The sequence below is a fragment of the Castanea sativa genome, chromosome 3 (assembly GCF_040712315.1).
Source record: "Castanea sativa cultivar Marrone di Chiusa Pesio chromosome 3, ASM4071231v1".
Classification (NCBI taxonomy): Eukaryota; Viridiplantae; Streptophyta; class Magnoliopsida; order Fagales; family Fagaceae; genus Castanea; species Castanea sativa.
In genome coordinates this window covers 37,260,027-37,331,902 of record NC_134015.1, presented here as the reverse complement: position 1 = coordinate 37,331,902, position 71,876 = coordinate 37,260,027, and the positions used below count along the sequence as shown (strand labels likewise).

Here is a 71,876-nt window from a genome sequence, read left to right as displayed (position 1 = left end):
ATAGGCATAATACCATGAGGCGATGAGGTGATTGCTCTTTAATGGAATTATTTCCATTAACTACATAAAGTCGAAAGAAAATATAGTAGATCCATTAACCAAAGACTTAAGTAGAAAGCAAGTAAATTGCTTATCTAAGGGAATGGAATTAAAGCCTATGACCTAAAAGTCCCCGGGATGGCAACCCAACCTAGTTGACTAGAGATTCCAAGATATAGGTTCAAAGTAACAACCTAATCATGGAGACTTGTTTTATCACTATGGAGATAACATCTCCCACCTATTCCTATGATGAAATAGTGATGTCTATAAGCGATGTTCAGGATAAGCTTTGCCTTTAATGATTCTTATATCTGGGAAATCTAAGTGGGGTATACTAGGATATTCTTAATAAGAGTCACCTATATGAGTGTGAAATGGGCCGCTTTCATGAGAGTTTTATAGCTAAATTCTCTAGGGTACATCATGAATATGCCAGGAAATGTTCACTGAAACATGAAATTGTAGTGGTGAGAATCCTTGAGTCCCACATAGGAAAGAATAGAAAGTATGGGCAAACTTTGCCAAATTGTACCATTCTAGAAAATTTTTAGGAGGATGGCATGCGTTCAAACTTAATTTGTTAGTTGGACTCTTTTTGGAAGTCAATTTTACCAAACCCGGCTTCCTATTGGAAAATAGTTCTGATGTGGATTAAAAAATGTTAGAACATATGTGTTTCACTTGTTTAGAACATATGTCATTCATTATTTATGTAATTGGCTAATCTTTTGTCAAAACGCAATTTACTTGTAATTGGGTATATTTAGGATGAGGTTAATGCTTCAAGAAACAAGGTTTCAAGATCAAGTGTTAAAGCCATGCAAGTCTGTCCAAGAAACAAGTTGAGAAGTGCTCTTCATTAAAGCTCGACAGCTAACTTGACAGTTGCATCTATCCAGCTTTAAGAAGCTGTTCTAGCCCCAAGGCTCGACAGCACCTCGACACCTGTAGCTGTCGAGATTTAAGAAAAACAAATTCCTAGTTCTGTTTTAATTCTAATCTGTGGATGTGTCTTTGGGCCTTCTTTTCTCCTAACCCTAGATATATGAAAGGATTATTCTAAGGGCTATCTAAGTGTGGCAATTTGCACAAGCATTTGAGAAATCCTTGTTCATGCAAATTGTAACTTGAGACGAAGTTCTTGCCCTAGTTCATCTCTTTTGTGAAGAAGTTGTTGTGTCTTTGCACCGTAAGGTTTTGTAACCAAGCATCTTCTTGATCTTCATCATGTGGATGAATTGAAGAACTTTGCAGCCAACAATCTTCTCTAGTTGGTGATTGAAGTCGCATATTGGGGATCCGTGCATTTGGTTAGTCACGTACTTGGGAGCCGTGCATTGAAAGAAGAAACTCTCACTACAGAACAAGTCCAATTGGGTATTGGGGTAAGGGTTCAACTGTAGATTGGTAAGATACTTGGGATTCCTTTACTTATAACCGCTTGTTGTGATAATAGTAGAGTTTCGAGAGTGGTGACCTTAAATTCACCCGGTAGGGTTTTTGCCGTGTAGGTTTTCCCCATTCGTAAACAAATCACCATGTTATTTATTTTCCGCTGCATACTTAGTTTAATTGGTGACTTGTTTGTGCTACCACACTTTGCATGTTAATTTGATTAATTAATAACTTGGCTAATTAATCAACTTGATTCATCACAAGGGGTCAATACGTTTTTGGCCTATCAAGTGGTATCAGAGCAGGCACACTTTGATTAGGGTTTAATCTTTGTGTATGATCCATTGACCCCTGTTTGTCATGGATAGAGGTCAGTCTCTTATCATACCTCCATTGTTTGATGGTACTAACTATGCATACTGAAAAGTACGCATAAGAGCTTTCTTGCAGTCTCTAGATGAGAAGGTGTGGCAAGCTGTGGAGATAGGCTGGACCAAGCCTAAAGAAGCGCCGACTGATTGGGATGAAGCTAAGATCAAGGCGGCAAAATTTAACAGTAGAGCATGGAATGCCTTATTCAGTGCGGTCACTAATTAGGAGTTCAAGAAGATATCCTCCACTAAAACTGCTAAGGAAGCATGGACCATCCTCCAGATAACTTATGAGGGAACAAAGGCTGTCAAAGATTCAAAGCTACAAAGGCTCATTACAAGCTTCGAAGAAATTAAGATGGAGGAGGATGAGTCATTTGATGAGTCATTTGATGAGTTCTATGCCAAGCTCAAGGACATAGTGAACTCAGCCTTCAATCTTGGGGAAACCATTCCTGAACCCAAGATTGTGAGGAAAGTACTCAGATCTCTACCCAAGAGATTCCATGCCAAGATCACGGCAATAGAGGAATCAAAGGATATTGACAAGATTCCTCTGACTGAGCTGGTTGGTAATCTGCAAACCTATGGGCTAGGATTGACAAGAGTTGGCAAGTCGGGAAAAGGTAAGAGCATGGCACTAAAGGCCAAGAGCAGTGAGACAGACGAGTCATCAGACGATGAAGACTCTAAGATGAAGTCCTACATCACCAGGCAATTCAAGAAATTTATGAAAAATGCCAATGGAAAAGGCTTCGACAAGAACCGTTGGCAATCTAGTTCTTCTCAATTCAAGAGCCAAGATAAAGGGAAGAAGGATGCAAGGGATGGCGGTCAGTACACTGTTCCCGTAGGACCCAAGTGCTTCGAATGTCAAGGTTTCGGTCACATGAAGCAGGAGTGTCCCACATATCTCAAGAGCATTGGGAAGAGCAAGGCACTAGCTGCTACTTTGAGCGACACTAAGCCTGAGGATGATTCCGACAATGAGGATGATGGAATCTTGAATGCCTTCACTGCCACTATCAATCCTACTGAAGGGGTTTTTGAAGATGTGGATGAAGAAGAGGAATTGGTGGAATCTAAGTTTGAAAAGATGGATGATCAAGATGATATCCATACAGCCTATGAGAAACTGTACAAGCTTTCTGAGAAGCATGAGAAGCTCTATAGGCTAGCCACCAAGAAGCTTAGTGATGTGGAACTTAACCGTGAGGAACTTTCCACAAAGTTTGATGAAGCTAATCAAACTATTGGGGCACTGAGATTCGAGAACAATTTATTGGCTGAGAAGATCAAGAAACTTGAAGCGGAGCTGTTTCAAGTCAGAGCTCAATTGGAGAGGGCATCAAGTGCGAAGCTGGATGAGATGCTCAGCATTCAGAAATCTGCTTCTGGCCGAACTGGACTGGGGTATGAATTCTCTTCTTCTAATATTGCTTCTGCTAGTACTACTGTTTTTGTTCCTCCTGCTAATAATATTAAAATTGAAAACAATGATGTTAAAACTGAATTAGCTAGTGAGAACCTAGACAAGAGTAAATCTATCTTAGGAGCACCCCCTAAGCTTGAGAAAAAGGACACTAAAAACCCTAGGACTAAGAAGGCTAACTCTCAAAAGCCTAAACAGAAGAAGCAACATCTCTGTCATCATTGTGGTATTGCCGGTCATACTCGACCAAATTGCTATAAGTGGTTAGCCATTCAACAGAGCAATAGCATGATAGCATCTGGGAACCAGAATCAGCTTCAAACCTCTCTTGCTCCTCTTGGAGATCTTCTTAAAGCTTTAATATTCCTTTCGAATTTGAACGGTTTCAATCCTTCCCCCTCATCACCGGTTCAAGGGTTCGCTAAGAGGAAAGGTTCTTCCAAGGTGTGGAAGGAAAATGGTTACAAGTGATTTATTCACTTTTTCTCTCTCTCCCCTTCTTGTTTTTGTTTTGCATTACTTGTGTGTTTTGCTTTCTGTTTTTGAGTCAGTCTAGTTTTATGCATTATTTTATCTTGTTTAACATGTTTTTGTTTGTGTGTTTTTAGATTTGTTTTATTTTTGTTTTTCAAAAAAAAAATTGAAAAATCAGAAAAATACAAAAACAGTGTGTGTTTTGTGTTCATCGATTCTTGTGAACCTTAAAATGGCCATTGAAACAGAGTTTTCTAAACTTTATATCTCTTGTAGCTTAGATGAACATTCTTATGCACAACTAAGCAAGTGAGCTTTGTAGCTCTTTGTTTGTGATGAGTAAGGTTAAGTGATCTCTTGAACTTAACACTCGTATCACTCTTTTTGATGGGTAGGACTAGAAAATCTTAAGAGAAAGGCATAAATAACCATCTCACCACTGTTACCCGCCAATCATGATATGACATCTGTATGCTTCGGCATAGCAAAAGTGCAATGTCAATGACATTTGTATGCTTCGGCATAGCAAAAGTGCAATGTCAAAAGGCTTAACATAATTGAGTATTTCTTTTCTCTCCTTTGTATACCCATGCATGATTTGCTTAATAAAAAGAAAATATGCAAAGACAATAAAAGCAAAAAGATCAAAAATGCTTTAAATATGATTGCAAGCGTGTTTTCTAGGAGATGTGGGAGTTATAGGATGTACCTCAAAGGTGATAGTCCCCATCAAACAGTTATGATTGTGTGTGAGTTAAAGTGATTTTCTCATATCTCAAATCGTCATAACATAGAGACACTTATGCAATCTTGCGATGTTTTCACACATAACACGCAATATTCTTTGCTACTTTTGATACATGTGCAGGTACAATGCGATTTGGCCATCACAAGGTTTACATGTGTTGATGTATGCTCACTAAACTGTCTTAACTTGTTTTTGAAATATAAAATCGATTAGACTTGTTTAGTGTGTGAGTGTGTATTTTGAGATCCCTTGCTTAAAATTGTTGTTGAGAGATGATTTTGAGACTCTAATATGTTGATTAGATCATTGGTTGAGTTGCATGCGTGATTGCATTCATGTTTGTGTTTTTCCCTTCTCGAAAAACTGTTTTGAAAAGTTGGCTCGACACCTCCTCGATACCTCCTCGACACTTGGCTGTCTGTCGAGCTTCTCAGCTTTTTCTTATCGCAATATCGATAGCTTCTCGACACCTTCTGGATCGATCAAGAAACCTTCTATCCTCTCGATAGCTTCTCGACACCTGGTGGATCAATCGAGCATCTGTTCTCACGTCCTGTATTTTTCCTCGACACCATCTCGATAGCTGGATCTGTCAACGTTGTATTTCTCGACACCTACCTGGACAGATGTCTCGACACCTCTCGATACCTGTATTGTCGAGATTTACTGAGGTTCTATTTAAAGGTTCTGTGCGATCCGGTTCTCATTTCTTTCGATCTCTCTCTCTCTCGACTGATTTGTCTTTTCACCTTCCCAACCTCTCTCTCTCACTCCAAATTCTTTTGTCAAGGTTTCCTCAGGCTTTTTCAAGTTTTTCTTCACTTGGTAAGCTTCTTATCCCTCATTCTACATGCATTTCATGTTTTTGAAACCTAGGATTTGGGTTCTTTGAAAAATTTTGGGGTTTTTCAAAATTGATGGGTTTTGGTTGAAATCTTTGGGATGGGTTTTGTAGTTTTGATCTTAAAAACTCCATACATTGCATCACATTCGCATTCTAACAGTATTCTCATGCATTTAGATGTGTGAAATATGTTTGTGTGTTGGTAGGATTGGATTAGGCTGAGCCCATGATGTTTTTCATATTGCATGTCACATGTTCATGCATTCCCCATGCATACGTTCTATCTCTTCAATATACTTGTTATATTTGAATTATGTTGGAACTTTTCTAAGTGTTTCTTTCTTCCTCCTCTCTTTCTGTTTGCGTTAGTAGTGTCTATGGCACCAAAACGTAAGTCTATTCTGACCTAGAACCCTCTTCGTTCTAGGGCCTCTTCATCTTCTGATTCCACTCCTATCTCTGTTCGGTTCCGCGATGAGAAAGCCCATCAGGACTTCTTGGAGAACTTCTCTAAACGAGGTGTTCATTCGGAACGCCACGTTGTTCTGGCAGACTTTGCCGACACTGACCTTCCCGATGTCTTTCACAAACAGGAATGGGAGTCACTGTGTGATGTCCCGGTCACTTGTCCTTCCGTGCTGATTCAGGAGTTTTACTCCAATATGCATGGATTTGATTATTTAGCACCTCTCTTTCTCACTCGCGTTCAAGGTACGCGCATAGTTGTCACACCGGAGTTAGTATCCGATGTGCTCCATGTTCCGAGGGTTGCACATCCTAACTACCCTGGTTGTGAGCGTCTAAGGACTGTGTCCAGAGATGAGATGATTTCTGCTTTCTGTGAACGCCCTTCTGATTGGGGTGAGCGCCAGTTTACAACATGTCGACCTTTTGCTAAAGGTCCTCATTTCTTAAACATGGTAATGACTTTTGCCTTGCATCCTCTCTCTCACTACAACTCTATCATAGAGCCTCGTGCTCGTTTTCTGTTGTCTCTTATTGAGGATCTTACCATTGACTTTCCGTCACATTTCATCTTTTCCATCTTAGATGTGTATAAGGATACGGCTACCCGTGATAAGCTCATCTTTCCTTCCGCTATCACGAGGATTTTACGCCATTTTTCTATCCCTTTTCCTGTCTCCGACCCTTTTTTTGTCATGGTTGCCATAGATGCCGCTACCGTAAAATGTAGTGAGGCACAGTTTTGGTCGCGTCAGACAAGTTCGGCAGCTCCTTCCTCCCGTTCTGCTCCATCCAGATCTGCTCGTGCTTCATCCGCTCCCTTCTCTTCTACTAGCGATGTGTCACTAGGAGATATTATGGCGTAGCTTCAGCACATGGATGCTCGCCTGGATACGCTCTCTACAGAGTTGTATCAGGTGAATGTTCGTGTTAGTCGCATTGCTAGGCGACAGGCAACCATGGGCGGCTTTGCTCCCGAGGTTTCTCCTCCACCACCTCCTGTGGCTTCCACGTCTGGGGATGATGATGGTGATGACGATGATGCTTCGGATGATGATGATGATGGAGATGCTAGCTCTACTGATGAGATGTCTACTTGACACTCTACCCTTTGTCACTCGTGACAAAAAGGGGGAGTAGTTTTGGTTATGAGAGTAGTCATACTTAGGGGGAGAGCTTGTATAGGGACATTTTGATAGGGGGAGTGTTGAGTGCTGAGGGATGTAGTGAGGATTACTTGTATCTTTTTCTTTTCTCTACTTTAGATACGTTTTCTTCTTATACCTAGGTCTTGTGACCATTATTACATACATTATGCTCATTTTTGTTATATATATATATATATATATATATGTGATGTTGTATGTTTCTTTCACCTATCTTTACATGTGATGTCTCTTTTCTCTCTTTATACACATGATTCTCTATTTGTATGCAATCTATTATTTCTGTTTCACACTAAGATGCCTTGATGAGTTTTTGTTTAAAGTGTTTCAGAAATACAGGTTGTCAAAGTCTACTTGTCATAAACTCTCTTCTTGCAATGTTTTTCAAGAGTTGGTTGTAGGATAGATTTTATTGTATTCAACAAGTGAGTATGAGTTGAGTGATTTATGACTTCTCTCATATGTTCATTTGCTTGTTGTGGTTTTGTCACGGATTGCCAAAGGGGGAGATTGTTAGGACATATGTGTTTCACTTGTTTAGAACATATGTCATTCATTATTTATGTAATTGGCTAATCCTTTGTCAAAACGCACTTTACCTGTAATTGGATAGATTTAGGATGAGGTTAATGCTTCAAGAAACAAGGTTTCAAGATCAAGTGTTAAAGCCATGCAAGTCTGTCCAAAAAACAAGTTGAGAAGTGCTCTTCATTAAAGCTCGACAGCTGGCTTGACAGCTGCATCTATCGAGCTTTAAGAAGCTGTTCTAGCCCCGAGGCTCGACAGCTGCTCAACAGCACCTCAACACCTGTAGCTGTCGAGATTTAAGAAAAACAGATTCCTATTTTCAATTCTAATCCATGGATATGTCTTTGGGCCTTCTTTTCTCCTAACCCTAGACATATAAAAGGATTATTCTAAGGGCCGCCGAAGTGTGGCAAGTTGCACAAGCATTTGAGAAATCCTTATTCATGCAAATTGTAACTTGAGAAGAAGTTCTTGCCCTAGTTCATCTCTTTTGTGAAGAAGTTGTTGTGTCTTTGCACCGTAGGATTTTGTAACCAAGCATCTTCTTGATCTTCATCGTGTGGATGAATTGAAGAACTTTGTAGCCAACAATCTTCTCTAGTTGGTGATTGAAGTCGCGTACTGGGATCCGCGCATTTGGTTAGTCACATACTTGGGAGTCGTGCATTGAAAGGAGAAATTGTCACTATAGAACAAGTCCAATTAGGTATTGGGGTAAGGATTCAACTGTAGGTTGGTAAGGTACTTGGGATTCCTTTACTTGTAACCGCTTGTTGTGATAATAGTGGAGTTTCGGGAGTGGTGACCTTAAATTCACCCGGTGGGGTTTTTGCCGTGTAGGTTTTCCCTATTCGTAAACAAATCATCGTGTTATTTATTTTCCGCTGCATACTTAGTTTAATTGGTGATTTGTTTATGCTATCACGCTTTGCATGTTAATTTGATTAATTAATAACTTTGCTAATTAATCAACTTGATTCATCACAAGGGGTCAATACGTTTTTGGCCTATCAAAAAAAAGAGAAAAAAGTCACGTGGAACTACTAAAACTCGAGTTTAGGGTACTTGACTTCCATTAAAAGTCAAGTATAGTATACTCGACTTCCATTATGGTGAAAAAAAAATCATGGGGTAAAAACAGCAATCCGAGTATGGTATAATCGATTTTGAGGGAGCCTTCAGTCTTCTCTCTCTCTAGTGTCTCTCTCTTCCTATGCCGTCTCCGTCCATCATCAACCAATAGGTTCGTTCTCTCTCTCTCTCTCTCTCTCTCTCTCTCTCTCCCTCTAATGTGATTTGTTTCTCTTTATTATTGGCTGAAATGGTTTTTGATTTGCTTTTTAGGTTTAGTGATTTGGAGATTTGGGTTTAGTTTTTATTTATTTTTGTGTTTTTGTTTACTGTGCTGTTTCAATTTTACTGTGTTATTTCATTGGATTTCGAGTTGTGTTCTTTTGATCACATTTTGGAAAACCACAAGACCTGTTCTTTTATTTCAAATGAAAACTGGTGCATTCTTGTGGTGGAGTCATAAGTCATAAACTGGTGCATTCAGGAAATCAATGCCTCTTGTTGTTTTTCATGTGTTGAAGTTATAAAGGAATAAACATAGCTGTTTGATTATTGTTATTGTGTTTACTAGGTGCTATGTTTGGTTTGTGTTTTGTTTGTGACAATGGTTGTAGTTCTGTGTTAGATATTTGATTTTGTGATAATGTTAAATGGGTATTTAAGGCTTTTGTGATAATGTTAAATGGGTATCATGTAGTTGAAACCATAACAGAATCCCCCTCAAGAACAATGTCATGAAATCCCATATCTTTAGCAAACATAATGCCCAATTCATAAGCTTTTGCTTCAGCTTCCAATGATCCCAGACACTGATTTAGCTGCATTGATAAAGCTCCCATGAACAAACTCTCAACCTCCTAGATTTAGAAGTATAAGAAATGGACTTCAAACCACACCCATAGAAGGTCATCCATCTTGTTATTTTCCATAATGGAAATTTTGCCCTTCAAGTCTAATCTTGGGTCATCACATGACCCAATAATTCATTGCGCCTTGCCCTTTATTTGCTTCACTTTCTAGAGGCCCGACTTTCCCCTAGTTAAACTTTCAACCATAATCCAGAGCATTTACATGTGAATTTTTTTTTTTAATCGGTTATTTATTTGTGAGATAAATGGAAGATAGAAAGGGGGATTTTTTTTCCATTGTGATTTCACCACCTCATAATTTGGCTCATGAAAAACTCCTCCTCGATATTTTAAATGAAGTCCTTTCCTTATATGTAAGACTTTCACTGCTAAACCCAATCAAGTGAATCAACTGCTTCCACCTCTAATGTGACACACCTTGTTGCCACCAAAGAGGCCTCCACTGGAAATTGAGCACCAATTCTCAAGAAGAAAATGGATTCAAACCACAGAAACCAAATCTTCCCATCCTTTTCTGTCCCTCCCTTCCAACATGCACACCACAAGCCTTTGAGAGACACTGTGAAGCCCCCTAGTTCTAGATACATGCCATTCTTATTCCCACAGCAGGATGACTAAATAGCCCAATACCTGTCCTAAATTTTTTTTTTCCTTTGACAAACTATACCCATCCTAAAAAAGTCTAATGGACAATTCATTTGTCAGATGCTTCTTCACTTTATTAATCCAAGTCACATCCACTTTGCACCCTCCAAGCCTGTCCCTACTACCCTATAACCTGGTTTGAATGTACCTCATATATTAAAGAGGTCTGTTGCCCTACCTTTCACAACTAGATATGCAGAAACTGGCTGAAACAGAACAAGTTACTACTAAAAGTTAAGAAAGGCATGTGTTTAGTCTGCCATGCCCTTTACTAAGATAGATGTCAAGTCCCAAACCTTTGATCAAAGCCTCCTACTCTTAAGTAAGGCAAGACATTTTATAAAAACCAGCTGTCCTTTACACAATGTTAGAAGTAGCTTTTAAATATACCCAAATAGATCTGAATTAGCTTTCAATAACAGCAGCCTGTGAACATGTTTACATTACGAATCTTGACAGAGTTTCTCCATTTACTAGACATAAGTGAATATCATTGAGGTAATGCAATTGATAAATTAATCTATTATGCTACCTCAAGCTTCCCTCATCTACTTTGTGAGCCAGTCAGACAGCTTTGAGAAATCAACATCAGGACAATCACTGCAGATATAAAAACATGAATGAGAAATAACCAAAAGTAGGTATAGAACTAGAATCTGTATTATCAGGTTTTAGTATCCCAACCCTCAAGTAGAATAAACATCCAAGAATTCAGAAGAATTCAATTATATTATGATCAAGCCATTACAAGTGAAAGAATATCAATTGGTGTTAATCCTCTTGAAGCCCCTAAAATCATTTCAACATACAAAAATCCTACATAACTGCCAACAAAGTAGAGCAAAAGGAATGTTGGCAAAGAAGATAAAACAGAACCAAATCAAAAACCAGATGAAAAGTTTTCTGTCATCTCGTCAAACAATGACTGAACATATCCTTGGAACAGTCCTTTAAGAATAGACAAAGCCATCTCTATAGAACGTGGTGTCAGAAGCCCTAAGAAACTGAAACTAAAAGAAAAACTTTAATTGTTTGAGAAGGAAACATGCTGCATGAGATACATTTGCTTCAGTGTGAGGCTTGAAAGGCTAATTTAATTGCAGATGAAAACAATCTGCGTCAGACTGCCATGAGGTTAGCATGACTCCTTGTAGATATAGCACCTAGAATTTGCAAATTAACATTTTTGCCATTCTCAATGACAAATGCCCTTCAAATCATAATTCTGTAATTACATTGTTCATATAGATAGATTAAGTGAGTTATAAAAATTGAGAATCATACAAAAAATCATGGAATGATGCGGCAAGGATGAATAATGCCCCTAGCTAATTTTTTTGAGAGGAGGGGGGGAATTTTAAAATTTTCCATAAATCCTACTAAGCTAATAACAAACTAAAGATTGTTGGAAACAATACCTATCTCCATAACAAACTAGATATGGTGTAAGTCTCTCTCTATTCAATGTCACTAACCAATATTGCACATTACACAAACCTATTATTTATAGCTGATATGACACAAAAACTTTTTGCAGCATGATGTTAGATCCTAGACCCATTGATCGTAGTGTATTGACAGAACAAGTTAAACATCAATCTGAGTTATTGTGGAACCCTGAGGGACAGGTAATTGCATGAGTTTTCTTGTACTATGCATTCATGTCACAACTCTAATTAGGCATAAATACTAAATATTTGCATAAGATTTTTATCTATTGTTATAATATTTGCAGGATCCTCCTGGCACAGGATTGTCGAAGTCGCCATGAAGAATTGACACTTCAAGATCCTATAGTAGATGATCGTGTCCTTGCCATTGTGAGGTTGCTTGGTCTAGAGGGTCTACACTTGATCCCATCCATATAGCTTGACCATGCACTGATCACTGCATTTGTAGAGCGATGGCGCCCAGAGACCCATACATTCGACCTACCACATGGTGAGATGATGATCACATTGCAAGATGTGGAAGTTATCATGGGGTTGCCCATTGATGGTGAGGCAATGGTTGGGCCCACTAAAAGAACTTGGGAAGGAAATGCTTGGAATTCAAATTCCAAATGGCCCTCAAACTATGCTAAAAGGTCAAAGGATTCTGATACCTGCACTTGTCTAAAGAATCAGACAACCACTGCCTCCAGATGCCAATGAGCTTCAAGTTCATTAGTATGCTCGCTGCTATATACTAGCCCTACTAGGGGATATGGTATTTCTTGACAAGTCCGGAGATAGGGTCCATCTCATGTGGTTAGAGTTCATGCAGAACCTTCGTAATCCACGCAAGTATAGTTGGGGTAGTGCAGCCTTATCATGGTTGTATAGACAGCTGTGCAATGCAACCGACAAGAAAGCAAAGCAAATTGGCGAACAATTGATTTTGGTTCAATTGTGGATATATGTCAGGTTCCCACATATGTCCCCACAGATGGTGCCCCAACCCGAGGGTGTTTATGGTCCACCACTACCACCAATTCCTCTTGCTATGAAGTAAGTATATATTGCATAATTAGTGTGCTATCATGTATTATGCCACGTTTTTATACGTAAACGGCTAATGACCATGTGATGTTACCTGCTTGTAGGTGGGCAGGGGCGATATGTACAAAGAATGCTCCCACGCACGTGCTTTCCGCATATCCCAATCAAATTGCCACGACACGGCCTGACCAGGTATAGTACTTGTATTTATACATCCATAACATCTTATGTCCTTCAAAAAGATTTTCATTGCCCACTATTGTGCTACTTGTTATGGAAATTATGGGAAATTATCTGAATGTGGTTGCTTTACTTGGTGGCTTTTGTAGGTTAAGTGGGAGCCATATGGAAATGACTTAAGCCACCTTCCTCCTAGTTTTCGCATCAAGGGAAGTAACGTGTAGAGGTCGACTGTTCCACTTATTTGTTTTTGTCTTGTAGAGTTCCACCTACCCGATCGTGTCCTACGACAGTTTAGGCTAAAGCAGGAACAACCCACAGATGCTAATACCAATCACAATTTGCACAAAATAGATGCGATGGGCAAGGTAGAGAAAAATTGGTCGGTGGAACATGCAGTCCATATTCAGAAGTGGAATGATCGTGATGAGTACATTTGTAATGCACCCAGGATGGAGGAGGTGATGTCACGTCATCATCCATATATGGTGTGGTATCGTAGGATCACTCGACTGTATATCGACCGCGCTAGCGCTAAGATGGACATTTTGGTAATGTGCATAAATTTATTTTGTTTTGCATGTTGTGTTTGACGTTATGTATGTGTTGTACTTAATAATGCCCGTGATTTAATGACAGCTTGCAACCCAACTAGCTGTCCTCAACTGGTTCAGTGAAGAATCTTATGAATATAAGTTCATTAAGAAGGCCTTTGAGGATGTGGATAAGGTTGATCGTATCGATGTGCCAACCAATGATGAAGTAGCAAACCAGACTGAAATACCAAATGTAGGGTCCAGTATGAGCTCAGCTGCTCCAATGACACGTCATCGACCTGCCCCCACCCCTCCTCTGGCCACTGTGACCCCTGTTCCACCTGTGTCCACCCCTAAGGACACAACGGCCCTCCCATGCCACCCATCCCTCCCATTGACATCGGATCTCCGTCGCGATTTACCCATGCTGAATTCGAGTCCTCCCCACACACTACCACCGTTGACCACAACTCACCCATGGCCCCGTCCTATAGCACCCCCCCAAATAGTTATACTCACCCCTAGCCTTCAAACACCCCACGTTGAGCTCATGTCTACCAGCCCAAGTCATACACAATCACCTTCTACCTCCTCTACCTTGATACATGTTCCACAAGCCACGCATCCACATGACAGTGACGTTGAGTAGGGGCAAGGTGACCAAGCTGAGCAGCCACAGGGGCAAGGTGACCAAGCTGAGCAACCATAGGATGCAAACGCTCACGCTCCACCCAAACGGAAATCGACTTGCGTCATCCAACCAAGGAGATGCGACACAGGTTCCCACCTAGTATTCCAAGTGCTTTACTCTGATTTTAATTTCATATATTTTTTGGGTTTCTTTGTGCATGAATTTGTTTGTTTGTAAAAGCTTAAAAATATAACATTATGAACAGGTAACAGAGCATGTTTTGGCCAAACAATACACTAGACGCAACCAGAAAAGAAGTAAACGCGGGGAGGGTGCAGCCTAATATGTTGAAATCCTATAAGGGCTGCTGCAATGTTGAGATTCTTATTGTAAGTATGAACTAATTTTCTTTTTCTTTAATGGAAATTTATATTTTTTGGGCTAAACTTTAAAATGCAGCTAACCCTTTGTGAGTTCTGATTTTATAGCCAATTTGTTTTTTCTTCTTAGCTAGACTTCTTATGGATATAAGTCTGAGTTTTTCTTGACTTTTTGGTTTACAAAGTTTGGTCTTTTGTTGGGTGGTGAGGGTAGAGTCCACATAGTGGTGCAGTCTTCTTTAGGGATAGAGTTCTGCGAATATGGAAGACTTTAGGAATTCAAGTGAGGAGATGTTCCTGAAGTTAAAAACTAGTACAGAAAACACATGCAGCTATGTTTCATAAGGCTAAACCTCACCATTTGCATGTTTAAGATATGATCTTTATGAAAATTGGATTGTTGCATGTTTATATATTGGATCCATTGCTTATAGGCTAAGTGGTCGTTAGCAGATGATATGGGTACTCTGCAGTTAGCATCAATTTCTTGGATTTTATAATAAGTGTCTGCTTCCAATCTCAAACACTTGTCTACTTATTAGAAGAATTATTTGATTTTTCTTTTTTGATATTGCTATTCGAGTATGAGTGGATCTTCTAGGCAAGTTACATGTGCGCAGTAGATAGTCTGAATCTAAAAACTGATCCATAGTGTGAGTTCTAGAGCAATGCCTTTTGTGGTTGAATTTTACATTATAAAACTCTCTAAGTAGTTTGTCTTTTTAAAGATCTATTATTCTTACTTTTCATTTTAACGTTACTAAGTATGGTTATCTTGTATGACCAGTGATGCTTTAATATGTCAATGTGAATTGCTTGATCATGTAAAAAACTGCATTACTACATGAAAAATCTGATTTTATATTCTGTGAATGTTTATGTGCAGGCTAATATTCCTAAAGTTCTTGATGTTAAAACAAGTGTATTGGATTGTCCAATTTGGTGTGTGTTTTGCACTATTTCTACTAAGTGTGTGTTTTGCACCCATATAGCTTTGAGTAAGTCACATGGGTGCATTGTTACCAATAAAATACCCATTAGTTTGCTTGCAACCCTTGTTGGGACCAAATGGCTGCACAGGTTGGCAAGCTGCCCACTAAACCCATGATAGTATGCATATAAGAATTTTATCTTCTTATTTATAATAATAATAATAAATAATAATAAAAAGTAAGAATGCTATCTTCTTAATTTAAAAAACTTCCAGTTTATTGAATTTTTGCTACTACCCTTAAACTTTAGGTCAGAACAGTGTCATTTGACTTATTTCAACATATTGTGTGCCCCGGCCCCCAGGAAATTTTTATTTTGAAATGTTTATAAAATTGAAGCAATAAAATAGATTCAAGTCTCCTTAGGACACATTCACTTACTAGACCTATGGTTAGCCTACTTAGGCAAAGGCACCCAAAGCAAAATCTACTTGATGTTAAAACAAGTGTATTGGATTGTCCAATTTGGTCAGATTATGCATACTATGGCCTTTCATTAGAAAAAGGCTTTGTCTACAACCTTTACCAAGGAAAGTTACAACATATTGCCAATGAGCTATAGCTCAAGGGTGGAGGGCAAGGCTTTGGGATCAGAGTCCACTAGGTGTGTGTGTGTAAACTTACCAAAAAAAAATAACTACCCCACTTGGACCCCCTGAGTTCACAATTCGAGAACCATGAATGCCTTGGTGATAACTTAGGCATTTATAAATTCCCCACCCCCCCCCCCCCCCTATTTTTGGTAATTTCATGAGTAATCCGAGTCATTGTGTATTAGAATGCAAATTTGTTTCTAAAGGAAACTCTTGTGGTATAAACAAAGTTAGACTCTAGATTTAATTGACAAGACATAAACTAAAGTAATCCGAGTCATTGTGTATTAGAATGCTATTTTGTGGGATGGTGACTAATTAGCATAATGTTGAACTAGCTTAGTAGTGCCAGCTAGTTTTGAAGTTACTTCTCTTCCCACCTCATTGTATTATAACTGTTATGACAACAAAAAAGCTTTGAGTCCCAAAATTTTGGGTTTAACTGTATTATAGACTGTTCATGGTGTGTGTTCGCTGTGTTTTTAATGTTGATATTAGCTGTATTAGCTCTGTTGGCTGTGTTTTTAAGATAACATTGTAATTACATTAGTTTTGATTCTCATGATTGCCAAGTGAGCTTTGTAATGTGGCAGAAAGCCATTACTGTACTTACTCTTGGTGTTTTGTCCTTGTTCCTTTATTTAATCAATCATCTTATACTCTTTTGGTTAAACTTTTTCCAGGTTAATGCTAGTGGACAATTTTGTGGGGTAGCTGAAATGCAAATTACTGACAGCAAGATAGATAGGGTGGGCTTGAATAGAAGTGATTAGCTTTGTGCCATAAGTGATATTACTGAAGTGCCAAGGCCTCATAATTAAGAAATATGTAATTGAGTTACGTACGAAGATTTTTCATTGTGAACTTAATTTCTGCTATTTGCCATCTTTAATGATTGCAGTTATTTCTGGTGGCAGTAATTATGAAGTTTCAATTAGAATTAATATAGTAGTCTTATAAAAAGAATTAATAGACCTGTGTTTTCTTGGATTAGTGCAATGATTACTTTATATTTCACAACCTCATAAAGGATGAAACATACGTTTTATTAGGCAAATACATTGAAGCATATTCCATTATTAACATTTACATTATTGCTTGACTCTAAGATATTGAAACACGTGATTCTAAAAAAGAAAAAAGAAAAGATATTGAAAGATGAAACACATCATGGCAAAGCGTTTTCCAAACCTGAAAATTTTCCATTCTTTGAGTGAAACTGGCCAACGATAAAAGTCTCCAACTACATACGAATTCCAATATTGGCAAAGCGTTTTAATTAGACTAGTAATTATATCTGAATGTTGTTGATACATACATTCATAGATGGACAACATAGAGAAAAAATTGACACACTAACATTATTCATATACTTATTTTTTTGGCTAAATAGTAAATGGTACTTGAAATCAAGTTTGGCTAATAATATTTATAAAAAAAAAAGATTTGTTCTTACCACACAGTTAGTTTTTTTATTTATTTATATTTATTTTTGGTTTAAAACCAGAGTTAGACTAACCATGAATCTACCTACTTCATTAAACTGCTGACTTCTAATAAGTGTATCCCAAAAAAAAAAAAAAAAAAATCCCCTGAAAGAGAATCACAAAATTGCATGTGTTGCTTACCTAGTTCGGAACATGGCTGCTTGTTGATGCGCGAATCACATTTGGACATCTCCTACGGTTATGGCCCTCTTCATGACACACTCCACATTTTGGCTTGGGTTGACTCTCCCTCCAATCCATCTCATTTCTTATTCTTGTTGACATAGGTCGACCTTTGTCTTGCAACATTTCAGGGTCAGGGTACAACTTTGGGCCGGCAACCTCCCGCCATAATGATTTATCCTTGGGCACACAAAATTAATGTGAATAAGTGGCAAGTCGCTGTTGTAAAGTATAACATGGGTCAATATACCTCATTGCATTGACATTTTCCCTAATACAAACTGCAATCACATGTGAACAAGGGATCTTATAGATTTCCCATTTGCCACAAGTACATGTGTTCTCCAGCAATCTTACTTCATGACTATGGTCTCCCCCATCAGAGCTGTGTGAATTATGTGTTGTGCAAACCTGATATACACCGTTCTGCTGGTTAAATGGCCTCACATAGTGTCTTGTCCCTTTTTCGTAATTTGCTTCATATTTCTCCATGGCATGCTTGCTGAACTCCTGACCATGTTCAATATCACCCAATATTTTAGTGCGCCGATCATTGAAATAGGCGACAAGTTTGCACCAAATGTAGTCAACCAATGCAGATATGGGTAGTCCACGTGCACCTTTTAGAACTCCATTGAAACACTCAGACATATTGGTAGTCATTGCCCCATAACGGCGTCCACCATCATGTTACAGTGTCCACTTCTCCAAACCCTCCTTCGTTAGATAGGAGTACGGCCTCTTTTTTGCTATATTGGGATTGGGATCCTTACTGAATTTGAGTTCAACTTCCTTAAGGCAATCCAATATTTTTTCAAGTTTGCGATCTTGATGCTCGTATCCTTCTTTCAAGGCCAAAGACTTTAAGAATTTGTCATTAAATTGAGTGTTGAAGTTGTTGGCCACATGTCTAATGCAATATCTATGATATACCGGAACATAATCATTGGGCCACTGTGCAATGGACGATATTATACCTTTATGTCGGTCTGATATTATGCAAATGTCGGAATCGGTACCACATCTCGTATCACAGTCCGCAGGCATTCTAAAAACCATCCCCAACTGGCCCCCATCTCATCATCCACAACCGCAAAGGCAAGCGGAAAAATCTCATTATTAGCATCGGTAGCCATTGCAATCAACAACTTTCCTTTATATTTTCCATAAAGATGAGTTCCATCAATACTAATCACTGGCCTACAATGTGTGAATCCAGCAATGGAAGGAGCGAAAGCCCAGAACATATACTTGAATATAATAGTACCCGGTATGCCCCCGTTGATCGACCGAAACTTTACCTATGTAACTGGATCGCTATCCTTATATGCCAACAACAACTTCTGCAACTTTTGGTACGACTCTTCCCAATTCCCATGTATGTTTACAATAGTTTTTTGTTTCGCATCCCATATCTTGTAGTACGATATAGGCGTAAATACACTTTTGGTCCCTACATTTTGGGGTTATTTCTATTTTGGTCTTTACATTTTCATTTCACCACTTTTAGTCCCTAAATCAATTAACGTGTTCTATTTTGGTCCTTACCGTTACTCACTTAACAGAAATTGCTGATGTGGCAAACGGCGTCCACTGTGGTCACATTAAATGCTGACATGGCCAATAAAATAATATTAAAAATGCCACGTCAGCTTATAAATAAAACAAATTATTTATTTATTTTAACTAAATAAAAAAATCAAAAACAGATTGTTTAAAAAAGAAATTAAATTAATTGAATTAGAAAAAAATATCTTTACATTATGTTCTTCCCAGTTATCATGAGTTCTTCCTAAAATCAAGAACATGCCAACATGATACACGCAAAATCAAAAGTCACAGATCTACAAAGAGGTTCAAAGATTCAAAACACAAAGAACACAAACCCAAACCCAACCCTCAATCTTTAGCAAACCCAGAACATCACATGAAAAATCAAACCCTCCATACATACATCAAACCCATTTCCCTTTTCAATTTCTCTTCGCTATCACTCGCTCATTCACCAAACTATTTTATCACTGTTTTGTTTCATTTTTCTTATCAGTGATCACCTAAATCGAATCCCGATTGGCTAATCATTCCCAGACTTGAAAACAAGAAATCTATGTGTGGTTGATTTTGAAATAAGATGTGAGTGAAGAATTTCCCTCTCACCGCTCCTCAACTAGCAACTCTTCCAGCAATCAGAGACAAACAACCCAGATTTTCTTCTTCTGCCAGTACTAAGTTCCATCCGATTCAACCCAATAGGCCAACGACAAGTAGTATGAGCAGTACCGTCGAGTCGTTTAGTGGCCCTAGGGTTGTTTCAAATCCAGTCACAAGGGTTAAGATCGTGAACCCTGTTGCACCCGATGATTGTTGTAGCGACTACGACTCGTCGTCCTTGGTGGTTGATGATGACAATGACGACTACTGTGTTCTCATCTCCTTGTTTTGTAAGATCCAGCTGTTCGATCTGAATCTACCTCCTTCGATGGATGAAGATTTCGGCATCGGTGATGATCTTCAAGCCACCGCTTTGTGTCTCTGATTGCGGATCTAATGGTCAACTTTTTTTTTTTTTTTTTACTTTGTATTTTGTAGATCTGTGCCTTTTGATTTTGTGTGTTTCATGTTGGCATGTTCTTGATTTTGAGGAAGAACTTGTGATGACTGGGAAGAACATAATGTAAAGAATTTTTTTTAATTTAATTTCTTTTTTAAACAATCTGTTTTTAATTTTTTTTATTTAGTTAAAATAAATAAATAATTTTTTTATTTATAAGCTGATGTGGCATTTTTAATATTATTTTATTGACCACGTCAGCATTTAATGTACCAACCGTGGACATCGTTTGCCACATCAACAATTTATGTTAAGTGAGTAACGGTAAGGACCAAAATGGAACGCGTTAATTGATTTAGGGACTAAAAGTGGTGAAATGAAAATGTAGGGACCAAAATAAAAATGACCCCAAAATGTAGGGACCAAAAGTGCATTTACGCCTACGATATATTGTGGTTAAAACTATCCTTCATCAGATTTTGGAGATCCTTTATTTTGCTGGTGTGATCTTTAAGTACATATTTATGAAATTCTTTGGCAAGAAAATTCGAATCCATCATTCTGCCATCTTTGTTCACCCCAATTGATGGACAAGTGTGAGGACCGCCGAATACTTTGACAGCCCATAATCCGTTATGCTTCGGTTGCGAGAATGCTCGGACTTTCCATGCACATGACTCATTTGCGCACTTCACACACAATCTTTGCTGGTTGGACCACTCAGTTATATAATTCTTGTTGTTGTCCAGAGAGTAAACTATTAATGCCTGTTTCACAGCCTCTTTATTAGGGAAAATCAACCATTTGCTAAAATTCATTCCCCGCACCCAACTTGATGAAAATGGTATCTCAACATTTGAAGGATCAACTATATTATCCCAAGTGTTTGCATGGAATAACGGGCCATGAGCTTCATATGTAAGGACTATAGCATGATCACCATCGCCTATATCATCTTGAAACTCTATAGCATCATCATCATGATTATCCACGACATTTATGACGGACATTGTCAACATTTTCATAGTTTATAGTATTCTCGTGAAAGTCATCTCTCCCAATCATCTCTTCATACTCATCTCTACCATGATCAACATCATCTTTGTCTTCTTCTTCCCCCCCCCCCTAGAGATTGAATATATTCTTGTTGATAACTAGATCTGCAAGCCTCCATTGGAGTTGGTGTCTCTTGACATGGTAGTGTATAACCCCTAACTATAATGCACGGGGTAAGAGTCGGATAACTATCTGCATGTAATGATTGGAATTCTTCCCCGCCATCACCCTCCAAAGTTGTTGTTGCACATCTTCACTGCCAACTTCTATACGAGGCTCCACAGTTATATACAACTTAGCAGCTTTTAATTGGGGCATAGAGTTTATCCTGTCAAACATAATCTTAACATACTTGTCTCCTTTTATTTCAATAGGCATGAAGACAATATGATCACTGAACACTGCATGAGGAGCACGATATGTAATTTTTAAGTCATGCAACCGACGGTCCAAATCTAGCTCTTTCATAATTTTCTTTTTCAACTTCTTCAAATTGATCTCCCGCCGTTTTTTTAGCTGAATAATCTCTAACTTTTTACCAAGCCCATTCATATGTCACTCCATAAGTCACATAACTGTAGGGCTCCCTACCATAATATAGATATAAATCAATCGAACTCATTACAAGCCTATGAGTCAAATAAGTTTACTGAAAGTTAGTGACAAATATAACACCTTTATTCGATATGAACTACAAAATATTGCCTCAAGGAAAATATAAAGATAACATTATATACTCCACCAAACAGCTATAAACAAATTTTTAAACTCAAACAAATTTGTACATGGTTGCTAACCTTAAAAAATTAATACATTACACCTTACAACTAACAAACCATTACACATTACAACACATTGCAAATAAATAACATGTTACACATTTATTCGCATTATACATAACAACACATTACAACGAAAAACCCATTGCATATTTCAAATAACAACCCATTACAAAGCACAAATGACAAATGCTAAAAACAATAATAATAATAATAATAATAATGGCCTACTTTTTAAAATTGATCTCTTTATACTAATTCATTTGTTCTTTATATAAGATATGAATATATACTGCTCAATATGGCACTACTCTATAAATTCTTATTATTGATGATTGATTACTTTAATTAAGTGTTGTAGGGGCATTGGGCCCAGTAATTTATCAAGGATGGCCCAACAAAGTCTTTTGGGCTAGAAACCCAAATCCGAAGACATCAAAATGATCTTGGAGTATCTAAATGTCCAATTACGTCCGAGGAGTAGATTTGTCCTCGGATTGCTAAGCCGAGGACATAGGAAGAGAAGTTTAGTGTCCCCGGGTTATGTTATAAAGAATCCTACGACTACGGGAATACACAGTACACGTGGAGGACAAAAGAAAGAGCGGTAGAATATCTAAAGTAAAGCTGCTACCACCGCCCATACATTAAAAGCTCTGTAATTGATACGCTGACTGCATAGATGGAAGGATAGGACCTGAGCATGGAGCTTGAAACTTGGTCCCTAACCCCAGCGGGCTTTAGGGAAGAATGGATGGGACAAGTATCCGGAATCAGGATTGCAACCATGAGGTGGAAGATGATGAAGAGAAGGAAAGAAGTATAAATAGAAGGGAAGACATACGAAGAAAGGGGGACTTTTTGAGGAAGAAAAAGGGCCAATAGTATATGATTGTATCCAAACTTTAGGAAACCCTATTATAAATTATCCTCGGATTGTGTCCGAAGAGGAACTTTCAGTCTTACTCTTGTAAACAGTTCTTTATTTTGTGCCATTAGGCCCAAAGCCCGTTCTTTTCCTTGTCATCTAATCATCCTCGAAATCTAGATTGTAAACCCATCCTCTACAAATTTTATTGTAAAAAATGCCTTTCAAGCCCAAATTCCTTCCAGTCCTAGTTTGGGAATTTGAATTGTGTCCTTACAAGTGTCTTTTTCTTTGTGATAAATAGTTTATCAAGGATAGTTGAGTACATAAACTGTACACTTAAAATTCTTTGTCCTCATTTCAATTTTTCTTTAAAATTAACCATTTATTACTTTTATAATAAAACAAGTGTGGTCAGTGTTGATTATCAACTTTTAGCAAGCTTGTTTATCAAGAGAAGTTCATGTTTCCTTAATCCTGCCACTATAATTTACAATGTATACATAGAAGAGCTCAAACTTTTCTTTGCTTGGAATTTTATGGTGACAGTTGATTGCTTTTAACTAATAATAATAATATAACAGCACATCATAATAATAATAATAATAATAATAATAATAATAATAATAATAAGAATGATAATAAATTACATTACAAACAGCACATCATCAACAATATATATATATATATATATATATATATATATATATATATATATATATCAAATGAAAAAGTGAGTAATTTATTTTAAAAAAAATTGAAGAAGGTTTGAATATTAACCAGGTCTAACAAAAAAAAAATTAAAAAGGTTTGAATAATTTACCTACAAATTGAAGAAGAAGAAAAGCATTTTAATTTGTAGAATGATCAATGTGTGGTGAAATGGAGAATTTGGGCGTGGGAGAGAGCTGGGAGAAGTGAGAGTTGTGAGATGAAATTAGTGTAAGGGATTAAGAGATGACAATGTATTAATCTGAGATAGTTGAGGTGGTTGCAATATTAATTGGAACTCGAGTTTATCAAACACGATTTCCATTTAAATATTTTTTTTTTACCGTGCTCGCATAACTGACTTAGGTGGGGTAGGTGGGGTTTGAGTAGCTTGGAAGTCGAGTATACTATACTCGATTTTATATGGTATACAAAGTTTTACGCAAGCTTGAAGTCGAGTTCAATGTAATCGACTTTTAATGGAAGTTGAGTTTACTGAACTCGACTTCCACGTGGTGTCTTTCCTCTTTTTTTTTTAATCCACGTCAGACTTGTATATTTGGTGGAAGTGGATTGAAGTTGCCCGGAAGTCGAGTTTGGTAAAATCGACTTCCAAAAAGAGTCCAACTAACAAATTAAGTTTGAACGCATGCCATCCTCCTAAAAATTTTCTGGAATGGTACTGTTTGGCAAATTTTGCCAAAAATATGAGTTTATTGCTCATGGGTTGGACATTGGATTGAGCTTTAGGCATGTGTGGACTAGGCCCTCTTGTCCAAATAATAATAATATTTTATTATTTAATTTTTGAGTTAGTAAGTCCGTATACAGTAGCTATTTCTGAAACAGTATATCGGTTCAATAATGTATATATTCATAGTCCTTCACTCATGAAAAACAATTTTTTTTGAGAAACTCTTCCAAAGAGAATATTTTGAGCATTGCATTTGAGTCAAAAAGAGAAAATGAGACTTCTTCTCCATGTTGTAGATCATTTTATCTTAGGAAGCAGATGTCCGTGAGTCTCAAAGTATCACAGATTGTGTGAGGGGCAAAATCTAGTTTAATTTTGTTATTAATTACTTTTTTTTTTTTACTCTAAGATGTTGTTTGTAAAATTGGTTGGTGGGTTTAGCACCCAAAACATCAAACTTATAAAATGAAACAAAATTTCACGTGCATTTGGATTTGTCAGTGATTATTTCTTGGATTAAGTACTGTTCTTGTATTTATGGGATGAATTATGAAGCAATTTTTACTCTTGAAATTTTGAAAATTGAATTCTGAAGTAAAAGAATATTTAGTGAAACTTCTAGTAGGAGTTGTTTGTAACTGCATTTGGTGAAACTTGAAATTTGTATACAATACGTCAAGTAAAATAAAAACTACCTAATATAACATGTTATTATGCAAGGATAATAGTTTTGATTGAATTGAACTGGAAAAGATAATTCATTTGCACATAGCAATTGGTAGTCCAACCACCTATAACTAGAGCCCTATGTTTTGAATTTCAATTATCTCTGTTTTCAATCATACAACTTTCAAGTTTCAAGGACCATGGACCATGTATTGTTTGACAACATCATAAGCTAAAGGTTTCTTACTCAAATTTGGAATTTTTGCTAAGATTATCTTGTCAATTTCTGTTGTTGTAGTATGCTTGTCATCATGATGTAGGAAAATCATATGTGTGCATGAGGTAGCCCCCTCTTTTGATATTAAACGGTATAGACAACTGGTACCAAAATAGCAAGTTAAATATATCAATTTAGAGTAACTATGAAGCCCAATTAAACCTCCTGTTGTTAAGAACAATGGTGTATTTTGATTCTATCAAATTTTTACACACCGAATGTAATGGGTAGGACTAACTTCCCTTTCACAATCCAAACATTCATATCAAAATCTGCTAACCCTAGTTTTCAACTAATTCCAAATTAATCATTATGCATGAGCATGGAAACCCCTTACTTTGATGCATGAAATACGTCAGAAATCAATGAAATTTAGAGAAGATATAGGACTTTAACAATTGATAAAGATCAACAACAATTAAAAAGGAATAAATATGCATAAGAAATTTGATGAAGGGAGAGTGTTGTTATAGAGAAGAGATGGCGGCAGAGAAGTGACAGAGCAAAATGTATGGAGGCAGAGAATTAGCAAAGCAGAGGAGGGATGGGGCAGAGAACGAACAACAAAAGGAGGAGTTAGAATGGACATTGAAACAGTGGATGAAAAGAACCTGCTTTTGTTGGAGTGCGTTTGATCGAATGGGTGTAACGTTTGATTTTTCTAAAGTCTTAAGGCGCAAATAGTGTAGCTCTTCAGGTTTTGTTTTACATTTTTTAATGTAAATATGGAAAATTTTTAAGTGGGGCTTTTTGCCTATGTGGTAGCACGGCCTTAATTGTAGGATCTTACTTTCTCTAGCTTCTGCTTTTATATATAGTATTAGATTTATTTTATATATATGTGTGTGTGTGTGTGTGTGTGTGTGTGTGTGTGTGTGTATGGTGAGGCGTTGAGGGAAGAGAAATTTAGTTCTTTTTAATACATTGTAAATATGGTATGTGTGTGTGTATGTGTGTGTGTGTGTGTGTGTGTGTGTGTGTATATGGTGAGGCGTTGAGGGAAGAGAAATTTAGTGCTTTTCTTTTTGTTTTTTTTTATGGGAGGAAACTTCAAACACTATATCATTAAGGCCTATTAAATTGTTGAAATCCACCCCAAAATAAAAGAAATTATTCAATATATCTAGTGGACCTATCCTCCTTTCACATGATTATGGGTTTCATATGCAAGACTCACACATAGAGCTTTATATGAGAAGATGGTGTAGTATATTGGCTACATTGAATACTTTCACCATAAATAGATAATAATTGGTACATTAAAAAATGGACTTAATGGAAATAGACAAATTTACTTTGAAATAAAAGTCTTTTTTTAAAAGAAATTTTAAAATAAGTATTAAATGAGTAGTCATTGGGTGGTTTCCATCTAAAGGAGCAAAAATCTCAATAGCAGGAAAGCTACATAAGAGCACTAGCATCAGGTGTGCCAAATGCTAGATATTTAGCATTGGCTAGCATTTGGCACACCAAACACCAAAAAATATACTATATAAGATGTGCCAAATCTCAAAAAAAATTCCAACATGCTACAATATTGTTCTAGTAATAGAATGATACTGTTTTTAAAAAAATTATTATTTTAATACATTTTCTCCCGTTTTCTCACTTAAATGTTTTCACTCTCATCTCTCCCTCTCACTCACATCCCTTCTCAGTTACTCTCACTCTTCCTCCTTTCTCTGTTACACATGTCAACAGCCACCTCAGGTAAAGATAAAGCCACCGTAACGCCAACAAGTTGACAACCATCTTGAATCTGAAGCCATCGTTTGATTTCTCCTCTAGTTCTTCTTCTTTCTTTGGTAGTTTCGATTTTGGGTTTTTTTTTATTTTTTTTTTATTGGTGGTTTTAGTGGGTTTTGGTGGTTTTGGTCGATGGTAGTTAGGTGATGGTGGGTTGCGATATTGTTGGTGGTGGTGGGTGGATTCTTGGTGGTGTTGGGTTGTGATTTGGGTGTTACGGTGGTGGTGATGGGTTCTCAGTGATGGTGGGTTGTGGGTTTATGGTGGTGGAGGATTGTGGCTGTGGGTGTGGCGGTTTGTGGATTTATGGTGGAGGAGGGATGTGGGTTATGGTGGTAAAGGGTTGTGGCTGTAGGTGTGTTGGAACATATGAGAGAGAGAGAGAGAGAGAGAGACTGAAATGAATAAAAAAATAGAAGTGAAAAATAAGAGATGTAATGTAGAGTGAATGGTAAAATGGTGTGTCAAATTTAATAAAGTAACTTTTGATATGCCAATTACTAAAAAATTTATAATTTCTGATGACTAATAAAGGTTTAGAATTAGCTCTTATTCAATCATGTCACGAGTAAAAGAGCATTCACATTGGTGGTACTAAAAAATTTAGCTTTTAAAAACTAAAAGTGCTACTTTATCTATTTTAATACCTTACTTTACATTACATTCTATATCTCATACTATATTATTTTACTACTCCATTTAATTTTTTTTTATTTCTTTATTATTTGTGAGAATAGATTGAAATTTTTATTGAAGGGTGAGAGAGAGAGAGAGAGAGAGAGAGAGAGAGAGAGAGAACTAAAATATTAAGGTTTATTTTTAACACCTTGCTACATTAGTTGCTATAGATAGCAATTTACTATAGTGAGTTGCCAAAAAAAAAATTTAGATATAGCTACTTGATTGTAGCTTGGTTTTTTTGTTGTTGAGAGTTGAAAACAACTTTAAGGGTACGTTCCATTAAAATACTCTGAGATTTGGCCTAATATCAACTGTGTCCAAGAAATTTCAGAATTGACCAATTTAGTTCCTAAAGACAACTTAATCCCTAAGGTTGTTGTGGTGGTGGTGGTGGTGGTGGGGGTGGGGGGAGGTGTAGTTGTAAATCTGATCTTTAAGAGGTGTTATCTTGGCCAATCACAAGCCTGACTGAATTTGCTTGTCAATGCAAAGGTGAACGACAGGTCGAAGACCTAAATGTTATCGAACAATAGTGAGTGGTGGTTTCCTACACTCGAGACAATTAAGTCAAGTCATGGGTTGACCCTCAACCCAAACCCACCCAACTTGTGGACACCCCTAGTTGGAATAAAAATTATGGTGAAGTCTGTGAATTAAAAAGGCTAAAATACAAAAACACTCTTAAGGTTTGGGTTAGTTGCGAAAACTCCTTAGGAGTTTCAATTTAACTTCCAGAAACTCTAGGTAAGCAATGAGGTCAAACCTCGTTTAGTCTTTCAATGTATGCATTTCTAGGTGAAAGGAAAGAGTAGTGGCTAGCTTTTCTATATTCAACCTCTCATATTGTGGTCATTCTTCCTTTCTCTGAGTGACTAGATTGCCCCAGCGACTACCTTGCTCTAACTCAAACTCAGAGTGTCTTGAAAAGCGCAAGACTGTACTAATAATGGATCCTTTTGTATGTTTCCATATTCGCCAAATTAACCTCTAAAATTAATTCCCAGAAAAATCACATGATCATATTAAAAATTAATTCATGCCACTAATCACATGATGGTCAATTAATATTTTTGTCCATATGAGCTACTAAAAGTTAGTTCCGGCGCTCAATTTAACGATATGAAAATCTCAAGGAGTTTTAACAAAGAATTGAAACTCCAAGATTTGAAAGTTATTGTGTTTTGCAGCCAATTAAAAATATAAATTTGTCTAGAAATAAACAATCAAAATTTTTAGTTTTTACTATGCGGAGTCCCGCCTGTGACTTGAAAAGCATAAGTAGACTGAGCTGGTGGTGGTGGAATATTCCGTGTCTGTCTTTCTGTCTGTCCAATCTCCAAATTGGGAAATTAGTATTTCTCTCAAAAAAAGAAAAAGAAAAAGAAAAATAGTGACTTAGGTCGTGAAGTGAAGTCAATCTGACGGTAACTGATCGAAAAGAAAATAAAAATAGGAAAAAGTTCCTCTCATCTCATCAGACCAATTACACCGTCCAAACAAAAGGACCTCCTCCCCTCTCTCCCTCTCACATCCAAACCCAAGTAGGAGGTTGGTTGAAATTCAATACAATAAACACACAGCAACATATATAAATGTCGTAGCTTCGATTTAGAAACTTATTTCCTAAACCTTCATAAATTTAAAAAAGAAAAAGCTTTTTTTTTTTGTTTTGTTTTGTTGAACTTGTGCACTTTCGTACTCCCAAAACCCTGCTACTCTGAATTCAACAAACCCTATTCGTCGATACAACAACAACAACAACAACAACAATGGCGTTGCAATCACACGGTGTCAAAATTCCGTGTCAGGGATTCACAGCGCGCATGGCTATCTCGTCGAACCAGCTCAGCTTCTCGAATTCTAGATGGATTGAAGATTGTTGTAGGAGTTGGGGGAGGAGGAGGAGAGCGAAGGCGATGAAAGTTGCAAAGAAAGGAGGAGGAGTTGAAGCAGTGTTGAAGGCTGAGGACGAGGACGAGCTATTCTCCTCTAATGGAAATGTGGAGAATTTCACGAGCATAATGAAGTTCGGTGGATCTTCTGTGGCCTCCGCTGAGCGAATGAAGGAGATTGCTTCGCTCGTTCTCAGTTTCCCTCATGAACGACCTGTCGTTGTTCTCTCTGCTATGGGAAAAACCACTAACAAACTTTTACTCGTATTTTTCATTTCCACCCTTTTTGCTTTTTGTGTTTCTGTTTTGCTCAATTTTGTTTGGTTATAGTTAGAGGAATAACAATAATGATGTTGGAATTGAATGGCTGTGATGAAGGCTGGAGAGAAGGCTGTGAGTTGTGGCGTCTCTAATGTCTCCCAAATCGAAGAGTTGAGCTTTGTAAAGGACTTGCATCAAAGGTTTAATTTTATTAATTTTCCTTTTTTTTTGTTGTTGTTGTTGTTTTATAATGAGATTGAAATGGAGCTTTGTAGGTATTCTGATAAGCTAAGTGTTGTTTTTAATTTATTCAGGACTATACGTGAACTCGAAGTAGATCCCTCTGTTATCTCTGGTAAGAACTCTTCAAGGTGCCTTAATTAGAGTAATCTTCCTTTTGTTTATGTAATGTTTAGTTGTTAAATTATGTCTTGTACTCCATTTAGAAGTGGATGCTATTTATAAATTTATGCCGACTAATGAGTTCTATTTCAAGGAAATATGAAGAGAAGAAATTTGAATTCATGCTTTCAATATTTGACACTCCAATTTGATTGTAATGTGATGTGTTAATTGGATTATTTGGGTGCTCTGTGTTTGTACGTTTAACAGCTCACTTAGAAGAACTGGAGCAACTGCTGAAAGGTATAGCTGTGATGAAAGAGTTAACTCCCCGCACGAGAGACTATTTAGTTTCATTTGGAGAGTGCATGTCCACGAGAATCTTTGCGGCATATCTCAATAAAATTGGTGCTAAAGCACGCCAAGTATATATATTCTTCTTCACTTGTGTATTCTTTGTTTGTCAAAATGCCAAACTGTCAATTTTGGCTGTATCTCACAATGTCTCTACTTAATTTTGCAGTATGATGCGTTTGATATTGGTTTCATAACCACAGATGATTTCACAAATGCAGAAATCTTGGAAGCAACTTACCCAGCTGTTGCCAAGAGATTACATGCTGATTGGACTAATGATCCTGCAATTCCCATTATCACTGGCTTCCTTGGAAAGGTACTACTAAACTGCTGCTGCATCCATTTTCCTGCTGAGAAGCTACATAATTTAGTTTGCTTAAATCAAGTATATCAGCATGATTTGCAAGTATGAAGGAGTATGTGTTTCTCTTATTGTAGGGTTGGAAATCTTGCGCAATTACCACATTGGGTAGGGGTGGTAGTGATTTGACAGCTACGACCATTGGCAAAGCTTTAGGCTTGCAGGAAATTCAGGTCAGAATTAGACCGAGTTCATGTACTGCAAGAACTCATATGCGCACATGATCAGAATCATGCATGTTTTCTTATCACACTATCTTCTGGAACTTACTTTAGTATCACTTTTGGTTGGGAATTTTACAAATATACCAGCTTAATTAACAATTTAAACAGGTGTGGAAAGATGTTGATGGTGTTTTGACTTGCGACCCTAGTATTTATCAACGTGCTGAACCTGTACCATATTTGACATTTGATGAGGCAGCAGAGCTTGCATACTTTGGTGCTCAGGTTAGATTTCTATTGCTTCCTGCTGTTCAGAAATTGTCAGTGAACAGTGTTAGAAGCTGGACTGGACCAGTAGGTTGAACTTTCACATCTTAGTTTGTAGGGTCCTCATGCTAATTCATTTTAATGCCAATGTGTATGACACATCAATCCTATACAAATACACTTTTAAAATGTAAGGGGTTTTCCAGGGTATATTAATTTATTATGGGTGCAGAGATACTTATAGCTTTAACATGTACATATTGAATGTTTCCATGATAATCTTTTTGCCAACTCCTGGTTTGATTCCTCAAGTACTGAATGTGGTTAAGTGCTCTGCCACCATTTTTGGGCTGGGCTTTTTGTTGGAAGAGAAGAGCAGTTAGTAATATCCCTGTTATACTTTTATTTGTACTTGTATATGGATTTGTGATGAAACTAAATTATTGGGACTCAGCTAGCATTTCCTGACACCAAAGTATTGTTATCTAGAAAAGAGACTTAGGTGTTTCTCTTATTTTTGGTGAAAGTGAAAATGTTCATTTCATCCTGTATGCAGGTCCTTCACCCACAATCCATGAGACCAGCGAGAGAGAGTGATATCCCTGTCAGGGTTAAGAATTCATACAACCCTAAAGCTCCTGGTACTCTTATCACTAAATCAAGAGATATGAGCAAGGTTTGTAGCAGCTGAAACTTCATCATTGGTGTGTTTGGAGAAATTTCAACAGTGTTGACCATTTTCTTCACCTAAATCAATTACAGGCTGTGCTGACCAGCATAGTTTTAAAGCGAAATGTTACAATGTTGGATATAGTGAGCACCCGCATGCTTGGTCAATTTGGCTTCCTTGCAAAGGTAAGAGATTGTTTCTGGCTTAATTTTGTTCTGCCACTTGTTGCCAATGTGGCTTATGCTAGTTATAAATCCTACTTGCTTTATGTTTTCTTCCAAGTAGGTGTTCTCAATATTTGAAGATTTGGGCATATCCGTGGATGTTGTTGCCACTAGTGAAGTTAGTATATCTTTGACATTAGATCCATCTAAACTTTGGAGCAGAGAACTGATTCAGCAGGCAAGTGCATGATTGTATATTCTTAAATGTTATTATTTTTTCTCTTACTTCGCATTTTACATAGATTTATATTTAATTTGCCTGTCAATCATGTCTGAGGCACTTAGTACGACAGGCCACAAAAATGCTTTCTGGTTCAGTATCTAATTAGTGTATCACATCTGGATGATCTATTGGTGGTACTTTATAGTTAATTGGTATCCTCGGATTAGGAGTGTTCACAGTTCGAGTTGGTTGAGGTGGAGTATCAACTCACAATCTCACTGACTCTTCTCAAGTTGGGGACTTTCCCACCTGCATCCAATCAAACAATCATTTGAAGCCAACAGCTCCCCATTTTTGGGTTCAAAAAAAGAAAAAGGAAAAAAAAAATTGTTGCTGGGCCAATTCAACTGCCCATTTGTCAAAACCTCCTGCAGCCTTTCGGGCCAGTCAGTTTCACCGGCCCCCATTTGTCACATTGATTATTTGGTTTGATTGTGTAGGATGAATGCATCTCCAACTTTATAGAGTTTAGATTTTATATCAATGGGCACATTTACATTCTTGTTTAAATGGCTTGGGATTCAAATGATGTTCGATAGTCTGAAGATTTCTGTTTCAGCAAGCTATGTTTAAAATATTCTTATTCTTATGCTCAATGCCATGCAAAAGGTCATTCTTATGTTGCAATATAGAACTGTGATAAACTATTTCTTGGCTTAATCAATGCAATTACTTGCCCTGTTGAAACATTTGTGTGTCTCACTTTCATGGTCTAAATTGAGTCCCAGAGGATTGCCTGGTTAAGTATTAAATCTATTTGCACCAATCTCTTATCTGATTAGGAACTTGACCACGTGGTAGAAGAGCTAGAGAAAATTGCAGTTGTGAATCTCCTGCAGCACAGATCGATCATCTCTCTTATTGGCAATGTTCAACGTTCCTCGTTGATACTGGAAAAGGTGTTGTACTTTCTTCTGCAATTTAATAGAGATTATCTTGAACCCATTTCAATGTTTGATGTACTTAGAAATCATTGGGACCTTTGAATTGAGTAAATTTTTTCTTTCCATCTTTTACTTCAAATTTTAACGGCTTGATGTTTGGCAGGCATTTCGTGTTCTTCGAACTCAAGGTGTTAATGTCCAGATGATCTCACAAGGGGCATCCAAGGTCATTTCATCGTGATTCTTATCTATGCTAATGTTTTATTTTTCTTCAGTTGCCTAACATTCTCTTAATAATTTTGGTATCAACCAGGTGAATATTTCATTAATAGTAAATGACAGCGAAGCTGAACAATGTGTGAAGGCCCTTCATCACTCCTTTTTTGAGAGTGGTGATCTGTCTGAACTAACAGTGGACGGTGAAAACCGTGAAATTGGAAATGGCTCAGCAATAAAGCTGAACAATGTGTGAAGGCCCTTCGCTACTTTTTTCCACTGTGGTGATCTGTCTGAACGAATACTGGAAGGTGAATTTTGGAATGGTTCACCTATGCCATTGTGAGTAGAAAATTGACTATAAATCCTAGTACTCATTCACAATGATTCTTTTGGTTTCCCAGCAAACATATTTACTGGCCATTTTTATCTTTTAGGCTTGTTTGAATCTCAATGCCAATGCAGCATTTGTTAATGGATGTCCTAAGGACACAAGTTGAGTTGCATTTAATACTTTATTAAATGATGTTTTGATTAAACGGCTTAGCAATGAGTGAATTGTGGAACAATTCTCAAGAACCCTCCAAAATTGATGGCACCCTGTTTTCCTACATGGTTTTCATAACCTGTGGTGGCTACACTAGTTTTTTAACATTTTTCATTTTTGTGCTAACCCAACTGGAGCCGTTCCGGTTGTTGATATTTTGCCAAACATTCTAATAATTTATTAATCTTTGAAAACGTGATGCAATGCTGCCAGATTTGGCTTTAAAGTAATGGTACAACAACTTTTTGTTTTTTGGAGTTATATGAAGTGATACAATTTTTTTTTTTTTTTTTTTTTTTTTTTATATATATATATATATATTGAGAGATTGATACAATTGTTTGTTACACTTAAAAATATATAACTGCTCAGCAAGTTGGTTACGAGAATGCTATAAAATTAAATAATTAAATGTCTATAGGTATCGTACTTATAAAAAGAATATATGTCAGTTGCTAATACGTTTTCTTTGGTGGCAGACAACAAATTGTTTGATTTAAGATTTGGCAATGAGTTGTTAGGTTCAAGAGGATGAAGAGCTGTCCACTAGTGTTTTTTTATATAAAATTTTTTGACAATGCATAAAGCCTACAATTTATAGACAACTACAAGCACGCATAAAACAGGCTTAGAAACACAGAGCAAACACAACAGACACAGACACTGACAATTTAACTACTAGGAAGACTACATTACTAACCATACAATACAATAGATCCGACTAATTGTACCCGTAGACTGTAGAGACTAGAAACTCATCCTGTCCCGAGTTCATCTGGTGCCACAAACTTGTGCATAACTCGTCCATGTGGCGAGTTGTGCACTAGTTTGTGGTACCAGAATTTTTCTCCTGTCCCAAAAGTTGGCAGTGAAAAAAGAAAAGAAAAGTGGGACAAGTCAAAATGCGGTTCACGATGTGATCGTTGTCTTCCATGGTAGCCTCGTGACATATATGCTTAAGCGAGACTTGCCATGTTTGTTTCCTTACACATTAGATACCTGCAAATCCTCAATTAGTAAGATTAGGGGGATAATTGGTACTATGACAAGTTAACCAGTTATTCGCAAAAAGAGAATTCATTTGTATTTGAGTTTGTCTAAAGCTTTTGACCCATGCTAATTGAAGACCAAACCGTACAGCCCATGTCTCTGATACCATGTTAGTTGTAATCCTGTGTAATGAGTAATGACAATCCAAGGAGCCAATTGCCCATGGGATTGTGAAATGTGAAGAAAATATAGAAGAAAATAGTGTTCTATGTACGTGTCTGTTTAGGAACAGCTTATGCTTATTTAGCTTTTTGCTGAAAGTGTACAAAAGTATACTGAAAGCTGTACATAAAAACTAAAAATTGAAGCTGATACCAAACAGGCTGATGTGTTGGAAAAATATTTTGTTAAATAGGTTTAAAGAGAACCACGATATGATGTCCAAGTTACAGAATTGGTAACATGAAATAGGGTTTCCAATTGGTTGCAATGTGGCCATTGTTGTAATTGGGTGGAAGATCTTGAATGGTGTGGGGGGTAATTCAAAGGATAGGGTATGCCGCAGCTGCCAGAGGCCTTGATCCGTCTAACTTGGTTAACAATTAATGTAATATTAGCTGGTAGGAATTAAAGAGCGAATGGGACCACACAATAACCAAGCATTTGTCCTGAATTTAATGTTCATACCCTGGCCTATTTGCCATTGAAGAAGGTTAGTTTTTCCAATGGTGATTGCTTGCCACGTGTGGGAATTGGTCCTAGGTATGTTTACAGGCTTCAAGGAATATAGGGGCCATTTGGTAGGGTAGTTTAAACAACATTATACGTATTTTCATACACTTTTTTACCCACACGTGTTTTAAAAAAATATAAACAACGTTATTAAAACAGCGTTACTAAACAGAATTTTGAGGAGAGAACCTCTGTTTTAAAGGGGAAGGCTGGAAGCCCAAAGGGACTCGGGGTTAGTCCATAGTAGCCAAGCCAGGTTCATATGAACTTATACACCACATCCTTATTGAACTTATTCTCTAATTGATATCGATAACGTCGAAGAGGTCAAGGATTTGGCTGAACAGTGAGGTTTCCTTTTAAAGTTGAGCACACAATGAATGAGCTTTGAAGTAAGCATGAGTGGAGAAATTTTACAAAAAAAAAAAAATGCCCATAGAGGCGGAATTTGCAAATAGGATTGCCCTTACATTCTTGCTAGAAGTCCCTCATGAAGTTTTGTAATTTCTTATTATGACACCCAAAGAATTTTATTACACAAAAAAATTAAAGTAAATATATGTGAGTTACGTCCATAAATTCACTATCCAAGTAGGTTCTAGTTAAAATCTCTTGCGAATAAGAGACTTCATCAGAAGTTTCAAATCCCATAGTATCTATTTTTTTAATTACAAAAATTACTATCCAAGTGCTTGGTGATCATCTCCTATTAGACAATCCAGCAATTCAATTGAGGAAGACAGCAAGTCTATCCATTTTATTTCCCTAAGATTTGGCTTGTAGTACTTTTTCTTCCCTAGAATTTTTAACACACAACAAATGTCCTTAGAGTTGAGGTGGTATCTCATTCTCTTGTATCAATTACATGCAGCATGTCTCTCACATTGTGTAGATCTCATAGAGAAACCTCTAATTTAAAACCATAGCCCTAAGAAACCTCTAATTTAATGTGAGGTAGTTGTGAAAACCAAAGCAGAGAGAACAGAATTTAAGAATCCAAGTATTAATTAATCATCAGAGGGAAGAAAAATAAGGGTTGGACCGGCAAAAAGATCATTACAAAGATCTAAACTACTTTCTTCCTCTTGCCTACACTATTACTTGAACGTGAAAGTATAAGCACTTCCTAGTTAATACATGGCGGATTCAGAATGTGAAAACTTCTTTACATCAAATGCGGCAAGTTTCCTTAACTTACCAATTTAAAATATATATCTCTCTCCAATGACTAAATAGTAAATACTATAGTGATTTGCCATAACCAAAATTCCATGTAGTAGACAGGTTATACTGCCATGCATAGATTGCCGAATATATGGGCTTCAAAGCTGCCTGTTAGTGCAAGTACATTCCAACATAAAGACTTGCCAGCTTCACAATCTGAACAAATGCAATGAAAATAAGCATGATATCTTAATTTTCATTAATTAACAATCTGAGTCTGAGAATACCCAGGAAAAGGCTTCTCCCCACCCCCACCCAATACATACTTTTGAAAATACGTGAAATCGACTCGGATCAACTCTTGCAACCTACTTAGACAACCTTCTCTACTCAGCGAAATCAACCATAAAAATTTCCATTTAGATAACCTCCTCAACTTTGCAAACTTCCCCCACACCCTTCTCTTCTCTTTTATAGTGAAGGAAGAAAAATTATGGTTAACTTGAGAGTTTAACCAAACTTTCAATGTGTGAGTTATTTGGAAGGACAACAATCTATAAGGTATTATCAACAAAACTAGAGTTATGCACTCTAAGCTTATCCATGGCCATGAAAAGGCAGTACCAAAGCTGTTTTAAGACTCAGTCCCGAAACTGTCAATCAATCAACTTACTTTGAACCCATCTTGTGGTCTGTAACTGATGAGCTTTCATTGAATTTTATATTCTAGGATCGTGGATGCATCTTCTGTACCTCCTCTCGAGTGTAGACAGAGATATCTCGGGCCATGCTACAAAATTCTCTGCTTCATACAAATACAAAAAACATGATTGAAATTAAAACAAAATTATAGAAACCCAATTTCCCCAAAATTATGGAGTGAATTATGTAAGCAATGATACAACAAGTTGTAGAGCAATTTCATGATTGAGGGACAAAAGGGGGGAAAAAGCTAGAAGTTCAAATGCTTACTGCCAGGGATCATCTCCAACAAGCATCAGATCACCGTCATTATCAGTAAAAACCACCAGCCACTTCTTGTTGGGTGCAACTAATTCACCATTAAATTCAAAAATATGATCCAACTCTGCTATCAATTCATTGTAGCCATCAAACTTAGTAAGTTCCACAGACCGCCCAACTGCATCCCCTTGCTTATGAACCTGTTTTATAGATGTTAACAGAGAGCAAATTTGCACTTAGTCATTTAAAAAGAGAAACATCATTTAGAATAACATTGCAAATTAATGGAACTTAAATGGGTAAGAGAAAACCTTGATGCAAGTTCTGGTGGAACTGCCCTGAAGCCTGCCGTGGAAATTCCTAGAAAGCTCCTCTACTGCTTGAAAAGGCTTCCCCCATTCATCATCTCTAATTGTTATCTCTGCAGGCTTTGCACACTCCGCTTGCTGTGACTGTAGGTTGGATACCAAATCTTGCAGCTGGTATGACGAACAAGCAATTTGCCTTTGTGGCCTACGCATAAAATCAGCATGTAGCATGGCTGGTTCTGTTGCCTTATGATTACTAATAAGGGATATACCAAAGAGTTTACAATTGTCATTTCCTTTAGATTTTAAAATTTCATTTTGGACAAGTAGAGGCTGTGATTTCAGCGTTGATGGACAAGGAGAATCCTCCATATTTGTTGTTGACAGAAGAGGTAACAACTCATTTCCTGGATGCTGCTCAACTGTTGCTGCTGCAGGAAGTTTCATGCTGCATTTCAACATGTTATTGAAGGTATGCATCGTGGACTGTGAACATCCTGGGAAGTTGGATCTTTGATCCTGATCTAAAACATGCTTCTTCAATTGGTCAGCATTTTCAGGATTTTGATCAATAAATGACCAGTTGAACCCATATGATTCATGCAGGTTATGAGAACCTGAAATTGGATTCATATACTTCGTTTCATGCATTGGTTTAGAAACAATGATCTGGTCTTACTCTTTAACTAAAAATTCATCGTGTTTGATTCTTACCTTGTGATCGAATCCATAAAGCAGGGTTTTGAGCAGTGTCTGAGTCATTATGCTCAGCAAAGACACCTCCAATGGTTGAGATTGCTTGACCTTGCACAGTCCTTAATAACCCTATATCTGGTGAAGGGTCTGTATTATTTTTAGACAAATCTGATCATATAAACATTGGGCTTAATATTGGTGTCTCAAGTCTCAACAAACTACAAGCACAGTATTAGAATGAAAGGAGAAGAATAAAGAGTTGTGAAGCATGTCAGCAAGTTGCTTCATACCTTCCCTTGTAGAAACAAAGGAATCAGTAGATGATGGTGCCATGTTTACACGAGACCTCTTCGGTCGGCACACTGGATGGGTATCTAAAGTGGGAGTTGAAGCAAGTTCTATTTTCCAAGGGGAAACTCTCTCTGGGCGATCAGCAGAAGGTTTTTCATCCCATTGAACCTGCAAAGAACACAAAGTTTTGCATGTAAAGATCATGTATTCGTACAGGCTTATGCACCACAAGTTAGTACCTTCAGGCATCTCCATTTTGATCCAGGCCACCTAATGGGATCAGCATCCTCAGTTCCAATAACTGTGCCTGAGAACCTAGTCCATAAAGACAAGTAGATCAGAAAATCAACAAAATTTTCTAATAACATTTCCCCCTTCTTTGTTGTTAAGATTTCAAGAAAAAAAAAACATAAGAAGGATTCATGAAAAAAAAAACATACCTTTGTTCTGGAGCTGCCTCACCTTCAAACCTCATCTTAAACCTCATCCCTATAGAGTAGTCATTCTTGACAGACTCCATATATTTATCAAAGGGAACTATAAACTCAGCAGGGCTAGTCCTGCAAGAATACCAGTCAAGAACCATTTATAAAGCTCAACAATTTACATGGGCACAATGTTGTATTCATTGATAACGCATACAATTTAGATGATATCAGGATATCAGAATTCCCAGTAAACCCTTAACAAAAATGCTCCCCAATTACAGACTGGCCATTAATTTACTTATAATGGATAATTCTTGCAACCAACGATATTTTCATTGTCTATTTCAGCACTTGACATTGGCGGTGAGGCTCTAGACACATGAATTCCAATTATATGAGTAAAATGTACAATGTATGGTGAAAGAAAGAAAATGGTAGGTCTATTTCTTTTTGTGGTATTTAGGAAAAGGACAAAAGGTGGGGGGGGGGGGGGGAAGTGAGAGAGAGAGAGAGAGAGATAGAATGTAGCACCATTCTGTAACATTTAAAAAATAAAAATAAATTATATACCCAACAATCAAAATGATAAGGTGCATGTATATGTGAAGTTTGCTAGAGAATCTGGAATTTAACAAAAACCTTACCAACTCATTTTCCCTTCTAATAAAAGGAGTATATAATTAGATAGAAGTATATATTGTTTGAAGCATGGACAGAACCTCCTTTCTTCCAATGGTCTGGCAAGTTAAAAGAGTTTAATTTTTTTTTCCTTGAAAGGCGGTCCTTTTCTTTCCCAGGACTGATGCTCACTTGTTAAGTTATACAAGAGCAGAGGCAACTCAAGGAAGGGCACTAACATGCCCCTGCAATCTTTCTAAAGAAGCACAAAACTTGATTTTGATTTTTGAGAAAGACATGCCTTATATTATTATATTAGTGGATTCAATTGCAATACATCTCTTCAATGAGTGGTATAAGAAATTAATTTGCTCCTATGTGAATGTAGGGAAAAATTACACACCTTGGTTTGTAGTAGACGATGAACATTGTATTCGATTTAACGGCATGCCATGCTGTTGCAAGGACAGCAATATGCATACTGTGACTGGATATGACAGAAGATGGAACATTGATTGAATGCCTCATAGCTTTTCTTACCCCAACACGAAGTTCCCCAGTTTCATCTCTAACAGTAAAGAGATTCAAAAAACATATAAGACACGAATGATTAATCATTAAATAAACTAACTGACATGCCAAATACCCCATGGTTACAATAAGGTACAATTAGTAGTCATTAGTGAAGCAAAAAACGAAGAGTTTGACTAGAATTTACAAGCATGAGAAACTGGTTGAAAATGAAAGATGATAGTAAACCTGAGGAAGATAAAAGCATCCCCGGCAACAAGCTTTTTGGAGCTGACGAAGAGGCTCCAGCCACTTTGAAGAAGATGCCTCCTTGGTTGACCTGGCATTTAGAATTCGTATTTCACATTTTAATGAGAACAATGCATTCAAAATTTTGCGAACTATAGAAGGTTACAACAATGGAAAATTTAGCAATGTCATTAATTAAGTATTGGACTGCAGAATCGAACAATTACTTGGACAAGTTTCAACAAAATGTGACTAATGATATACTTAAAATTCACCTCGAAAAATATGGCGAAAACACCACTCATTTCCATGCAAATCCTTGGTGATTAACTCCTGAGTGGGAGGTTGCTGGGACATGTCCTGCAAAAGAGACCAACCAAACAAAAGACCAGTACTTTTATTATTATTATTTTTTTTTTTCAGTTATTAACTAGGAAGTCCGGACACTTTATTTAGGGTGTTATACCCGTGTCATATCGGTGTTTATACCAGCCATTTTATGTTGTAATTTTTCAAAAACTACTCGTGTCGTATCCGTGCTTCCTAGATTATTAATTAAAAACACAAGAAGAAGGCCTAAACTAACCAGCGGAGGCAGGCATTCATCGGCATGGCGTCTCAACACAGAGAAACCACCATGAGTGCTCGTATCCGATGCCGTAAGTGTCTTACAAAAGGAATGCACACGAGGCCGAGGAGGGGAAGGAGCCACAACCTCCTTCTCCACCAAATTCTCATCTTGCTGCTCAAAAGTCAAAACGACATTAATTCATTTCTCCATTATTTACTTCCACTAATTCCATAAGCATTCACAATTATAAATCAGAACTCCAAGAGAGAGAGAGAGAGAGAGTTCATACTTGGTGATGAGGAACCAAAGTTACTTGCGCATACACTTCATCAGTGTCTACCTCAGCCTTCAATCAGATTCAAATTCAATTCAGCAAAAGAATAACATCATCAATACCAATTAAAAAATAAATCAATAAAAAAAAAACCTAAACAATTAAAAACATGATATGAAATTAAAAGCAAGCTAAGTAAATTTACCTTCAATTGAATATTGAGCACGCGACATAGGATTTTAGAAGGAAGATCAAACGCTGGCAATTGTTGCTCAGACACTTGATTCGTCGTCGTCTCGACCTATACATTTTGCAATTCAATCCAAAAAAAAACCAGCATTAATCATCAAATATTAATTATATATATATAATATAAAATTGTACTTTATTGTATGAAAAAATATAATAAAAAGTAGCACAATCGCACGCGCTACCTGTTCGATATGGCCTTGAGGAAAATAGAAAACGAGTTCTCCTTGACGAGGAACAGTGACCAAAGGTCCAGCACAAGCATGCCATAGCTCCTTGTATATCGCATCCTCCGAATCTAAATCATACACACCGAAAATTTAACATTACAAATTCAAAATGATTAATCAGATTGCAAATTGATTCAAAATTCAAATCCCTTGGAATTTAGACTAAAAACTTTACCGGTGACAGGAAAACTCGAAGAAGAAGCCATTTTTTCTCTCGAAGAAAATTCAACAGCAAATGATATTGAGATTGATCGTCACCATAAAAAAAAGAGTCTAATAGGTAATAATAAAAGGTTTCTGAGCGAAGAAGAAAGAAAAAGGAATATGAATCTGGTGGATTCAAGAGAAATCACTTTTTTGCGATCCTTTTGGCTTTAGTTGCATCATCATCTGCGTCCTTTTTCTCTGACTCTTCAGAAACCATTTCTGCAATATTACTACTACTCGCTGCCATTACTATTCGTACAGTTTCAGTGCTGTGGTCTCTCTCTCTCTGTGTTTGAAAGAGTGGTACTGTGTCTGTGTGTGTGACTCTCAATGCTGCGTCAGATTCTGTGTTTTGTGCAATTATTTCAACCTGTAATGGAAATTGGAATTATTGTCTATAACTGGGTAACCGGTACTACCGGTTACTTGTACCCTCTTCTCTCTGATCGCTTTGTCCTCTAGTTTCCCGGCAAATGGAGATGTTAAAAAATTTGGGTTATAACGGTTTTTGTGTTAACGGCGTTATTTGTTATGGGCTGGGTTGTCGACTGTCGAGGTATGGTTGGGTAGCATTAGACGGCGTTTGTTAGTTGGGATGACGGAAAGTTGCTTCAGTTTCGGGAAGAGGATCTGTCCTCTGATTGACGGGCAGAATTTGAGGGATTTTATTTAGGCAAAAGTTAACCGATGTCAGTACTCGATAATGAAACATGAGACATGGTATATTTGCTAATTTGCAACGTTATTATAATAATTTTATAACAAATTTTAATTGTCAAAATATTACGAGATATTATTGATAAAAAAAATTTAAAAATATTATTATAATAATTTTACAACAAATTTTAATTGTTAAGACATTTTGAAACATTATTGATAAAAAAAATTCAATAATTTAAATTAGAACCAGCAATAAATTTTCACTTAAAATTTGTTGTAAGAGCATTATAAAAAGTGTTGTGAATGTATCACTTTTTATAAAATATTTTTAAAAACATTTTATAGTAAAGAAATGTCTCTGGAAGTAGCGAAAAGTTGCTTCAATTTCTAGAAGAGGAATTGTTCGGTAGACAAAATTAGAAGGATTTTATTTAGGGAAAAGTTAACGGATGCTAATACTGGATTATGAAATATGAGAAATACAATGTTTATAATATTTTTATAATAAATTTTAAATGGCATGTTGTTACATGTTGTTATTGGTGGGTAAACAAATAATTTTGGTAATGAATTTAAATTAGAACCAATAATAAGTTATTTCTTATTATTTGTTGCGAAAAATATTTCAAAAATATTGTGGATGTAGCACTTATCAACAAATATTTTTAAAGACTTTTATGGGAAAGAAATGTCTCTGGGAGTGAGGAAAAGTTGCTTCCGTTTCGGGAAGAGGATCTGTCCTATAGACATAATTAGAAGAATTTTATTTAGGGAAAATTTGACAGATGTCCTAAAAATATTAGTTTAGAAAATATTTTTAAAAATTTTTTATGGAATTTTTTTTGAAAAAAAAGTTAATTTCTATAACATTTTTCACAATAATTTTATAACAAATCTTAGATAGCAAGCTATTATTATTCTAACCTGAACTCATCACCTTTTAAACAAACTACAACAACTTGCGACATAGTTGCCTAAGGCCTAACTAAAAAAATGCCCTCAAATATTAGTGGTGGGTTCAAATTGGAACCAATAACAACTTAACATCTAGGATGTGTTGTGAAAAATATTATGAATGTAGCACTTCTCAAAAAAAAAAAAAGACAATACACAAAAAAATTCACAACATTTTTGACAATAATTGAGTTGACAAATTTTTACTAGTTCTCATCTTGGTCTACCACTAACATTAGTGTTTTACTTATCGCTATCAATTTGCCACATTAACAGGTGTGAGAAGTTTTGTCAATTTTTTTTATGCTTATAGATTTTTTTTTTTTTTAAGTCTACATGATTTATATTAATTATAAGTAATTTTATATCTAAAATAAGATAATCAATTTTTAGACCCCCAAATACATCAAATGCAATGTAAAAGTTGTTATGAAAATGATGCAAACGAGCATTGTTCTTTATTTTATTTTTATTTTTGGCGGAAAGGTGTTGTTCTTTATTTAATAGTACTAGTAAAGACTTAAATAAAAAATAAAAAACATTGGGACTTAGTAACTAATGGGATTTATATGGATTCACCTAGAGGTAGATCACCAGCCGCTAAAAGTCTCTGCTTTGAGTTTGCGTGGAAACGAAGTTCAAAAAACAGTCGGCAGCTTTGTGTAGGAAGTAAGAACTAGGAACAAAGCCTTGATGCTCGCCGTCGTTAACTTAAAAGTTGAAATGACCAAATTTGGCAAAGATCAAAGTTGGGGTTTTTCTTATTAACATAATTGCGTTTACGTTTGGGCCTTTAATTTGTACGTTCTAGTATTATACAGTTAAGTCTTATTTTTCCGTTTTCTCATTCTCCATTCTTTATATCTTCTATCTATGTTATCTAAGGGAAAATACGTTTGGGAAGCATTGCCATTTATAAGCTAACTAACTTATTATTTATTTTTTTTTGTACTTTTTGTGAGTCTCACACGAGTCACTTATTTATTTTATTGAAATCTTACTTTTTACTAACATTTTTTTTTTTTTGAGAATGTACTAACATATTTTCAATAAAAAAACTTTCAATATAAAACTAGATAGGTCGTTCTTAAATAGACATGTGTGACTGATTTATAAAATTATTCATATATATTATTTAACGGGACAAAATTATGTGACTAAAATTATATATAATTGATCTCTTTAATTATCATATGGTGGATTGAAAAAAATAATAATTTCAAATATATTTGAATTTTGAAGCAAAACTGTATTCTTTAACCAAAAAAAAAGTACAACATAATTTTCATGGCAACATAGTCATTTGTAGTTTAAAAATCACACATGCCAACCATGAAATTATAAAATAAGAAAAAATTTGTCTCAACTCGAATACTAGTACATGCACTGGCGGAGCCAGAGGGGGCGAGGGGGGCACCTGCCCCCTGACTCCTTTTTTTTTTTTTTTTGTATTAGTAGTCACATGGAGGAAAAAAAAAAAACTTCTACTTGTTGAAACTTGAAAGTGACCAAACCACTTATTTCACTATTTTTTTTATATCATTATTTACACAATTTTTACTATTTATAATACTTTTCATAGCATTTTATCTTTGAATGATGCTAGAGATATTACAAATTTTACTACTTATGTCTTACAAATTGACATGTTATCAATCACAAAAAATAATTTCAAACATTTATTCATTATATTTTTTAAGTAACACTAATCATATTTTTACTCCATCAGTTTGTAAATTTTTTAGTAGCTATGAATGGGTTGTTTTTTGTTTATTTATTTTAATAATATGAAATATATTCATATTTGCTTACAATCGTTTATTTATTTTGTTGTTATTGTTGATTAATATTTTTTAGATAAATTTCACTTTTAATATCGTCTTTTAATTTTGTCCCTTCTAAACTAAAATTCTAACTCCGCCACTGAATACATGTGAATATGAAAATGATTGTCTACCCTTTACTTTGACAAATTATGATAGTACGATTGGAATAAAACTAAAGTTACAACTTTGACAAATTGTAAAAGTACGATTGGAATAAAACTAAAGTTATAACTTTGTTACCGTAATTTTATGATAAAGTGGCAATTTACTAACTATAGATAAAAAAAGTAATGTGAATAAAAAACACAATCAATAACAACTTGACTTTGTGTTTATTATGAAATTATTATGAAAATATTATTTTGTGTGTGAACTTTTATGATAGCAAAAGGACATGGGTCATGGGATTAGGCAACGAAGCCTTCGTGTGCTGGTTGGTGGGTATAGACTAAAGACACACAATAAGACGGCTCAAAACACGCACAACGGTCTAGTCAATCCTCTCTTAGTATCCTATATGCGTTTACCTCCTTCTATACTGCTAGCTTTATTGGTTGTGACTTTAATGGTCCGTTTGGACTTTGGATTGAGAGAGAGGGATGAAGAGTAGACTAGAGTATAGTAGATTTAGTCTAAAATTAGTTTATTTTAAGTCAACTCTATTCTACTCTCCTCCACTTTCTCTCATTCTCCCCTCTATCCAAACGAGCCATAAATAAGTATAAAGGCTTAAAATAATTAAGTTAGTTTATTCCAGATTTAATTACTTAAATCTCTTTTTTCTTTTTGTGGAGAATTAGTTTAATTACTATAATAATCTACTTTAGCCTCTAATCCTTGCGTATTGAGTATATCGCCCATGTGAACGGTACAGTTAGTTTATTAACTTTATTTTGTTTGTTTCTCCAAAAAAAAACTTTTTTTTGTTTAAAAATTAAAATAGATAAAAATATAGAAATTGTATTTAGAATAATTAAATTTTAAAAAGTTGTATATTAATTAAATAGAACACAATTTAGATGCATTTCTTTGAATGTGATGCTTTAAGATAGTATTGCTGCATTGCATTGCTGCATTGTATTGCATTAGTCAATATAACCATATGGTTGAATTTAATTGCGAAGTTCAATGTACATCATTTAATAAAATTAGTATGTAACTCATGCTACCGTATAAGAATGGATATAATTTAATAAAACAATTGAAATAAATATATTGCATTTTATTATTTAAGTGATATTATTGGTTTTGTTTATTTATTTATTTATTAATAATGAGTTTAGTCATGTTTAAAAGACTTAGTTTATTCACGTTTAATAAAACTTAGCATTATGTAATTTTTTAACAAATATTTTTATCATACAAAATTCTAATGAAAGAATGCTACATAGACATATATATTCAAGGTTGATTCATACACAGTACATATAGCTATGATTAAGTTGCTTTATCACAAACCATTTTTGGCAAAATATTTTAATCCATTAAATGTGAATCTCATAACGTGCATCTCATAACAATATATAATAATAGAATAACGTGAATCTCATAAAAAAAAAATTTAATCAATTAAAAGTCACTAAAATTATGAGCATAAAATGTAAAGACAAACTACTAATTCCTTAAAAGAAAACTTACAGTGAGTTGAGAAAACTACACAAATAATCTTTGATGTTTGAAGAATAATGAGATTACAACTTCCTTTCAAAATTGGATAGAGACTCGTGCTGATAACGTGTTATGAAAAAGAAAAGAAACATGCAACATCAATGATAGGAAAACAAAACAATTTTATAATTAAACAATAAAAATTATTGACAAAAAAGAAAGAAAGTATAGGCAGATGAAAGAAAATAAATATGCAACATCAATCATAGGAAAACCACAAAATTATATAATTAAACAATAAAAAATTTACACAAAAAGGAACGACAGTATAGGCAAATGAAAGAAAGCAGTAATCAAACCTTAAGAATTGTTGGAATTCGTTTTGCAAAGTATAAACCAGGACTATGAAAATTGTAAAGATAAGGACAATCGGAATATCTGGAGAACCTCTTCTTATATAAGATACAGAAATACCCAAATACATGCATCATTAATACCGAGAGATTCTTTTGAAATTCCATAACATTGATTGAAGAAGAGGTGAGCTGTATATTAAGGTGCCTGAATCGGTGTGGAAAAGGGAGGTGAACTTGAAAATACGTAAGTGTGAAAAAGGGAGGTGAACCTGAAAAAACACGGGTGTGGAAAAAAATAAGAAAAAAAGAAGCACATCAAAATTACAACAGATGGAGGAAAATTAGATTCCAATTTCATATTTACATTGACACGTGGCACAATATAGATTAGAATTCTAATTTAGAATTGCAATTGGAGTTTCTCTCTGCTTCACCTATTATATATATATATAGACTAGTGTGTAAACCCGTGCATATGCACGGATATATTTAAAAACAATCACAATTACCTATATATAATTTAGAATCTAATTAAATCTAGACTTTTTCGTTTTTGCATTTAATAATTTACTTGCCACAAAAATTTAAAAATTAGATGGAACACGTGCGCGAAATTGAACTCCAATTAAAATTTAATGTAGAATCTAATTGAATTTAAATTCTTTAATTTTTGCACCTAATAGTTCACTTGAAACACAAATTTAAAAATTAAATGAGACATGTGGCACAAAATTATACTCAAGTTTAGAATTTAATTGAATTTTCTCTTAGTTTTGGCTATTAATTAATATATATATATATATATATATATAACTTATAAAATTGAATTGTTTTTAGTTATAAAAAAAAGGCTCATAAATATAAAATCATTAAATAATTATATTTTTTATGGTTTACTTATATTGGACTTCTTGTTTTTTACACTAAATAAACTCATTTGACACAAAAATTAAAAAACTTAGATTAGATGAGACACATGTCACAAAATTAAATTCTAATTGAAATCCTATTTTTATATTGAATTAACTCATTTGGCACAAAAATTTAAAAACTTAGATTAGATGGGACACATGAAATAAAATTAAACTCTAATTTAATTTCAATTTGAAATCTAGTTGGATTTTCTCTCAACTTTTTCTATTATTATATATATAGATTTACTTAAGTTCTAATCAATTAAATAAAACAAAAGGGCTTCTTAATGGCAATGGTTAAAGTATATTTAATGCTACATTAAATAATATTTTTATACATTTTTTATAAAATAAATTCGCGCACACACACAAATATAAAAGTACACACAACATAATGAATTTGTGGTGTAAGCCACCGAACCATTAACAAGTGTATTTCTTTTTTGAACAATGTATATTACAACTCATAATTGAACAATTATTAATCTTTAACTCGTGCATTTAGGACACTCCTTAACAAGATCCAATAGCTATCGTTGTAGCAATGTCAAGCAAACTTTTTGTCTCTCAATAATTTTCACAAATTTATTCAGATTTTATGTTTTCACTAAAACATCCTCACTTTCATGTAGATTCATTTATGGTATCACTTTTATTATATATTAATAATAACAAAATTTTATCTATAATTCTAAAAAAATTGTAGGAAAACATAATGACTTTGAATACTTCTCATGCTAGCATAATGACCAAGGCTTCTTCTTTTGAGAGGAACACTATATTGTTGATTGAGTAAGTTAAATGAATAAGGTGATCTTCTTCTAGCACTAGTGTTCCTTCATGATCAACCCGATTAGGAATCTAGATTTTGAAACATATCACTTTACCCGCTGTTTAGGCACATAGTTTAGTAAAAGCACTACAAGAATATCAATTTGATTTACATCGTTTTAATTTATATCCTATTATTGCTTTATTCTCGACTATGATTATGAGGAGACTCCTACTTTTCAAACAGTCTTAAAGTATTAATCTCTGTTTGTCCATTATTAAAGTCTGAAGCATCGAATGGTATTACATTTTTGGCTTTTTGCTTGCGGGGAGGGAGAATAAGATTTCAAATCCTACGAACTAGTAAAGACAGAATAAGTAGTGCGGCGAAAACCCGAACTTTTTATTTCACTTTTTAATCAAAGGGAGAGATCTCTATGCTCAAAATGCTAAACTGTTTACGCGGCTCACTGTTATTTGTCGGGCATACGGTTTAGTACTTCTTGATGGCATTTTTCCATATTTATGGACATATAAAAATAATTACTTTTTAAAATAAAAAATTGTAAGAAGTATATATATATATGATTAAATAATTAAATTTGTCATATTTTCGTAGTTTAAACTTTTGAAACAATTAATAATTTAACATGGTATTAGAATAGATGGTCCTAAGTTTGATAAAATAAACTTTTCACATTTATCATTAGGGATGGCAATTTAAATCTGACCCGCGGATACCTGGTCTAACCCGACCCTAATGGGCCGGGTTTTACCCGGTCCGATAAAGAATAGGGTCGGATATGGGTTTAAAAAAAAAATCCGAAGCGGGTCCAGATCGGGTTCGGGTTTTATCAAAAAAATCCAGACCCGATCCGAAACTCGACCCGGTTAAATACCCGGTATATTAAATTACTAAAATACCCCTTATATATAAATATTTTTTCTAATTTTGTAACCCTAAGTCTCTACTCTCTACTCACACAGTCGACTCTCTACTCACACAGCCGCCTCTCTCACACTCAGCCCTCTCGCCTCTCGCCTCAGCACAGCGCCACAGCCCTGCCCTCTCGCTTCAGCCTGCAGCCCTCTCGCCTCGCGACCTCGCCTCAGCCCGCAGCTCTCGCCTTGCGGCCTCGCCTCAGCCTCTCTCATCTCCGTCAGCATGGTGGAAGTTCACTGTGCGGCCACCTTGCAGTGGTCGGTTCAGTTCGTTCTCTGATGTGTTTCAGTATTCATTTAAAACAAAAACCGATCTAGCCCAAACGAAAACGAAAGCGCCTCCGGACTCTTCTCTGTATGGTCCATACCTCTTAGCAATTTTTTTTTTTAAATCATCTTTTGTGGAAATTTCTTATACTGTAATTATCGATGATTTGAATCTCATATTTTTGGGATAAATCTACTGTTTGGGGGTTTGATTGTAATGTGATTTGGATTTGCAATTGTTACCCAATTCGGTGTTTGGATCTGTAATGTTGTCGTGTAAGTTGTGGCTGGTGGGTCATTATATAAAGCATGGCTCATGATATGTTTTTTATTGCATGTAAAGTGTTTGTTTAAATGCTTCTTAGGCCATAATGAGCCAAATCCTTGTCCAGCTTTCCGAGACAGAGCCAAATCCTTATTTTGCAGTGCTATAAGATTTTTTTTTGAGTGAAGTATTTGCTGTTTTGCAGTGAATCTATTATTGATTTAGTAGTTTCCATTTATTTAAAGCCTAAGTACTTGTGAGAGCATTACCGTCACATGATTTGCTAGTAATTGTGAGAGAGGAAATTTGTTTTGATAACAGTCTTTGGCGGTCAGTGAAGAAAGAAATAAAGAAGGAAAGAAATAGTGTGCCGACCTTTTTATTAACGAATTTTTCATTTTTAGAAATAGTGTGCCGACCTTTTTAATGGGCTTCAAAAATTTTTTTTTTTGGTTGGGCCAAATTTGGGCCCAATAAGTTAAACGGGGCCCGGCGGGGCGGGTCTGGGCCCCGAGAAAAAAACCCGATTATTATTCGGGCCGGGTTCGGGTTTCGGCTTTTAGCCCGCGGGTCGGGTCCGGGTATGCAAAAACCCGACCCGTTGCCATTCCTATTTATCATATTAAAAGGTAGTTTGGGCACTACGAGTAGTTTTGCACATAAGCTTTGAATGCTTGCAAGATTTTTTTTTTTTTTTTAATATATATAAGATAGAATTTCTACTCCAGTCTAATCTAAGTGTATATGTGTGTGAAACTCCTTTCTAGAGACTTGAACTCGGCCCTTACCCCTCACACCCCACAAGCACTTATACTTGTAGAATGACCATTGCACCAAGGGTATGCAGTGGTTTTGCAAGACTTCGAGAGCTCATGAGAGGTACATAGTCCATAAATAAACCAAGTCACATAGAAAATCTCACATGTTGAATAAAATAAAATTTTCACATTTATCTTATATTTATTGAAAATATTGCAAAGGGGCTTGGAGAATTTTGAAACCCATAAGCCTATGAATAACCAACTACACAGTAGCCAAAACATACACATGAATATCCTTACATCCCGTTGGGCATGAGTTATTTTCATCAAATAAAAAATCCTAAAAAATACCAGCATGATCATAGTTGAAAATCCAATTAAGCTGTCACTTGTGCGCACACGCGCACACACACACACACACACAAACCTCAAAATTAATTAGAAATGTCCTACCCAACCCAACGCATGGGTTGTTATGAAATCTAGTCCTACAAGTTAACCCATCCTTACAAGTTACCTTTGGGGTGCCTTTGAAGATCACAAAATATGAGACTCAACATAATATTAGGGCACAAGGTAGAGGGAAAGAGAAGGAGAAAATACTGTGTAACTCTCTTAGAGTAAAAAGAAACATAAACATTCCTCACAAAAAACTCTGAAATTCATTTTAATTAGAAATGACAACATACATTCTCTTTGATTCAGCTGGTTAAAAAGATAATCATTCAACAACACTTTCCAAGCATCCCTTCTCTCCCTCTCTCACCATCTTCCATAATTCACTTAATTATCTCACAAGAATTGGTTGGATTTTTATAATATTCATTATGTTTTCTCTTGTACATCACTAATGTGGTAGGAGATTTATAATGTTTGTAACAGAGATATTTAGGATTCAAATTTCCACTCCCCAACTATTGAATAATTTAAATAAAAAAAAAAAATCAGTCCTTACATTGTGGGCTCAGCGGCTCATTATTTGTTACGCTCCTTACAAGACAAGGTGGGCTCACACGGAGTTAAAAATCCTGATCTGTTCAGACCGCGAGCTTTAAATATTTGGGCCAATTATACTGTCATATTGGTTTTCGGGCCAACCCAATTATGCTTCTGTTTGCCTAGACCTAGAAAAAAAAAAAAAAAAGAAGAAGAAGATTTGGTACTATCTATTCTACACAAACACCTGAAAGAGCTGAGAGAGTTTGAGCTAAATTCTGTGCAAAATGGTAGAGAGATTCTTCTTGGCGAGTCAAATGGAGCAGCCCAACCAGTCCGACCCAGATCCAGACCCAATTATGCTTCTCTCCGGACCTCCTTCCTGGTAATTTATCTATGATTTTTTATTTTTTTTTATTTTTTTTTTTATTTTTTTTTTTTTTTTGTGTTTGAATTTTGTATTTGTTAAAATGCGTAAAATTTAAATTTTGCAGTGGCAAGAGTTCCTTACTATTCCAGTTTGCATTCAACTCCGCAATAGATGGAAATAGGAATGTTGTGTTCATATGCAACCGCCGTAAGTTAGAAAGCAACCCTCCTTTTCTCTCTCAGGTACTTACTACTTACTCATTATTATTGTCTTCTCAACTCCTCTTAATAAGTAGAGACCAAGAGATAGCAATTTTAACTATAGGTAATGAATTTAGAAATTTTGAACTTAGGAATTAGGATCACTTGCTTAGCTAATAAACAAAGCTATCAAATATCCAAAATGTGGGAAATGAAATGATGCGTTTAATTATTTATTCAGCTCGAGTCCAAGAATCAGCATCTTCAAAACAAAAAGTAATCACCTCTTCCCACACCCTGCAAAGCAGAAGTAGGAATTTTGTGCACCAGAGTTATTCTAATACTATCCTATCCTTGCCGAGTAAATTTAAACTCTCTCTCAAAGAGTATGGCCTAAGATGTGGATTTTTTTAGTTTGTATGTTCTATTTTCTAACTTAGAGATTTTGGACAGGATTAGAAGTTCGAACTTATGACTATTTGCTTTTAGAAAAAAGGAAAATAAATAAATTTGTCATTATTTCAATAGCCTTTCTACCAGAAGATATCTTCTGCTCTCTCTCTCTCTCTCTCTCTCTCTCTAATGCAACACCCTGCATGCTTTCTTCAATTAATACTTCAGGGCATCAATCCATCCTCAGATACCTTTCAGTCTATACAAATGAAGTAAGTAACTATTTTTAAAGAGTGTAAAATATAGTGATAAATATTATTATAATCTTAATTTTTTGATTTTTAATTCTATATAGATTTTGATTTTCTGAAAGATATGTGGATGATGATGAAGGAATCAAGAACTATTTTGCTGCGTTCCACCTTCATGATACATTTCCTGCGGCAGTTGTTGTCGATGATTTTGGAGACTTCTTTGAGGACAGGTAGCTTGTTTCTAATGTCATGTTTTCACGTAAATGTATCATACATAAACTTTTTTGCCTTTGTAATTTTTATTTACTGTTTGATTGCTGTATGCACAATATAGTCCAAAATTTAAATAAAATTTTCCTATCTTTCCTATTTTCTGACACTGTCAACAAATTCTAAAGGAGCTGCCAAGAGAGATATAATAATCCTCGTGGAAGAGACTTGGCAATGGTTCGGACTTTAGCTTTATGTCACAATGCAGTTAATCATGCTAAGTGAGTGACCCGATGGCCATTACCATTCGAGTGTTTAGCTTAATTTTCTTTTAGAACAAGTACTAACAATATTTGTTTCTTAACTTCTATGGTAGTAAGATGATGCCTTGCAAGCTTCTCTTGTCAGATACACACCACAGAGACTCCCCAAGGTTACTTTTCATTTACAAGAGATGGGTTCCAACTATTTTTACAATTAAAGGTTGGCTTTATGTCATGAAAGCCGATTTCCTGATTGTCTATTTTTCTCTGATTATGCACTTTTGTGTTGTTTGTTGAATTTCATTGTTACTCACATGTTTCTATTGGGATGTTGTGCTCCAGGTGGTGGCTCAGGATCATTTATTCTGAAAAGCATCAGCAATTCGGGCAGTGGCAGCTCAGTGAGGATCAGAACTGCAAAGTACTCCATAGCTTTGCAGTATCTGATTTTGGAGGGGATAACCGAAGACAGTGAACAGTAACATTATTTGTAGATTCAGTCTATGGAAATATAGTTGTTAAAGTACTCTCTGCTGAATGAACTGAAGTGTCTGAGTTCTACTAAGTCACTCTCATTTTTGGATAATTTCTGTCACAATGTAACTTATAATTCTGTAGAAATACTTGAACTTTGTGATATTTATATCTTCCGGTATATGATATGAATCTCAGTATTCAAAATTCTATAAGTGGGGGTATTATGAATTCAGCTCCAATTTTTGTTTGTTGTACTTGTGGAGCACATTTTTATTATTCAAATGGATTGGATGTCCCTTGGGAAGAATTAGTAGAAATCATGTCATAATTTCTTTAATCCTGCTCTTTTTTGGTTTGAATCTTCACATTTTTACTATGTAAGGTAATGGAAAGTTTCAAATCTATCTCACTTTGTATTTCAACGTGCATCTAATTCTGGATAATAGAAGCTTAATTTTCATGTTATGGTGCCTTCGCAAGTGCAATTGCATCATAGGACCAGAACTTCACAGCACATTTTATTATCTAAAACTTAAAACTGAAATGCATGTATCGAATCAAAATAGGCAGGCATGCAGGCTAAAACTATTTAATGCATGATAACAATCTATAACTAGATTTCCCATTACCACTGAGACACCAAAATGTTAGCTTGACTCAATCCTCTGAAAGAGAGATTTATAATTAGCTTGTTAGTCAAGTGCATGATGTGCATCATCATTATTTCAAAGCTTAATACACTGCAAGTTATAGTTATTCACAATATAAACATTGGAAAAACGTCAACAACAAAACCAAGAAAGGAAAATAGAAGATGAGTAGATGACCCTGATCGATCTATCCACATCACAACCTTCCCTTTGTTTATGTGTAGTTGGAAATCGAAGTTTTCATCACTCAGGTTCACAGAAAAGATCATCACAAGCCTCTGCTGGGAATACCCTGTAACAATCATGAACCCCTTATGTGTCGCATGGACATTCCAGACCCACGTTAGTGTCCTCTGTAACCAAGAGGTAGAATCTGCCATTCATTTGTTCTCTAGATGCCAAGCAGCAAAAGCCCTCTGGTTTGCAGCTTGCTGGAGTTTCAGACCAGATGATACCATGTTATCTAGCCCCAGTGATATTATAAAAGTCATCCTAGATCCCCCCTCGCCCCCCCCCCCCCCCCCCCCCCTCTCAGCCCTAGGCCAACCCCAGGACCTTTGGCGAGTTACACTCAACATGGCACTCACATTGGAAGAACTTTGGCATACTCGGAACGATGTGCTTCATCTTAAAGGTGCTGTTGACCTTATGCAGCCTGTTTAAGGATCAATGCAAAAATCATGGAATGCTCTCAGGTTCTATCTCCTTGTGTGGTTCCCTCACCAAATAAGACCTTTGCCAAATGGATGCCTCCCCCTGTGGGCACCATCAAGCTTAATGTAGATGCAGCAATTTCCCAAGCAAAGGCGGCCTTAGCAGCTATTGCTAGAAACGATCATTGGGCTGTGATTAAGGCCTGGGCAAAAAGCATACCTACTTGTTCCCCCCTTCTTGCTGAAACTGAAGCAATACTCTGGGCATTGCAACTAGCTCATGGTGAAAATTGGAGGCATATTACTGTGGAAAGCGATTCAAAAATCAGCATTGATGCCATCTTGGTTGATTCAGACAACCCGGTGTGGGCCATTTCTTCTAAGGTCTTCAACATCAGACTATTGGCTAAGTCTTTTCCCTCCTGTCTTTTTCTTTGGATTAATAGAAGTGGAAATGCTGCTGCCCATGTGGCAGCAAAGTACGCACTAGATTGTTCAGGTTTTCTTTCTTTTGTACCAGGTAATCTTCCAGCCGGTTTGGCTTCTGCTTGTAAGGAAGATGTCTCATCTTGTTAGTTCCTTTGAGTTACATATTGAAGTTTACCAAAAAAAAAAAAAAAATCATGAACCCCTTCTTGTTCAAATATGTCATTGCAAATTAAAATTCTTAATTTCTTAAACTGCAGATCTGATCATAAGATCTTACGTCTTTGGCTCATTGTACTCAAGATACTCTCATTCAACAGTCTCTGAAGAAGTCTTGGCTGTGTATTTCACCTCTGGTTTGATCTTCACTTCAGGGTACATTTCAGCATCACAGGCTTCTCTCCCAACTGTCTCACAACTCAAAAGCCTCTGCTGGAAAAACACTTGGGAATTATGCAGAAAACCAGTAAAACAATGCTGTTAATTCATGATTACGAGCTACTTAAAATATTCAAAGCTTAAGCCAGAAGGTAATGTTGGATGGGCTTACGAAGTTATGGAGCTGTAATCAACAGCTGAAGGGTCCCCGGTTCTCTCTCTCTCTTTCTCTAACTCATTCATTCACTATTTGGCTAATGGGGAGCCCGGAGTTGAAACTTGAGAGACTCCCAATACTTAGACAAAAGAAAGATAGATTTTGAATGCAAAAACCAACTTTGTGAATTTTTAGGCTCAAAATCTTCACGCTTGGTTCCACATGCCTCTCCCAAATACGAACTGGTTCACAATCTTCACACTTGGTTTCATCACCTGCCACAAATTTGGTGGTTGTTACGGACGCAAGGGTGATGCAAGATACAAAACTGCCTGCATTTTGATGGGTTATGTTGGGTTGGTTCTTTTTTTGCTATGTTATGTTGGGTTAGTTCTCTAGGGAAAATGGGCTTTTGCTCTCGTATTGCAAAAAATCCAGCAATATGTCCGTCCCTCTTTTGAAAGTTTTTAGCTCCATGTCCCTGTTTTAAAACTTGATCTTGTAAAAATCGGGTTTTTCCTATAACTCAATGATATTAACATCGAGTTTTGGTGTACCTCGATTTTATGATGGTCAAGTTTGAGGTAGGATTTTGCCACGCTGGATTATCACCTTGGCCTTTCCTCCCCCCCCCCCCCCCCTTTTTAATCTAGCAAAAACTTGATTTTAGTAAGATCGAGTTTCTTAGAATTTTTTTTTTCAAATTGAACTCGATATTTTTAATACTGAGTTTCATTTTATTCATTTAACCATGATTGTATAATTGTATCACTCTGTTTTACATGATGACTCAACTCCTCTTAATAATTAGAGCCCAAGAGTGCATTTTTAACTATAGGTAATGAATTTAGAAATTTTGAACTTAGGAATTAGGATCACTTGCTTAGCTAATAAACAAAGTTATCAAATATCCAAATTGTGGAAAGTGAAATGGGGTATCCGGTAAGGGCGTGCACTGAGTAGGGGAAAATTGCAAACTAACACCAATCTCCAAACTATTTCATTAGTAGACAACGTTTCTAAACTATTTAGGAAACTAACATCTCGCGTTCGCAAGACTCAAGTTCATTGTAGCAACTTGAGTATAAGAGACTCAAGATGTATGTGCTGGTAGTGGAACTCGTGTTTTACACACTCGATTTCCTTTCTTGTTGACCTGTTCTTCCTTTGTTCTTCATTCTCCAAACCAACCGCCAAATCAAACCCCAAGAACAAACCCACACAGCAGAAGAGGAAGGAGGAGAAAAGAAAGAACACCCACCAGACCCAGATAAAAAATAACCCCAGGAACAAACCCACAAAGACTGAGCCGATTAAGAAAACTCACATTAAGTCTGAGCCGATTTCCTTGCCCTTCATCGCTGTCGCCGTTGCTTTTCTGGTTTCTTGCTTGACTTGCTTCGTTATTTTTATTTCTTCATTGTTTTTGTTATTGTCTTCTCTAGTAGTTCTTCATTTTGGTTCTTGTCTTCTGTGCTTCTTTGTTTTTGTTCTTGTCTTCTTGGTACTTCTCTGCTGGCCAAAATTGGAAATTAACACTATTTGCCAAACAATATAATTAGTAGGCATTATTTTCAAATTATATCTCATACTAACATCTCGAGTCTAAAGGACTCGATTTTGGGCCTAAAAATCGAGTTTTTGAGGGTCGGTTTTCATGTTTTAATAAAGTCTGAGATGACACTTTTTCCACGTGGCGTTTACCTGGAAATCGAGTCTTAGAGACTCAATTTATATATCGACCCTTAAATACTCGATTTGTATGTGACATGTTCATCCACGTGGAAGCCAGGTGATCCGTGGAAGCCACCTGGAAACCGAGTCTTTGAGACTCGATTTCTAATAGGGCTTTTTCAAAATTTAACCAAGTCTAACGCCTCTCCACTGAACCTCTGTCACTCACCCTCTCACTCTCACTCTCACGCCTCTCTCACACCTCGTGCCTCTCTCACTCTCACGCCTCTCCACCCTCACACAGACACCCTCTCACGCTTGCTCCTCTCTCACTCTCATGCCTCTCTCACTCACCCTGTTTGCTTTTTAATCAAACCTCGGCAACCTACAATTTACTCACAAAACCACCTTGAAAGGTCCGTCCAGCTCTCTCTCTCTCTCTCTCTCTCTCTCTAACATGTTTTGGACTTAGTTTTTCTAGAATTCTGTGATTTGTTGTTATTGCTGTATGTTTCTCTTTGATTTTTCGTGATTTCTAATGATTCGAATATGTTATTTGTCTCTGGTTTTTTGTTGGATATATCTAATTATAAATTATGTAGTTGCCTGATTTGATTGTTGTGATTTTTTTCTTTTTTGTTAAATTATTTAGTTTTGTCTATATCTTCTAGGTTTTAGTGCACAAATTTTTTTAAAATTTATTTTATTGCCATTAAATATTCTGTAGTTTGATTAAACTATTATTGATTTGTAAGCTATCAATCTTAGTTTGGTAGGTGTTGAAGGACTTTGTGTGTGAGCTTTTGCTCTTGTTTGTTATGTTTGTTCATCAATATAATTTCTGAATTATATATATATATTTTTAAAAACTATTATAATATTTATTATTTTCAAAATTTTCAGTTAAAATCTAATTTTTAATTTGTTTTGATAACATAGGAAACCTTTTTAAAGAAAGAACCATTTGGACTTGTCTCTAGCCCCAAAAACCTATGGGTAATTCGACTTGGATGGGCTAATTTTTAATTCTTTCTGTTTGGGTGGTTGTTTCATTCTTGATCTTCTTACTAATGAAATACATAATTTAGAGAAAACGTTTATGCTCCAAACAGGGCTTGCAAAATTTACAAAATACGCTGTGATTGTGAACATCAGTTTCGCTATGATTGTTTGCTCTGTTCTAATTTATGTTTTTGGGGTTTTTGATTTAAAGCATTTGCTCTTTATTGTTCTGTGGCTATTGGTGATGCTAACAACTAAGTCAATTGCAGAGGTACCTTGCCATAGATTCATGATAAACACAAGTCATAGCTTTAATGTTACTCCATGTTCTCAATTTATGTGTGATGTTATACTTTTTGGTGGATACCCCTCCTATTTATGTGATACCCAATGTATTGAAGCATTTTGGCTAGTAAGCACTTTTGAAATTATATGTTATCTTATAATATATGACATTTATATTTGGAAACCCAATGGTGATTGGGTGGTTTCTAGAGCAATTGCCAAGGCTCTTCTAGGCATTTTTCAATAATGTTTACAATTCCATTAAAATGTGAATCTTTCTGAAAAGTAACATGGTTTCTAGTGAAAATGAAACTCAATATGGATTTCTCATAGTTAAGGTGCTCTAAACTATGAAATGCTTAGTTCAATGACATGAGCTGTGTATTTTTAATAGAAACTTAGTTTAGTTATGGTCTAGAGCACATTCAATACAGTAGGATGAATATGCTGCCCTAAAATGTTTCCTAGATGCTAATGCATTGGCTTAGTCTTGTATTGGGTTTTTGTTACTAACTTTGAGTGGATATTGAGTTCCTGAGCTGCACCTTCTGTTTGTTAGTTACTTGTTATCTTTCTTAGTGTTATGACATTCAAGACTATCATGATATTCATTAAATTTTTAGTAGAGTGATGCTTGTAGTGTTAGGTTATTTTGTGTATTCTAGTTAAGAGGATGGACCTGAATATTTTGTGGAACTTTATCATGTTCTGAAGAATAACTACCTAGAAACTCTCTTGAGTTTATTGATTAATTAGTAAACTTCTGCTTATGTGATATTTTGTCTGAATTTTATTTCTTTTAGTAGTTTATTTTCATGTACTTACCTTTTATTTTAGCTATTTATGAATTTGCTGTGGATGGTCTATGTTACTTTGCATATTAGTCATTGATGCTCTTTTGGTTGGTTTTTATTTGGACACGTGTTGTTAATGATATGAGGTTGATTTTTAGTTTATTAGTTGGTAGTGTAGTTTACATAATATGTATGAATTTTTAGTTTGCTTCATTCTTTCATCTTTTACTGAATCATTCTTTCATATTTTACTGAATTCTCATTGTACAAATTGGTTTTGGTTGCTCTAACTCATACCTAGTTACATAAGCATATTGTGTGTTCATTTATCAAACTAACTGTTTATCATTCTTGTGCAGTATGGCTGCCACAAATGCTGGACAAATTGACCATGCGCAGCTTGACCTCATTGACCAGTCGGTGTTGAAATTGTAAGCCAACCATCAGTCAGAAGCTATTTGGAATGGGCAGGTAAAACACAACACTAAAGATTTAACGAATGTACATGCATTTAATTCATACAATGTACACGCACTTGCTGTCATATATTAATCCATGGTTTTGTTCTGTACAGGATCCAGGGTCCCTTAAATTTCGTACCCGTAGTGAAGAGTTCTCCAATCGAGAGTCAATGGTGGACGACCGAGTCGTTGACATCATTAAGGCACTTGGTTTGGAGGGACTCCTCAGGATCCCGAGTAGAGAGATTGACCATGGCCTAATAACGGCCTTAGTGGAATAATGGCGGCCCGAGACTCACACCTTCCACATGCCACATGGTGAGGTCACCATCACATTGCAGGACGAGGAGGTTCTTCTTGGGCTTCTTGTTGATGGCGAGGCCATAAGAGGGAGCACGCAGAAAGAATGGAGTCTTGTGTGCGAGGAATTCCTTGGCTTCCTACCTGTAAATGATGAGAGAAAGCAACTTAATGGCCAGAGGATTCTCATCCAATGGCTTTTGGAGGAAGTTGCCAATCCATTGCTGCCTAATGCTGAAGAGGATCAGCTGCATAAGTATGCATGATGCTACATCCTAGCGCTACTAGGGGACACAATATTCATGGACAAATCCGGCGATAGGGTGGATCTAATGTGGGTGCAGCAGTTGGAAGACCTTCGCAACCCACGAAGGTACAGTTGGGAAAGTGCTTGCCTTGCATGGTTGTACCGAGAGTTTTGCAGGGCAAGCGATAAGAAAGCTAGTCAGATTGGTAGGTGCTTGTTGTTGGTCCAGTACTGGGCATGGACCAAGTTCCCATATTTGTGCCCGACAGTCGAGCATGGCCCACCAATGGGTGCTTATGGTCCTCTAGTGCGTGGTCCATTGTCCTTGAAGTAAGTCTCTATCTCATACACGTCTTGTAACTTGATTTTATTTATTTATTTTAAAAGCTTCTAGGAATTATTTAAGTCAATATTAAACAATTTTAAACAGAGATTCAATATATATGATTAGGTTAATATACTCTAATTTTGTGTCATATTTCCTAAATTATATGATAAGGTTAATATATATGCTACTTATTCTTAATTTTTAGTTTTTTATTATTTTATAAGTATATAAAAGTTGCTTAGTTAACCAAGCTTTAGTTTACTAGACTAACTATCTTATTAGAAAACATACTCTAAATGCAGCATAACAAAATATGTTTGTAATGATTAGTTGAAAAGCGAGTGGGTGAACTAAGGTTATAAATACTTTACTTAAAATTACTATGTACATTAACCAAGCTCTACCCAATAACATGTTATAGAGAGTCTATATGCAAATTGTTTCCTATAACTTCATTACATTAACTTGACCATCCATAGATTGATTACATTATAGTTTTAATCATATGATTTTCTTTGTGGGAAAGTTGTACAAAGTTAATGATCCCTTGTTCTTGATTGTAGGTGGTTATGGGTCCCAAACAAGAAAAACAGGCCCGCCCACGTCTTCCTGGACAAGTATCGCGAGCAAATAGCTTCAATGCTGCTAGGCCAGGTATAAAAATGCCTTGTTTAACATGTTTAGGAACAAGATATACGTTTGGTGTTGCCTAATGTGTTGCGTACTTGTTTTTTGGCTGTTGTAGGTGGTGTGGCAGCTGTATGAAGCTAAATTAGAGGACCTTCCGCTGTGGTGCATTGTAGGAAGGGCCGTGTGGACAGCAACGATGTCGCTTGTATGTTTCCACCTAATAGAGAAACATACACTAGATCGTGTCGTTCGTCAATTCGGGATGATCCAAGAAATTCCATGTGATGTTGACACTGATACAGTGCTTCACCAAATTGATTTGAGGGGGAAGGTTGGTGTTGATTGGATGAGGAAACATGCTAGGCATATCAGGGAGTGCTTGGTGATATGCCTCCACAGCACGAGTACTTCGACTGGTTCAAAAGGGTAACTCGGAGGTTCATCGATATCCCTGGTGCTAGATTGATTCTAATGGTAACTTCTCCATGTGTTCTATATCTTACCGTACTTCTTAGCATGAAACCACTGTTGAGAGAACATGATATATGTGGTCCAATGTCTTCTTAGCATCAAACCTCCCTTTTAAAGTTGTTGTTTGCTTAAGATTCCTTATAGACAACTTTGTTCATTTACCTTATAGAGAAGTTTGTTGATTTACCTTATAGAGAACTCTGTTTATTTAAAAATCTAATTTGAGATGCTTTAAGGTCATATTTCCTATTTCCTATTAGAGTTATGGTATACATTCTTCTTTCCATTTTTATTATTTTTAATTTTCTGTTCATTTGAATTTTTAATTACCATGTTTGTCTACTCTATCCGCTAGCTACATCTTTAATAGAAAAGATAATTTAAATTTTGTCAGAACTAATTCAGAACCAACATTTATTATATTATCAATTGGCATTGTTGATTTGGTATTGCATTACTAATATACCTGGTTTTTCCATGTGCAGATTGAAGGATACGTCCGTTTGTTGAAGCGTCACCCAGTGGGCACGAAGGACCACAAAGACATTACTGATGTGCTGAAGGTAGTGCAGGAGATTGGCCGTGTAAAACCTCCTATCCCTAAGAACCTGAATGAGGAGGCAGTTACTCCTGCGACAGCGGCTACTCAGAGCCTAAACACTACTGAGAGGCCAAGCACGAGCAGAGCTCCTGCCGGACGTGGCTCTCGTCCGCTGTTGCTACCCCAAGAGTTGTCCCTACCCCCGATCCCTCTCCATCCACCCCACATCCATCCCATAGCCCCACCATCCCTTCACCCAGCCCACATCCATCTCCTAGCCCCACCATCCCTCCACTCACCCCACATCCATATCCTGTATCTGACATCCGTCTACCTACCCCACGGTCATTTCCTGAGTTGTCACCCATTCCATCTTTTGACCTAGGTATTGATCCAACCCCTCCTGACAGCTAGCAGCAGGAGCCACCCTCCCACAATACGTCTACTAGCCCTTCTTCAACATCAACCCACCCCATGTTCAGGCTGAGTAAGCTGCTGGGTTACCTGTAGTGGCAGAAGGTCGGCCAAAATGTATATCAAAGGCACCTCTTTGTGGGACAGGGGGCACAAACATAGACACAAATCTGGGTCCGAGGCATCTGACAAAGAACATGCAAGACCTCCTCCTCATTATACGAGATAGCATAAGGTTCAAAAAAGGTAACTCAAATGATACCTTATTCCTTTGTAAGAGTGAAGTGGGGGGTGAGGTTGTGGGTTTTAACGTACATTATTGGAACTAGGTGAATGATACAAGCATATGGACATTAGCTGGAGGTAGATATTCCAACAAGGATATTGTTGCTGCTGTTATCTTGGAGGTAGATATTCATGTGTTTGTTGTTATCTATGGTTCTTTTGTTATTAAGTATCTTAATTTGAAGCACAAGTTGAGTGCACAAGTTCTGAAGTCAATCTGACATGTTTAGGTATAATGCTTGTTGCTGCTGTTTTCTTTTATACATTTTATTCATTCACCCTTTAGTGTATGCATTTGTTGATCTATACCTTGCTTGAGTCGCTTTAGACATGGGGTTATACATTTTGTAATTCTATTATTGGTTTCCAAACTCATTAGGGTTTTCTATCTAATTGTGTGTAATCTTCAATTACTTTGTGTTCATCATAATGAACACAAATTGTTTCTTTCTGTCAATAAAATTCCATAATTATCCACACCCCCACCAAAAACAAAAGGTTACTACCATTGTATTGCTTTATAGTAAATAATTAGCTTTTTGTCTAAATTGCTAATTGTGCCTTTTATTGTGCCTCAACATGCATTTTCTGCTTGTTACAGGATTGTATCTACATGCTGTAACTGACACAACACTTGTAGTAGATACATGTTAGATAAATTCTGTTTGATCTTGTAGATGCCCTTACAAAAGTACATGTTAGAGAAAATGATGGAGGAAAAGAGTATTCCTTGCAGGTTGTTCTGGAGACCAGCAAAAAGGCAGTGCTTCAAGGCAGCATAGACTGTCTTACTGGTAATACATATGCTTTTAAAAATGTATCTGTTTATGTAAGCAGCTGTCATTGGTACTTCTATTCCACTTGTGAAGGATATCATTTCAAATTAATGTCCATGTACCTTAGATTTTTTTCTATTAGATGTACTTATTTAAAATGTAGTCTGTGCTTGTTTGTGTGTGTCTCTCTCTCTTCCTAAATTATTTTGTCAAGTGTTGCTTCAACATTTGTGGATTTGAAGTGCATGATGTACCTTATGGTTTTAAAAAAAAAATGCATAAATCGCTCCTTGTTCAAAATAAAAAATAAAATAAAAAACTGTAAAGAAAAATCACACAATTCCATGGGGAGAACCAATGAGAAACCAAGAAGTTTTTTTTTTTTTTTTTGTGACATTGGTGTGGATGCATTGCATGCTTATGTTTATTTTGTTTATTCTTGGTATTGTATGTAATCTTTTTGTTGGTTGGGAAATCGATACCATTTTGTTGAAGAGGTAATCCCCCTTGAAATAATTAGTGTAATACTGTCTCACATCTAGCAGACATGGGCATGTGTAGCTAATTACTAGAAATGTTACTTACCCCTGATTGGTCGATAAGCAGTTGAAACTGAGACATCGTGCTGAGCTTGCAAAAGTTCGTACTGAACTAGAACCTTGGGAAAAGTAACTAATTGAACATTAGGAAAAACTTGAAGTTACATGTACCGTTTGCAAGCTTATGAATGAAAAGGTGAGTTTTGGTGCTTTGATAGTATCTTTTTAATTAATTCTAAGGGATGAGAGCATTAGCTACTTGTTAGTGTCCTCTTATTTTTCATTCTCACATATAAATGGAAACATTTGTATTAAGCACTTCATTATTTGTCAAGCAATTCATTTTTTGTGTAGATTGACATTGTGAGAAGTAAAAGGTCCTATAATATGAATTGTGTAGCAGAGATTAAAATATAGTTGGCTGAAAGTGATGGTTGCTAATTCAGCATGAAGCTGGTCTTGCAACATTTGAAGATGCTCAAAAGCAGGTGGATGTTATATTGGGAAAATTAAAAACAAAAATTGCAAGCATTGCAGATATTCAAACTGATATAGAAAAGAAGAAGCTTGAAGTATTGGGAGCTCGTAAAATGGAACAAGTTTGTGTTTTCATCATAATTAATTTGAATTTCAAGTTCACTTGTTGTTTTGCCATTAGGAAATATAATCATAGTACTCGACCCTTATTGCAGGAATGCATCAAAGAACAAGATGCACTGATTCCTATTGAACAAGCTGCAAGACAGAAGGTTGCAGAACTTAAGTCTATTTTAGATACTGAGAAGAGTCAGGGATCAGTTCTGAAAGCAATCTTGCAGGCTAAGGTGTCGAACCAAATTGAGGGAATGTATGGAAGAATGGGTGATCTTGGTGCTATTGATGGTAAGTCTTCTGCTTTGTTATTAGTTTATAATCTTTGTTTTCTAGCAATCTTTTCAAGATTAACAATGACATAAGTCCAACTTTTGTGATTTGTAATTGATGCCTTTTCTTAAACATGCTTTTCCACAACAGTTCTTGATATATATGAGTTGAGATTTGTGTTTGATATTTGTGAAATTGTGTTCAGCTTTATTACTTTACCAACCCTTTCCAATTATTGCCGTGTTTAATGCATCGATGAGCTCATCATTTTCTTTACCAAATAGTATGATATCAAATTTCATATATATTTCTAATTTTCAAATAAATTTTGTCTATTAACTTTTATGATTTTCTATCTGCAGTTAAATATGATGTTGCCATGTCAATGGCTTGCTCTGGACTTGATTATATTGTGGTGGAAACAACAGGTGCAGCACAAGCATGCGTTGAGCTACTTCGGAGGGAGAATCTTGGTGTTGCAACTTTCATGTTATTGGTACCAATTTCATATTACCGTCCAAACAATTACTTTAATGTTTTGAGTGTTTGAAAGACCTTGTTTACTTATAAGTTGTTTGATCCTTGGAAACTTGACTAAAAATTTTCAAAAACTTGTGACACGTTCTTTGAATCTTTTAGGTCGAGAGTTGGTTGAATCTCTCTGCATGAGTTTGATATCTCCAGTTTGTAGATCACTCTATTTTAAAATTATGACAATATAGATTGTTCCCATTGAATCTGCTAGTTGGTTTTGATATAGTAAGAGGAGACAATGTAGAAAACAAAGCAAATCTTTACATATTGTAGGATCTATGGGATTGCTCATTTCGGTTCAGGTTGTAAAAAATTTTGTTTAACTTTTTGGTGATGTGCAACCAAAACTTGCAGCAATCAAAGGGGTTTTGAAATTTTAATATCACAACTTACTTAATAGGATTCTGGAGTCAATAAATTTAGAAAATGATAATTCAGATTTGGTGGCCACTTAATATTTAATGTCATACAGTAGTGTGTGTGCGTGTGTGTATCTTTTTCCTTCATATACGGTAGACTTCCATTAATTGAAGAGGACTCGTAAAAGTATGAGTACTTTATTTTTTATTTTATAATTTTGAATTCCTTTTGCAGGAGAATCAAGTTGAATTTTTACCCTAGTTGAAGGAGAAGATAGGCACTCCAGAGGGAGTTTCGCATCTTTACGATTTGATTAAAGTTCAAGATGAAAGAATGAAAGCTGCTTCTTTCCAACACTAGGAAACACTGTTGTAGCTAAGGATCTTGACCAGGTTGTTTCCAGTTTCTTTATAAATCATTGGATTATTCTTTTGTTTCAAAATTGTAAAAAATGCAGTGTTAAAGTATTGCTAACTTGTTTCTAAAAGCAAGCTGGTGTTTTGATAGTATGGTATTGTGCCTAAAAAATTCGTTTTAGCAGCTTGTGCTTGGTTTATCTGGAATAGTTGCCATGAAGTAAAGTTGTCAAAGATTGCTATTCACAGAACCACTCTTGCTCTCAACAGCAATGCCGCCGTTATAGTCAGCCCTTCTCTTGTTGGCTTGAGCGTACAATTTTTTTTTCACACACTGGAGGCATTGGAACCTGATTAATTGATGTGTAACCAGCAATCATAGTGTCAAATTTTGTGACCTTGTTGATTTGGCACCCCATTTACACCATGATTAATTGGTTGCAAATTTGAAGTGGTTTGTGCATGATATATTGTCTCAGAAATTGATATTGTTGGGACATGTGCACTTATGCGTGCATTTTTTATTGTATGCAGATGACAGTTACCAGGACAAGTGGCTATGACATAAATGAAGCAATTCCAACTATTGAGTGGGGTCGGCAAGGAGAAACACTAGAAATGGACAAGCGTGCTATTTATAACAAATATAGGACAAATTGACACTTCTAGTAGTCCAGGATGAACTAGCCATCTATTTATAATAACTAGTAAGTTTTCCGTGCGATGCACGGATACTATTATAATGTTTTATGTAAATTTGTTTTTGGAAAATATTAGACATATATTATAGCATATTTATTATAGCATATTTATTATAAAACTTTGTTAGTAATGAGTTCATCATAAAAGGTAACAATTATAAATTGCTCACATATATCTATTATAATTATTTTGTTCAAGTAATGAGTAATAATTAAAACCATTTGGAGTAATATTGTATAATAAAGGTTGATAAAAGCATATTAATTCATTCTATATTATTTATTTTTATTATATGATGTAATAAAAAGCTTCATTACGAAATCTTTTTTTTTTTTTTTTGTTTCTTCAACCTTTGTTATTAAGGTATGATGATGCTTGTTATAATCATTGGTTTCTCTATCTTCAACATTTAAAGTTTAGTCTGTCCATATTTGTTCAATTTTTGAGCTTTCATCATTTTTTTTTCCTTTTGTTGCATCATTTGTGTTAATCACTAATAAATTGGCATCAAGAGATTCTTAATTGGCTCTTACAAAGTTTGAACTTTGTCGCTAAGATTTTTCATAGTATTTGCATTTATATTAAATTTCAATGACGTTACAGTTTTTTGTAAATATTTTTATTTTTTATTTTTGTTAATTTTAGAATAGTGCAGCAAAAAGAATTAATATAGCATATTGAATTGTGTATTTTTTTTTTCTTCCATACCTTTTGATCATTTGAAGGTGCATAAAAAATCTTAGCAACTATGTAATTTTCAAAACCACCATTTAAATTGAATTCATTCAAATGAAGTAGAGAAATCTATTTTTTTCCTAATGTTTTTTTCCAAATCACGTGGAATTCGTTCTCCAATATCAATATTTTTACAATAATTTAAATAAGTTGTACCTCAATTTATTTTTCAGCAAAATATTTTGTAGATTCAATTAGGATTTTCTCGGCATCTCAATCAAATATCACAAAATTTGTTTTGATAGTTGCATCAAAAACTTCAATTTGAATCATGTATCTGAAGTAGTTGCAATTGTGTGTGTGTGTGTGTATATATATATATATATATATATATATAGTTATAGTTATAGTTTTAGTGAGATAAATATGTTATAAATATTTGGAGAGTATGTGGTTAATGTGAGTGCCTTTAACTTTGGGATAGAAAGATTTATTTTTGTTTCACATTTTTGCATACCAAAATGATTTTGTTTGTGGTTTGACATTCCTTTCACAAAGTACACATAAAATGTAATACCAACCTATTTTTGTATCAATATTACTTATTATTGCAATACCCTAGTAGTTTACATCTTGCAATGAACTTTGAAATTAATATGTATTATTTTTTTAATGTAAATAATATGATATATGATTATTTTTTTACGTAAATGATGAGTATAAATTGAAATTATTAACAAACTTGTTTCGTAGGATCTCATTCAATGCATTTTATCTTTACTATTGTCTTCAAAATATTTAAAGATAAATCCTCCTATGAATTTTTTTTTTTTGCATGTATTTTTGGAATTTCTTGTATAGGATCATGTTTTTTACCGTTCCTATCATTGAATTTTTTAAAAGAAAATATGAAGTTAATGGTATTTTGTGAGATAATATATGATATTTATTAGACTTTTTTTGTTATTATAAATTTTAGAAATATGCACTTGTCAATTATTTCAGCAACCTTAAGGATCTTAAGATTTATATATATTTTTGTTGCACTGATCGATGACAGAGAATTTGTTTGCATAAATTGCATAGAAAATTATTAATACACAAAAACATATTGAATTGAAATTGGGGAAAAATGAAGACATGATTTCATGAGGATGCGATTTTCCTAGAAGTATCACTTATATGTGGGGGAGGAAGAAGAGAATTTGTAAGAGGGTTAAAGTTTTTGCTTTGATTTACACGTGAAAATGGTCAAACTTGGGTCATAATGTGTAAAGGTAAGAGCTGACTTTTGTTTTTTATTAGATTTGGTCTACTTTTAAAAGTTAGTTTATTTTATAGTGAATTAATTTTGGTCTAATGGGTCTAATTGTCAAGAACAACCCATATTTTATATAATAGTAAAAAGAAGTTACTATGATCTATTGGATAACAGTAAAAACACTTTTAAAAAAGAGGTAAAAAATGCTAAATTTATACAATAGTAAAAATAAGTTACTATGATTTATTGGGTAACGGTTAAAAAAACTTAATAAAAAAAGATAAAAAAAATAGTTAAATGCAATATTAGAATGCCACGTGGCAGGACTGTAAAAAGAAATTACTATGATCTATTGGGTAACAGTAAAAAATAACATAATAAAAAGAGATAAAAAAAATGCTAAATTTATATAATAGTAAAAATGAGTTACTATGATCTATTGGGTAACGGTTAAAAAAAAACTTAATGAAAAAAGGTAAAAAAATGTTAAATGTAATATTAAAGTGCCACGTGACAGAACCTCATGCACTTTCAAGTGAGGTCTCTGCTTTTATATATATATTGATTTGTAAATTTATAGTAGCTGACTCCTTTTGATTATTTATAAATTTTTGGCACTTTAATTATGTTGCAGCAAGGCTTGAAAGCAATGCCATTAGATAAATGCTTTCAACTTGTGTAGACTGTTATTAATGATTGCACACTTACATATCTCTCCTTATGTGTCTGTTCTCATGTGTTGGGGCCTCAGTGTTTCGTTATGTACAATATGTGCCGCTATTCATAATTGTAATTCTAGTTTCTAAGCTTATGTGATCTGCCAGGTTATATGCATGTCCCAATTGTCTAGGTAGTTTGGTTGGTTTTATTTTATTTTTAATAAATTGTATTTTAAATCCTATGATTTAAGGTGGTTTGGTTTCAAAATTTTAAAAATTTTAAACTAAACTATTTAATTCTAGAAGTTTCAAATTAAACATTGAAAGTTTAAGATAGATAGGTACAAGTTAAATTTCATAGTTTTGTTAGTTTCAAATTGAGTTTTGAAATCGGAAAAAAAAAAAAAAAAATCCAGTGGAACTCGAGTATTAGACACTCAATTTCCATTTAGTTAAATTGGGAAAAAAATCCAGTGGAACTCGAGTATTAAACACTGGATTTCCATTTAGTACTCGAGTGCACTAGCAGCAAGTACACCAGGCCGAGAGTTCAAAAATATTTACGACCAACTACCATTGGAAAAATTCCCAGTGGAAA

At 35.6% G+C, this 71,876-nt stretch overlaps 4 protein-coding genes and 1 long non-coding RNA gene across 8 annotated transcripts; 4 read left to right on the top strand and 1 right to left on the bottom strand.

Moving 5' to 3' along the window:
* The first annotated feature begins 18,839 nt into the window (after positions 1 to 18,839).
* Positions 18,840 to 20,048, top strand: LOC142628891 (ethylene-responsive transcription factor 3-like). Its single transcript, XM_075802923.1, has 2 exons — positions 18,840 to 18,890; positions 19,656 to 20,048. The coding sequence occupies exons 1-2, from the start codon at positions 18,840 to 18,842 to the stop codon at positions 20,046 to 20,048; spliced, it is 444 nt and encodes a 147-aa protein (XP_075659038.1).
* Positions 20,049 to 28,855: 8,807 nt separating this feature from the next.
* LOC142630002 (aspartokinase 1, chloroplastic) lies at positions 28,856 to 34,011 on the top strand. The gene is made up of 13 exons (XM_075804060.1): positions 28,856 to 29,697; positions 29,812 to 29,894; positions 30,009 to 30,049; positions 30,307 to 30,461; positions 30,560 to 30,709; positions 30,832 to 30,927; positions 31,087 to 31,203; positions 31,742 to 31,861; positions 31,948 to 32,040; positions 32,141 to 32,257; positions 33,085 to 33,201; positions 33,350 to 33,412; positions 33,500 to 34,011. The coding sequence occupies exons 1-13, from the start codon at positions 29,311 to 29,313 to the stop codon at positions 33,656 to 33,658; spliced, it is 1,698 nt and encodes a 565-aa protein (XP_075660175.1). The 5' UTR covers positions 28,856 to 29,310; the 3' UTR covers positions 33,659 to 34,011.
* A 3,041-nt stretch (positions 34,012 to 37,052) lies between these two features.
* LOC142628217 (auxin response factor 2A-like) lies at positions 37,053 to 42,763 on the bottom strand. Of its 3 annotated transcripts, none has more exons than XM_075802273.1 (15): positions 42,398 to 42,763; positions 42,178 to 42,290; positions 41,949 to 42,044; positions 41,759 to 41,815; positions 41,485 to 41,640; positions 41,174 to 41,258; positions 40,899 to 40,989; positions 40,543 to 40,707; positions 39,534 to 39,653; positions 39,333 to 39,408; positions 39,093 to 39,261; positions 38,821 to 38,970; positions 38,110 to 38,723; positions 37,808 to 37,998; positions 37,053 to 37,637 (listed from the first exon to the last, which is right to left on the bottom strand). In XM_075802273.1, the coding sequence occupies exons 1-15, from the start codon at positions 42,426 to 42,428 to the stop codon at positions 37,562 to 37,564; spliced, it is 2,190 nt and encodes a 729-aa protein (XP_075658388.1). In that variant the 5' UTR covers positions 42,429 to 42,763; the 3' UTR covers positions 37,053 to 37,561. The 3 variants fall into 3 exon arrangements, with proteins under 3 accessions (XP_075658388.1, XP_075658389.1, XP_075658391.1); XM_075802274.1 differs by having other exon boundaries at positions 38,821 to 38,949; XM_075802276.1 differs by having other exon boundaries at positions 38,821 to 38,937.
* Positions 42,764 to 52,879: 10,116 nt separating this feature from the next.
* Positions 52,880 to 55,173, top strand: LOC142627521 (uncharacterized). Of its 2 annotated transcripts, none has more exons than XM_075801397.1 (7): positions 52,880 to 53,074; positions 53,184 to 53,301; positions 53,881 to 53,924; positions 54,026 to 54,136; positions 54,305 to 54,397; positions 54,493 to 54,549; positions 54,722 to 55,173. In XM_075801397.1, exons 1-7 carry the CDS (start codon positions 52,977 to 52,979, stop codon positions 54,852 to 54,854), a joined length of 654 nt encoding a protein of 217 aa, XP_075657512.1. In that variant the 5' UTR covers positions 52,880 to 52,976; the 3' UTR covers positions 54,855 to 55,173. The 2 variants fall into 2 exon arrangements, with proteins under 2 accessions (XP_075657512.1, XP_075657511.1); XM_075801396.1 differs by having other exon boundaries at positions 54,493 to 54,599.
* Positions 55,174 to 66,739: 11,566 nt separating this feature from the next.
* On the top strand, positions 66,740 to 68,290 carry LOC142627048 (uncharacterized). Its single transcript, XR_012842746.1, has 3 exons — positions 66,740 to 67,227; positions 67,860 to 68,017; positions 68,167 to 68,290. It is a non-coding gene; the product is annotated as an uncharacterized LOC142627048 (long non-coding RNA).
* The last annotated feature ends 3,586 nt before the right edge of the window (positions 68,291 to 71,876 follow it).

Excerpts from the sequence above, each read along its gene's own strand:
- LOC142628891 (XM_075802923.1), top strand. The coding sequence starts at position 18,840 with ATGCCAACAACAACTTCTGCAACTTTTGGTACGACTCTTCCCAATTCC. Across the intron at positions 18,891-19,655 it reads CGACTCTTCCCAATTCCCAT|AATTTCCCTCTCACCGCTCC; the intron begins GTATGTTTACAA and ends ATGTGAGTGAAG.
- LOC142628217 (XM_075802273.1), bottom strand. The coding sequence starts at position 42,428 with ATGGCTTCTTCTTCGAGTTTTCCTGTCACCG. Across the intron at positions 41,259-41,484 it reads ATGAATGCCTGCCTCCGCTG|GACATGTCCCAGCAACCTCC; the intron begins GTTAGTTTAGGC and ends TCTCTTTTGCAG. Across the intron at positions 40,708-40,898 it reads GATGCTTTTATCTTCCTCAG|AGATGAAACTGGGGAACTTC; the intron begins GTTTACTATCAT and ends CTTTACTGTTAG.
- LOC142627521 (XM_075801396.1), top strand. The coding sequence starts at position 52,977 with ATGGTAGAGAGATTCTTCTTGGCGAGTCAAATGGAGCAGCCCAACCAG. Across the intron at positions 53,075-53,183 it reads CTCTCCGGACCTCCTTCCTG|TGGCAAGAGTTCCTTACTAT; the intron begins GTAATTTATCTA and ends TAAATTTTGCAG. Across the intron at positions 53,925-54,025 it reads TTTCAGTCTATACAAATGAA|ATATGTGGATGATGATGAAG; the intron begins GTAAGTAACTAT and ends ATTTTCTGAAAG.
- LOC142630002 (XM_075804060.1), top strand. The coding sequence starts at position 29,311 with ATGGCGTTGCAATCACACGGTGTCAAAATTCCGTGTCAGGGATTCACA. Across the intron at positions 31,862-31,947 it reads AATCAAGAGATATGAGCAAG|GCTGTGCTGACCAGCATAGT; the intron begins GTTTGTAGCAGC and ends AATCAATTACAG. Across the intron at positions 32,041-32,140 it reads AATTTGGCTTCCTTGCAAAG|GTGTTCTCAATATTTGAAGA; the intron begins GTAAGAGATTGT and ends TCTTCCAAGTAG.